Source organism: Oryctolagus cuniculus, chromosome 21, assembly GCF_964237555.1.
Source record: "Oryctolagus cuniculus chromosome 21, mOryCun1.1, whole genome shotgun sequence".
Classification (NCBI taxonomy): Eukaryota; Metazoa; Chordata; class Mammalia; order Lagomorpha; family Leporidae; genus Oryctolagus; species Oryctolagus cuniculus.
Genome location: NC_091452.1, coordinates 12,200,684 through 12,272,179, shown reverse-complemented (window position 1 = coordinate 12,272,179; position 71,496 = coordinate 12,200,684). Strand labels below are relative to the sequence as shown.

Here is a 71,496-nt window from a genome sequence, read left to right as displayed (position 1 = left end):
GGGTGCACGGGCCCAAGGACTTGGGCTATCTTCCACTCTTTCCTGGCAATAGCAGAGAGCCAAATTGGAAGTGGAGCCACTGGGACTCAAACTGGCGCCCTTATAGGATGCCGATGTTGCAGGCCAGGGCTTTAACTCACTGCACCATAACACAGAACCCCCATAATTATTCTTTCTTATCACAAACTGAGTATACTGTCTTGGCCTTTCCAATACTGAGGCAGGGAAATCAAATTAAACACAGCTTGTTCTGAGAGTACTGAAGCAAAGAAAAGTGAAAACAACCCCCCATCAGGTGCATTATCCTCCCAGATGCATTCTCAGATGTAAACTTTCCAATATGACAGATTTGGCACCAGAGAAGTTTCAGACTAGTGTCTTCGTCTCTCTGAGCCTCAGTTTAGTCATTGTTCAGATAACGTTGAACTTCCCAAGTTATTATAAGGATGTAATAACATAATGTCCAGAAGTTGTTCAGCATAGTTCTGGGCATAAAATATGAATTAAGCAGTTGTATTTGATACAAGAAGTATAATTAAATTAATCCTTACAACTCGCCCCACCCCCAATGATCCCATTTGAAAACTGTGCAAACTGCAAACTGAGGCACAAACAAGTAAGTGGCTTTTTTTTTTTTTTTTTGACAGGCAGAGTGGACAGTGAGAGAGAGAGAGACAGAGAGACAGAGCGAAAGGTCTTCCTTTTGCCATTGGTTCACCCTCCAATGGCCGCCATGACCTGTGCGCTGCGGCCGGTGCTTTGCAGCTGGCGCACCGCACTGATCTGATGGCAGGAGCCAGGTACTTATCCTGGTCTCCCATGGGGTGCAGGGCCCAAGCACTTGGGCCATCCTCCACTGTACTCCCTGGCCACAGCAGAGAGCTGGCCTGGAAGAGGGGCAGTCTGGACAGAATCCTGCGCCCCGACCGGGACCAGAACCTGGTGTGCTGGCGCCGCAAAGTGGAGGATTAGCCTAGTGAGCCGCGGCGCCAGCCTGTAAGTGGCTTTTAATGGTATCTAACTGGGGCCAGCACTGTGGCGTAATGGGTAAAGCTGCTGCCTCCAGTGCCGGCATCCCATATGGGTGCTGGTCGAGTCCTGGTTGCTCCACTTCTGATCTAGCTCTCTGCTATGGCCTGGGAAAGCAGTGGAAGATGGCCCAGGTCCTTAGGCCCCTGCACCCACCTGGGAGACCCAGAAGAAGCTCCAGGTTCCTGGCTTTGGATTGGCGCAATTGGCTGTTGCGGCCAATTGGGGAGTAAACCAGTGGATGGAAGACATTCTCTCTCTCTCTCTCTCTCTCTGTATAACTCTGTCAAATAAATAAATAAATCTTTACAGAAAATGGTAGCTAGCATTTATTGGGCATTTACAGCTGCTAAGTAGTAGGCTACATATTACCTTATTTAACCTTAACAACTACACAAAATTGGGCTCTAATTCTCCCCATTGCGCAGATGATAACATTGAGGCTCAAAGAATTTAAATAACTTATCCAAGTGGTGAGAGGAAAATATGGGATTTGCACTTGGTTAGTTGCTCCAGAAGCCCCTGGTGTAGCCAGGACCTAGAGTGGTGGCAAAGCATTGGCTGCGTGGGGCTGGCGCTGGTTGTGGATCTAGCAGAGTCTCCCCAGGATGCGGCCCCCACCTTGGCACCGGGTCCTCCCCTCACCAGGATTTGCAGCGACACATCCCCATTTCCACAGGTTGCCCTTGACCATGTGCCTGTGAAGGGGATCCAGGGCCAAGCCCAGCTGCCTTGCAAGGATGTTTACAGGAGGGACGCCTCCTCCACACCCAGACGGATGTGTGTCCTACACCCTCTGCGCTCCAAGAAACCAACTCCAAATGCATTAGCCATTGAAAAAAGAAAAACAAAAAAAGTTCACACTCACTCTTGTAGGAGAAAAGGAAAAAGCAACAAAAGAGCAACAACAAACCTTTCCCATCCATCTGTGACCACATAGCTTTGTGCTGGGCTTCCTTGGGTGGCCTCCTCTTAACAGCTTCTGATTCATAGAGACAAAAACATAAAACAATTTAAGGCATTGGCACCGTCAGCTCCACAACCCAGTTTCATCCTCGGGGAGTGCGTTTGGCAGGGACTGCTTGAGGTTGGCCTAGCTCGGAGACTGGGGGCTCACGGGATTGGAGAAAGGACGAGGTTTTAGTTTTTATTTTAAATTTTGCTTATGCTGTCCCTGCTTGCTGAGCTGGAGAGGTATTTGAGGGAAGTGGGTTGGCTGGATAATTATCTGGCTGGTAATTAGAGCCAGTTGTGGAGCAATATTGCATCTTGCAAACGGTCACCACGCCAGCTGGGAAGAGCCTTGCCCAGCGATGGATTTATGGCTGGCCGTGCAGAGCGGGATGTATGTTTTGGCTTGTGCATTTGAGAGAGAACAGCCTCTCCCTCTTTCTTTGCCTCACTCTCTCTTTAATCTCAACTTCAGAAGGGAAGGAGTTGGTCGTTAATTCATTTGGATTTTGAATCTGGGCTTTTTCATGTGAGAGAGGCAGGAACTATGAAGGTTTTGTTCACCATTATGTCTCTAGCGTCAAGTATACAGTGTTCAGTTAATATTTACCAAATGAAATAAATGCATTCACAAATGAGCATTAATAGAATATTAACCAATATTGACAGAACGCTTTCGGAATGCCAAAGCCCCATTATAAACAGTTTCCATGTACCGAGCAGTGGGTTCTCGAAAGCCCCGTGTTACAGATAAGGAGACTGAGGCTCAGAGAGATGACCAAGTTTCCTAAGGCCACACAGCCTGAAAGTTGGAGCAGATAGTCACACCTGGGCAGCCAAGTGCAAACCTGTATTACAGATGGAGGAAGCTGGAAGGATCTCAGGTTTAAGGAGATTGCTTATGGAGAAGCCAGGTTTTCTGACACTTTGACCTGAGCTCTTGTCTCTTTCTCTGTTGCTTCATTTTCTCTCTGTCAGGAGTTTCTAAACCCTGTACAGGGCTTAACCACACAAAAAGCCCTAAGCTGCACACACTCTTAAACTCCCTCCGACTAGGACTAGGTTGGGGAACCAGAAGCTAGAAGAACTGTCACCATTCCTGACCCAAAGGAATGTAATCCACTATCCCAGTTTTCTAAGGACTAAAGAATTTCCCAGGATAAGAGCCTTTTAGGACTAAAACTGGGAGAAGCAGGCCACCCTATCCCAAGGAGACTGGGTGAACTCTTCTAGGTAGCTCTTATTTAAGCCTGTGTAACATCAGCCTTTTACGAATGTCATCCAACATTGGGCTGCAGCAGGTGACCTCCCTCTGTCAGCCTCAGTTTCTTCACCTGTCAAATAGGGACGATGCCTCCATGTGTCTCCTGTGGTTGTTGTGAGATACTTAGCACAAGATGTGAAGCCAAGCCCTGTCTAGAGCTCTTGCCACACCAATTATTCTTAGATGTCGACAGCGGAATCTGAAGTCCTCATGCTCATCTGGCTCACTTCTCAAGCAAGGTCACATTTCTCTCATTTTCCAGGGTGGCATGAAGGGCCCAGGGTGGAATTGAAGCTGCCGTGAGCCAGAATCCCTCCTCCTCCAACCCGTATGGGATTTCAAGTTCCCCAGCAAACCTGGGAGGGAGCAGTGACTCTTAGCCATTTTACAGATACGTAAGTCGACATTCAGGAAGGTAGAGGCTTGGCCAAAGTCACTCGTGTCCTAAGTGGTTGAGATGGAAAACAATCCAGGCAGCCATCGCTCAAGGGCCCAGGCTCTCAGCACAAAAATCATCACAACTCATGTCTACATTGAACCCTTTTTATTTGATACAAGTTGTTTAACTCATTCCCTTTTATTTGTATTAAGGTATTTTTCATTTGCTTCAATTTTAAATGTTTTATTCTATTTCTCTAGAAACATGACCAGGGTGAATATCCTTAATGTATTCTAGGATTTCTTAACCTTGGTATCCTTGACCTTTTGGGCTAGATAGCTCTTTGTGATGGGGCCTGTCCTGTGCATTGTGGGGTGCTGGGCAGGGTCCTTGCCCTCTACTTACTGCATACCAGTGGCATCCCCTTTGATGTCTCTAGACATTGCCCAATGTCCCTTAGGGTAGGGGACAAATCACTTCCTGTTGAGAACTGCTGATTTCCACCTTTGTAGTCCAGCCATGTCGTTTCCTGAATCCCATAGTTGGTGCTGTGCTATTTCAAAGGTTCCTGATCCACAGTGCCAAGCTGTCCTCCACCAGAGTGGCAGCAGTTTGTAAAGTCACTGGGATGTACAAACAGTGCCGCTTCCCCACACGCTTGCCACTGATGACCGTGACTCCGTCAATTCTCAGGGAATCCTTCTAGGCAGGGATGTCAGGGAGGCCCTTGCGGATTATCAGACGCATAGGGGGAATGGAGGCTCGAAGGGACAGGGACTTGCCCCAGACCACACGGTAAGTAAAGATAAAGTGAGAGCCACTGAGCATGGGTGAGCAGCCACTTGAGACCACAGTCTGGCATCCCCAGGAAGAGCCTTGATCATCCCCAACGAGATTGATTCATTGAGGCAACTATTAAGTTCAAGCTTTTTCTCCCAGGTGGTGTGGGATTCTATAAAGTTATTTTTACTGTGCTGGCTATGGATAAAGGCAGTACTTTGGTGGCGAGTCAGGAAGTGATGTGTGCTGGGCAGTCGAGAGGCCGGTAAAAGTTTATGGGTTTGCAGCCTGCTATGGACTAGGTTTATTGTCCTTTGTAAATGCTCCATCATTTTTTCCCTTTTGAAGTCAGGAGTGATGGAATCAGTGGCCTAATTGATACAGGATGGGAAGGGGCTGGTGATGCTCACAAGAGAGGACCAGCACACTCCCGCAGCCGTATGTGGTCCATTTCACGAACTTCTCAAAGGCAAATGACTTGCTGACCCAACTCAACTCACGATGACGGGGCCACAGTAGCCTGGCCTGTGTCTTTGACTTCTTCTCCTACCTATTCTCCATGGGCCCACTGAGTTCAGTCATGGTTGCCTTCTTTTTGTTCCTCAAAGAGCGAGGTCTGTTTACAATGCGGGGCCTTTGCACTTGTTCCTTCTGCCTGGGACACGGTTAGACATAAAATGTTCTATGGCAATTCTCTTTGCTTGCTAAAGATCTCCACTCATACGTCCCTGCTTGAGAGAGGCCTCCAAGACACCCCCTATTTGCAGATGTTCTTCGGCCTATTCCCTCTCCATTTATTACATTAACTTTTCAGGAGATGAGATTTTGCCTTTCACTCTGTGAAGCTTTCTGATATGTAGTTCCTGATGTGGTCTCCTGACTGAGGATGGGGCCCTTGCAAATCTTGCCCAGAGGTTTATTTCCAGTGGCTAGAACAATACTGGATATAAAACTACCTTGTTCATGGAATGAGCTAGTTGATGGACTGCTCTATTCAGGATCTTGAGAGCTATACACTTGTCCTTCAGTACACACCACACTTAGGATTGGGTCCAGGACACCCCATGGATGTCCAGACCTGTGCATGCTCAAATTCCTTATAGGAAATGGTAGAGTATGTGTATATGGTCCTCTGCATAGGTATCTCTAGATTATTCATAACAGCTCACACAATGTCAATGTCATAAATCGTTGTTAGACTGCATTGTTTGTGGAATAGTGTGGGGAGCAACTCAGACTAGACTAAGTTACTGGAATTAAGACTTATTCTATGCATCTGCTCTCCCACAATATGGCGCTGGGAGAGGAGTAAAAACAGCTTCTACACAGCTGCCTCCAGTTCAACCAGTAAGCTGCAGGAGCTGCTCCTGATTGGAGGAGAGCAGCATGCTCGGCGTGTGGGTAGCAGAGTTGGAATTGGTGGAAGAGGACTATAAAGGAGGAGAGAGACAACATGCACCAGGAACATCTATCCGAATAACACCTGAGCAGCCCCTGAGAGAGCCGGCCGGCGGTGTGCCGCTCCCCCACGGAAGTGGGGAAAGTGGCAGGGGGGGCCACCCCTCCACGGAGGTGGAAGGGACGGTAGCCAACCCGGGAAGAACCAGCAGCAAACCCGGGAAGGGCCGAGCAGACAAAAGAACAGCGCAGGGTCCTGTGTCGTTCCTCCGCGAAGAGGGGGAGCGACAGAATAGTTATAAGGAAGAAGTCTGTACAAGTGTAGTAGAGACCCATGGAATACATGCATGAGAGTCAAGGTGAAGGTTGCTGAAACAATGAGTGTTGGAAGGAGACTGAGGCACTGTGCAAGGTGGGAGGCTACCGTCGGGTGTGCCTGCTTGTCATTTCATTTGTATGGATTCAGCGTAGTGCTTGGTGTGTGGCAAATTCACGTTCGGCCTTTTGGAACTTTCTGGAATTATTTCCCCCTAAATAGTTTTGGTATGTGTTTAATTGGATCTGTAGATGTAGAATCCATGGATCTGGAGGACCGAGTGCGATCAAAGGAGGCAATAAAGTGTCTGTAACAGTCAGACTAAAGCAGCTATAGGAGGCATTGAATGCTGCAGCCACAGACAGACGCTATAGCTAAAGCAGTTCTGAGGAGGGGGCTGGTGGGCTCTGAGATGTTTTTCTGCAGGAGATAGTTTGAACTGTTCCTTCAAGAATGCAAAGGGTTTGAATGGCTGAGAAGTAGTGGGTAAAGTGTTCCAGGCCAAGGGTCTGATGGGAGCTTGGGAAAGACTGGAGTCTGCTCTGCAGACTGGCCTGTGACTGTTTGATTGAGAAAGCTGATCAGTGAGAAAGCTGACACCACATGGTGCAGCACGTGCTGGGCAAGGCGTTGGGAGCTAAGTCTTACGTGAGGACCTGAAAGGTGAATATTGAAGAGCAAGAGAGCTATGGAGTTGGGTGGAAGTGGATTGTAGGTCCACCGTTGAGTAGCTGTCTGACCATATCAGGTGGCTATTGCGGTACAACAAAACACCTCGGAAGCTCAGTGGTTACAACAGAGCCATTTATTTAGATCACGAGTCTGTGGGTTCACTGGGTGCTCTGTTGGTCTCAGTCAGAACCAACTGGGATCTTTCATGTGTTTGCAGGCAGCTTCTGGCCAGCCGAAGTTCAGCCTTAGAACTAAGCCTGGCGCACAGTCAGCGCTCAGGAATACAAATGCATATTTTACATCACTGCAAATGAGGACGTGGTCGTTACTTTGTGGATGAGAAAACTATTGCCCTGAGAATCTCAGAAGTACAGTGAGCCACAGAAATACCAAAAAAGAAATTGAAATATTCCTAACCAAATATGGGAGGCCAGAGAAACCCCAGAAGGAGGTGGATCCACAAGTACCCTGGCGAGTTACTCTCTTTGTCTGGTTCAGCAGGCACTCTTTGCCTGGTCCCCTAATCTTAAAACCCACATCTGTCAACCATGTGAACTTGGAAGAGGACCTGGAACCTCCAGAATGGAACACAGCCCAGCTGAAAATCTGACTGTAGCCTGGGAGTTTGTGAGCTGAGGACCCAACTAAGCCGTGCCCGACCGACCTGAGAATCTGCGTGATTAGTAATGTGGTTGTTCTAAGCTGCTTGATTTGTAGCAATTCAGATGGCGCTGTGGTCGTCATCTGCTCATTACATGTATCAGTAATTTTTATTCTACTCCTCCAAGTGTTGAGTTCTGCTAATCTTTGATGAGCCATTGCATGTGTCAGCAAGGATTTCCAATTCCTCGATGTGGTCTTATTTCATAGGGACCAAGGATGTGCATCTTGAAGCTGCTCACCAGTTCTGTGTCCTTTGGCAAGCGACTTACCCTCCCTGGGTTTTGCTTTCTCCATCTGCAAAATGGGGCTATGTAGTGGCACCAGTTCTTTGGCGTTGTAGAAGGGGTAAATGAATAATGCATATAAAGAATCAAGAATGGTGCCTGGCTGAGCAGTGTTTCAAAATGCTAGTGATCACAGTGAATAGTGTTGGGTAAACCAAAAGGATGTTGTAACTATTGGTAGTAGGTGGTCAACTTTCCATTTTACAAGTAGAAGATGGAGGGCTCAAGGCAAGGCGTTGCTCAAGGTCCCTGGTTGGTTTTATGTCAGAGAAGGATTCCAACCAGATGTCCCTGCAGGTCCCCATTTGCCTGCCTCCATGCTGGCGTCTTCTGTTCATGACTGCGCATCTTTCCCCTTCATGGAGCTTTGTTGAATCTCATGACTCACCCTCTGGTCAACCTTTGACCACCACCTCTCCATGATGCTCTTGTGTTTGGAAGGTGAACAGTGACTTTGTCATCTCTCGTCCCTACCCTCGTTCCTTTCGGAGAGCTCAGGGTTGGCTTTGGTTCCTTTCTGTGCCATTTCTTGACCCCACACCTGACTGTGTTCCCATTTCCTTTGCAATACAGAAGTTATCCAGGCACTGCCACCTCTTCCCACCACTCCCACCTGGCCTCTGCCCACCTTTCCAGCTCATCTCTTGCCACCCTAACCAGTTCTGTCCATCTCCCTGTACCTTTTCTCTTTGTTACCTGAGGGCTCAGCTGGCTCCTTCCCTCACCTGACCACTTAGGAGACATCCTTTAGGACATAGCCCCAGTCACGGATGCCTCCCACCCTGGGCTTCATTCCTTTCTCTGGAGCTGCTCCAGCATGGAGCTCACCACATGGTGTCTACTGACATCCTGGGCCCTGCGTCTTTCTGTGAGCTGAGGGCAGGGACCAGGCCTGATCTGTTTATTTCTGAATTCTCAGGACTTAGCCTTCTCTCTCTTTCAGAGTAGGAACTCGGCATCTTTATGAATAAGTGAATGAAAGCATGCATGAATAAATTGAAGATAATAATATTTAAGAAGCCACCCAAGGGCTGTGAATTTAGGATAAACCTAGATTGCATCTAGCTTTGAGTTCTCTAGGCTTAGAGAGGTGCCTGGGATGTAGGTGTGGCTACATGAAGGTGCTAATTACAAATAGAGTCCCAAAATAAGAGAGGGAGGAAATGTACAGTTCAGTACATGCTCACTCAGACTTACCCCTAATGGTAAAGCTAGAAACGTGCCATGGGACTCCAAATCCCATTAAGTTGGCAGGTACCAATGCCATCTTACTAGTTTAAGTGATCAGTTTAAGTTCATAATTGATCATAAAGATAGGATTGTCAAAGGGATCACATAAATAAGACCAGTGTCTGCTAATAATTGATAGAATTAAAAAGGAGAGAACAATCCCATATTGGAAGTGGGATACACAGCAGACCCATAGAATGGCAAATGCCCTAAACAGCACCCTGGCCTGAGAATCAGCCCTTAAGGCATTCAGATCTGGCTTAAAAGCCAGAGAGTTTCTCAGGCATGGAAAGCCAAGACACAGTGACAAAAAATGACGTAAATGTAAGATCTCTGTTAGTGCAATCCCAGTGGAAAGAATGGGCCATCAAAGAAGGAGGTACCTTTCTCTGAAGGGAGGAGAGAACTTCCACTTTGATTATGGCCTTGTCTAAATAATGTTGGAGTTTGTGAACTCAAGAGGCTTCCATAGCCTTTGCAGCTCATGACAAGAGCCTCGGGTGATTACTGACATCATAAATAAGAGTGTCAATTGTTAAATCAACAACAGAAGTCACTGTGCACTTACTCCCCATGTAGGAGCTCTGATCTTAATGTGTTGTACTATTCAAATTAACGCTAAAACTAGTCTTCAAACAGTACTTTATACTTGATGAGTCTGTATGGGTACAAACTGTTGAAATCTTTACTTAGTATATACTAAGTTGATCTTCTGTATATAAAGATAATTAAAAATGAATCTTAATGAAGAATGGGATGGGAGAGGGAGTAGGAGATGGGATGGTTTGCTGGTGGGAAGATGGTTATGGGGGGGGAACTGCTATAATCCAAGTTGTACTTTTGAAATTTATATCTATTAAATAAAAGTTGTCTAAATGCATACATATATACATACATATCCATAAAAAAATAGAGTCCCAAAGGAATTTAGAAGTAGGTTTCCTCAATAGGAGACTAGGGTTTTCCTTACTTTGTAATCCTTGTTGAGCACATAGTAGGTCCTCAATGTTTGTTGAATGAATTACTAAGCGTGTGCATGAGTAAAGATAGAAATGTCCCACTGCCACAGTGCGATTGAGAATTGTACACTCTTCAAGTCAAGGGATTGATTTAGGATCCATCCTATGTCCCCAACACCCAAGGCAATGCATGAACATAGTAGGACCTCAGATTCCAGAAAAACTGACCATCTGCCCTTGAGTGGATCAGCCAAACCCACAGCCTGAGCATCAAAGAGACATGACTGCCCTTCTCCCCGCAGGGTCAGATGTGTTCTGCCTTTGCTGAGTTCTTTTCACTTCTGTGGTTGGAAGCCAGTTCCTTCACATTGTGTAAACATGGTTTTGTGTGGTCGAAAATGTATTTTAAAAATGTCACTAATTACCCAATACCCTGTAACCACTCTTTCGGGGACATAATTGTTCTGTCATGTAAATACCTAATTAGGGGCCTTGGAGAAGTGGGGTGGAGAGGAGGCCTGGCATCCTGAGTCCTTCTGGTTACTCCTCTGTGCTGAGGCCCAGTAGAGATGCTGGGGTCGGTGTGGTGGTGGCTGGAGGAGGAGGGGCATTCCCAGGCCTCCAGGATGGGGCTGGGGCCAGCACGCATCCCCATGCAGGGAGTTCTCAGGCTACCAAGCTTAATGGGAACCAACTGCCCAGCCCCTCCTCCCATCCTCTGCCCAGCGGAACGTGCTGATTTCAAACCCAAATGACTCACACATGTGAGTCTCCAGCTCCCCACTCTCCTTTCTCCCCAGATAGCCGGGCTTGCTACAGTCCTGTCCTTGCTGTTAGAACCTCTGTGTTGTGTTACAAGTAGGCAAATCCCAAGTGGGACCCGTGTTAAAGGATCCAGACGGCCGCCCCCCACCCCCAAGTGCTTTTCCTTGTCCAAGCCGTGAGGTGCAGGGATGACATAGTGTTGTTCTGAACAATGACAGAGCCTCATCCCAGACAAGACTGGGGGCCCTGGCTTTTATCTACCTCCCTGGAGATTTCTTTTTATGACCTCCCAGTCTTGTGGGAAGGGCACGAGGGCATCGACCGCATCTGGTGAGACAGTAGCCATGACTGCAGAGTGAGCCACGTCCCTGTCCCTCAAGCTTGTCCTACTTCAAAGCTTTCCTCTGTAACTGGACCCCTGGCTTGGTGGGTGGGTGGGTGGGAGGGTGGGAGAGGGGGATCTCAGGAGCCAGGGTTTCCCGGCCCCTGAGCTGGGTAACATATGCTTTGTCTCCTTTGCCTGGGTGATACCAGTTCTCCAGTGTCCACTGAGTGCTTGTGTAACCTGGAGGTTCTGGGGGAGAGCTGTCCAAATGGGTCCCGCCTTGTCCACCTGAGAGCCAGGAGACCCTTCTCAGACCCTTCATCCTCTTGAACCTCAGTGTTCATGTCTAGAAATGGGCATGCTAAAAGGCCAGGAACCAAGGTGCTGTGAGGACGAAAGCAGACCCCCGGGTCTAAGTACAAGGCAAACAAGCGTCCCCGCAATGGCCGTGATTGCGGGTGAGTTTGTCTTCTCATGGGTGAAGCGGGAGAAAAAGCATTGACCTCACTGGACTGCTGTGAGGTTTAGATGACTTCTGTGGTTCAGTGGGTTAAGCCACCGTCTGCAGAGCTGGCATCACATGTGGGTGCCAGTTTGAGTCCTGGCTGCTCCACTTCTGATCCATCTCCCTGCTAATGTGCTTAAGAAAGCAGCAGGAGATGGCACAAGTCCAGCAGATGGTTTACACTTCCTCCCTCCCTCCCTCCCTGCCTCCCTCCCTCCATCCTTCTCCCTCTCCCTCCTCCCTCCCTCCCTCCCTCCATCCTTCTCCCCCTCCCTACCCCCCTCTCCCTCCCTCCCTCCCTCCCCCCCTCCCTCACTCCCTGCCTCCCTCCCTCCCTCCTTCTCCCTCTCCCTCCCCCCTCCCTCTCCCTCCCTCCCTGCCTCCCTCCCTCCCCCTCTCCCTCACTCCCTGCCTCCCTCCCTCCCTCCCCCCTCTCCCTCACTCCCTCCATCCTTCTCCCTCTCCCTCCCTCCCTCCCTCCCTCCACCCATCCTTCTCCCTCTCCCTCCCCCCTTCCTCTCCCTCCCTACCTCCCTCCTTCCTTCTCCCTCTGCCTCCTCCTCCCTCTCCCTCCCTCCCTCTCCCTCCCTCCCTGCCTCCCTCCCTCCCTCCATCCTTCTCCCTCTCCCTCCCCCCTCCCTCTCCCTCCCTCCCTCCTTCTCCTTCTCCCTACCCTCTCCCTCCCTCCCTCCCTCCCTCTTCCTGTCCCTCCCTCCCTGTTCCTCCCTCCCTCCCTCCTTCCCTCTCTCTCCCTCCCTCCCTCCATCCCTCCCTCTCTCTTTCCAACTCTTTCAAATAAAATAAATAGATCTTTTTTAAAAAAAGAGATGACTTCAGGTGTATAAAGTACTCAAGACAGTGTTTTGTATGCTCTTGAGTGGTCAGGATGTGAGAATCATTACTTCCCCAACCCTTTCTTTGTTGTTACTGTCTTCTCATTTCCATAGTTGGGCCATGATCAGATGTGGGAATTGAGGCGGAGAGGAATTAAGTGACTTGCTCAAGCAGCTGGGAAGTGGCAGAGCTGGGACTTGAACACAGGGCCCCGTGACTATGAGTCTGTGGTCCTCTCTCACTGCCGTCCTTCCTGGGTTCAGACAGGAGGGATCCAGGCTGAGGGCAAGTGATGGCCAGGAAGAGAGGCCATCGGGTCTCAGATACAAGACAAGAAGCAATAGAACAATGGAAGCCTTTGATTCCTGGAAGAAGGGAAATATGGGCGGGCCGGGAGTGGGGCTGTGAGGATTCTGTGTAGCCTGGGAGGGTGAGGAACACAAAGGCCAGGAAAATGGAGACACACACACAAAAGGAGCAAATATTTTCGTTGACAGTGCTAAAAGGATTAAGTGGTGATTCTTATATTTTAATTTTGGCAGACTTTTTTTTTTTTTGCTTCCGTGATTATAAAACAATTATAAATAATGTAGCATGTTAATACTTATAAAATAGTACTATTTTGGGGCCAGCGCTGTGGTGCAGCGGGCTAATGCCCCAGCTTGCAGTGCTGGCATCCCATATGTGCTCCTGTTCAAGTCCTGGCTGCTCCACTTCCGATCCAGCTCTCTGTTATGGCCTGGGAAAGCAGTAGAAAATGGCCCAACTGCTTGGGCCCCTGAACCCACGTAGGAGACCCAGAACAAACTCCTGACTCCTGGCTTCGGATCAGCCCAGCTCCGGCTGTTATGGCCATTTGGGGAGTGAGCCAGTGGATGGAAGATGTCTCTCTCTCCCTGTCTACCTCTCTCTCTCTGAAACTCTGCCCTTCAAATAAATAAATCTTATAAAAATTAGTGAATTATTTCTCTTCAGATGCCTAAAGGAGATTTTTCTTGGGGTGGGAGAATAGTATATATGTAGTAAATGATGAATTGATAGACCATTATTTTTAACTTTCAAACTGATGAATGATTTTAGAGAAAGTTTGGAGATAAAGAAATGTAGAAGAAAAATTTTAAATGACTCAATTTTTCTATTCAAACACACCCACGCCTAACATTTTTGAGTTTTTGCTTCAGTTATCTTAGTTCCAAAACCAGAAAAGGATATAATAAAAAACTATAGATCAATATCCCTGATGACATAGTTGCAGAAATCCTCAACAGAGGCCAGCACCGTGGCTCACTTGGTTAATCCTCCGCCTGCAGTGCTGGCATCCCATATGGGTACTGGGTTCTAGTCCCGGTTGCTCCTCTTCCAGTCCAACTCTCTGCTGTGGCCTGGGAGGGCAGTGGAGGATGGCCCAAGTGCTTGGGCCCCTGCACCCGCATGGGAGACCAGGAAGAAGCACCTGGCTCCTGGCTTCGGATGTGAACCAATGGAGGGAAGACCTTTCTCTCTCTCCCTCTCTCACACTGTCTATAACTCTATCTGTCAAATAAAAAAAAATCCTCAACAAAATACTAGCTAATTGAATCCAACAGCACATCAAAAAGACTGTCTACCCAGACCCAGTGAGATTTATCCCCGGGGATACAGGGATGGTTCAACATACGCAAATCAATACATGTGATACATCTCACTAACAAAATTGAAGAATAAATGCCTTATGATTATCTCAGTAGGTGCAGAGAAAGCATTTGATAAAATGCAACATCCTTTCATGATAAAAAAATCTTAAAGAAATTGGGTATAGAAGGACCATACTTCAACACAATCAGCACAATATATGACAAACCCACAGCCAGCAGCATAGTGAATGGGAAAAGCTGGAAGCATATCCACTAAGATCTGGAACGAGGCAAGGATGCCCACTCTCACCATCACTACTCAGAATAGTTCTGGAAGTTTTAGCCAGAGCTGTTAGGCCAGAAAAAGTAATCAAAGGGATACAAATTGGAAAAGAGAAAGTCAAACTAATCCTGTTTGCAGATGACATTTTATAGTAGTTATTTTAAAAATACACAATTTTAATAGTACTGCAAATGTAATAGTGTATGTATCTTCCAGTAGAATTTTTTTTTATTTGATAGGTAGAGTTACAGACAGAGAGAGAGTAAGAAAGGTCTTCCCTCCGTTGGTTCACTCCCCAAATGGCTGCCACAGCCGGCGCTGTGCCAGTCTGAAGCCAGGAGCCAGGTGCTTCTTCCTGGTCTCCCATGCGGGTGCAGGGCCCAAGCACTTGGGCCATCCTCCACTGCCCTCCCAGGTCAGAGCAGAGAGTTGGACTGGAAGAGGAGCAACCGGGACTAGAATCCAGTGCCCATATGGGATGCTGGCACCACAGGCGGAGGATTAACCAAGTGAGCCACGGCGCTAGCCCCTCATCCAGTAGTATTTTTTTTTTTTTTTTGACAGGCAGAGTGGACAGTGAGAGAGAGAGACAGAGAGAAAGGTCTTCCTTTGCCGTTGGTTCACCCTCCAATGGCTGCCGTGGCCGGCGCACTGCACTGATCCGAAGCCAGGAACCAGGTACTTATCCTGGTCTCCCAGGGGGTGCAGGGCCCAAGTACTTGGGCCATCCTCCACTGCACTCCCTAGCCACAGCAGAGAGCTGGCCTGGAAGAGGGGCAACCGGGGCAGAATCCGGCGCCCCGACCGGGACTAGAACCCAGTGCCAGTAGTATTTTAAAATATTATTGTATGGGGGCCAGTGCTGTGGCTTAGCAGGTAAAGCCACTGCCTGCAGTGCTGGCATCTCTATGGGCTCTTGTTCGAGACCTGGCTGCTCTACTTCCCATCCAGCTCTCTGCTATGGCCTGGGAAAGCAGTAGAAGATTACCCAAGTCCTTGGGCCCCAGTACCTGTGTGGGAGACCTGGAAGAAGCTTCTGGCTCCTGGCTTTGGATCAGCACAGCTCCAGCCATTGCAGCCAATTGGGGAGTGAACCAGCGAAAGGAAGACCTCTTTCTCTCTCTCTGCCTCTCCTCTCTGTGTAACTCTTTCGAATAAATAAATAAATCTTTAAAAATATTGTATAGATTTTATGAACAAATTTTTAATAACTTATCCAACTAGAGATGCACCAAAGTTAACCATCTCTTTAATGCTGATATTCCTTGTGTTTCTAATTCTTCCTTATTACAAAGAATGAGGCAATTCATGTCTGTCTAGAGGCAGAGAGACAGAGTGAGAGTGAGTTTGCATTTCTGGTTCACTCTCAAAATGCTTGCAATGGCAGGGGCTGTACTGGGCCAGAGTCAGGAGCCAGGTCTCTCAGGTGGGTGGCAGGAACCCAATTAACTGCGATAGCACAGCTGCCTCCCAGGGTCTCCATTGACAGGAAGCTGATGTCAGGAGCCAGAACCAAGTATCAAACTCAGGTACTCTGATGTGAGACTTAGCCCAGTGTCTTAACCTCTGGGCTAAGCATCTGCCTTGAACATTTTTTTGCATTTAGCTTTTTTTCTTCTCTTCTCTTCCTCCTCTCCTCTCCTCTCCCTCCTCATACTCTCCTCTTCTTTCCTCTGTGCTTATATTTCTCTCTTGGATGAATTCTTAGAACTGCTGATCCCTTTGGGGTCAGTGCTGTGGTATAGTGGGTAAAGCCACCGCCTTGAGTGCCCATTTGAGTCCCAGCTGTTCTACTTCCAATCCAGCTCTCTGCTATGGCCTGGGAAAGCAGTAGAAGATGGCCCAAATCCTTGGGCCCCTGCACCTGCAGGGGAGACCTGGAAGAAGTTCCTGGCTCCTGGCTTTGGATTGGCGCAGCTCCGGCTGTTGTGGTCAATTGGAGGGTAAACCAGCAGACGGAAGACCTCTCTCTCTCTCTGTAACTCTTTGAAATAAATAAATCTTTAAAAAAAAAAAAAAGAACTGATCCCAAGCTATGGACATTTTTAAGGCCCTAGATAGGAATTGTTAAGTTTATTGTGCCAGGATATTCCACATGGCATCTTGAAGTTTCTCGACTTTCCCAGCGTGCTAACAATGGGATGGCATATAGTCAGTCATTCACTCATTGTTCATGTATTCATTTATTGAACACCTGCTTCATGCCAGGAGCTGCAGGTGTGTTCCTCCAGGTGTGACTGTTGGGCCTTCCCAGCTGTGAGGCAGAACCACAGTGAGTCCCCCAGGTGGTGGTGTCAGATTCTCCCCCTTTCCCTGGAAACTGGCCCTCTGCAGTCTCCGAGGAGCCCTTGGACTCTGGGGTGGGATACCCAGGGGTCCATCTCGGTATCCGCTAGTGCCCAGCTTCCCGGGGACAAAGACAGCGAGTGCCCATTGTTTGAGCTTCTGGGAGCAAACGCTTAAGTGTCCGAGTAAGCACTAAGCACTCTGCCCCCTCCCTACCACTTCTCTCCGACAAAGCTTTTATACGGAGCACGAGCGCCCATAAATAACAGCCCAACCTATAAATAAATACAGCTGGGATCCCACAAAAGCCCTTGACAAATGCTGTTTATTTAATTTCTCAAGTGTGGTCCATTTGGGATCCAATTGGAAAGGCCCACTAAGCTTTTAAAAGGCCAGCTTATGTGCTTAATCTTGATTCCCCTTTTGAGGGGCCATCCTGCCATCTCCCACACACCTGCTTAGTCCAGTGAAGCAGCAACACTGCCTGTGTGGGCAGGGCTTTGGGGCAAAGAAGAGTTTCCTGGGCCCCGCCCAGTGAGGGTCACTCAACTCTGGACAGGTCAAAGTCACATCCTCGTGATTAATGTCACTCCAGTCCGGCCAGGCTGACCTGGTCTTGTTATTCCTTTACGAGGTGGGAAGGTCCCACTTACGGAGCAGTGGAGGAGACAGCAGCGGACCGCGGCGTGGAGCCAGAGTGGGCCTCTTTCTGTAAAGCACCGGCATCATTCATCATTTTGGAGGCAACCAGGGCAGTACCCTGCAGACAGGAGAACGTTGTAACGGACACTCAAGCGGCCATCTTTGCCATCGTCTCGCTGCCCCAGGGCCTTTGTGTATGCCCTTCCTGTGCTCCAGATGCCCTTCTTCTCATCTTCCTGTAACTAAACCCAGCCCATCCGTCACGGGGCAGCAGGTGTGCTGCTCCCAGGAGGGCTTCTCTGCCTATTATAAAAAGGAAATAGACAGCCAGTTTCTTGTCCTACCTTCTGTTAGCATATTGTACCTCTTTTTGTAGTTCCGCTCCCCACTTTAGGTAAACGACTTACCATGAAAATTAAAAAAAAAAGGATTTATTTATTTATTTTGAAAGAGTTACAGAGAGAGAGGAGGAGGAGAGAGATCTTCCATCTGCTGGTTCACTCTCAGATGGCTGCTATGGCCAGCACTGGGCCTGGCCGAAGCCAGGATGCAGGAGCTTCATCTGGGCCTCCCATGTGGGTGGCAGGGGCCCAAACACTTGAGCCATCCTCTGCTGCTTTCTCAGGCTACCTGCAGGTCATTGGATCAGAAGAGGAGCAGCTGGGACTCGAACTAGCACCCGTGTGAGCTGCCAGTTTTCAGGTGGCGGCTTTACCTGCTGTGCCACAACGCTGGCCCCTTACTCTGAAACTATTTAATTTTTTTTTGATTACTTGTCTGGCTCATTTAGGTATCAGCTCTCCCTTGCTCCCCCACCCCCAAGTCTGAGATACTACTGCCTCTTTTCTGAGCCGTTGCAACAGCACTTTGCAGATCTCTGTGCTTCTCCCAGCCTCTGCCCTGTGGTCTGGGCTTGCCACAGCAGCCAGAAGCACACGTGGAGAACTTCAGTCACCTGTCAGGCGCCCTCCCAGCGGCTCTCCCCGGAGCCTTTAGAATGGCTGGCCATGCTCTTCAGCATCCAACCCCACCTTACTTCCTTGCTCTCTGTGTTCACTCTGTTCCAGGTGTCTGGTCTCCCAGAGTTTCAGTAGGGCCCAAGTACACTCTGGCTATTCCCTCCAACATGTGTGGGGCTCACGCCCTCCTTCTCAAGGTCCCCAGAAGCATCTCATCAAAGAGCACCCCCCCCCCCCATCACCTTCTCCTTTCCCAGTAATCCTGTGCCATGGGCCTGGCTTCCTTTTCACCCATTGCATTCACACTGTGCCTTTAATCAGTTCAGCTTTGATCTCCTACAATCACGCAAGTCTACCAGTCAGAGCCTGAAGTTTCTTACCTGTGCTGTCCTCACTGCCTAGCCCAGTCCCTGACGCTAGAAGGTGCCTCATTCCTCATTAAGATTTCTGGTGCACAGGAGTGATTTAACCAGAGCCTTGCTTGGGTTTGACCAGCCAGGAAGACAACTGGCTTCTCGAAGTGGGGCTACTGGATGTGGGTGGGCTTTGTTGGCGGGTATCTGTCAATCTTGTTTTTCTCTTCCAGTCATAAGAACCGTAACCGTAACCCTAACCATAACCCTAACCATAACCCTAACCCTAACCCTAATCCTAATCCTAATCCTAACCCTAACCCTAACCCTAAGCCTAACCCTAACCCTAACCCTAACCTAAGGTCCTGGAGAGTCCTGGACTATAGTTAGGATGCAGGTATTCCCTCCTCAAGAAAGCCCCAAGCTATGGAGAAGAATGGGGCCACCTGGAAACAGGGAGCCGATGGGGAGGACTGAAGTCTGGCCGATGGTTGGGCGTGCTGCCGCAGGCCACCTTGCCAGCCTGAATGTTGGCTCCCAGAAGAGTAAATGGAGTGAAGGCAGCCAAAGGCGTGCTTGGCTTGGACTGAGCTAGCACGTCCAGCTTTGTTTCTCAGGAGGTCCCTTGAGAAACGGGGGCAGTAGACCCTCTGCTGCTTGGGATTCTGTTGGCCGACTTGAAAAAACCCAGCTTGGCATTTAGCCCAGGAGGTGGAATGGGCCGGTGCAGAGTGAGGACATTGAATTCAGATGGGCCCATTTCTGACTCCCAGCTCATGAGCAATGTTCTAACCTCAGGGCGTACTTCATCTCCTGTTTCATTCTCCTTAATAAGGATGCCTCCCCTCCAGGATCTGCTGCTCTCCTAGCCTCCACCTCCCTCTCACCTACTGGGTTCCAGCCATACCGGCCTTTTTTGTATTTCTTTAGGCAGTCCTGCCTCAGGACCTTGGCTCCTGCTCTTCCTTTTGCTATAATATCCTGCTCCTAGTTTTGCACACGCAGGACAAATGTCATCTTCCCCAAGAGGGTCTGCCTGACCACTGCTACAGTGTGAATTTGGTTTGAGTGTCTCCAAAAGGTTCATATGCTGGGAGCTTGGTGCCCAGTGTGGTGGGTCTGGGAGGGGACAAAACTTTTATAGGTAGAGCTTAGGGGAGTGAAACTAGGTCCCGTGTCCCTCACTCTTGGGAGGGATGCACGCTGATCTTACGGGGTAATGAGTTCTACAAGAGCAGGTCGGCACCTCCTGGGCTTGGTCTCCTCTTGGCTGACTTCCTATGCTGTGGTGCTCAGCAGAGGCTGAGCAGACGGAAGCACCCGATCTTGGACTTGCGTCAGCCAAGCTGTGCGCTGATTCAGCCTCTTTTCTCTCTTGAGCACTTGGCCCCTGGTGCTACAGCGGCACGCCGTGGACTAAGCCAAAGGCCCTATCAGAAATTGCCCATTGCCGCCCAGCAGGCAGCACCTCTGTTACATTTTCATTACAACATCCGGTACCATTTAAAAACATCTTATATGTGAGAGTACTTTGTTTATTTGGGAGGGAGGGATACACAGTTTTGAAATCCGTGCATAGTTTTTTCATAATATGAATTTTCCACATTATGAAAAAATGTTTTGCACCAAAATTTTCGTTTACCAAAAAAATTCATACTTTTCTTTTTTGGAAAAAAAAAAGATTTATTTCTTTGAAAGGTAGAGTTACAGAGAGAAAGGGAGAGACAGAGAAAGAAATATTTCCTCCTCTGTTTCACTCCTCAAATGGCCACAATGGCCAGACTGAAGCCAGGAGTCAGAAGCTTCATCTGGGTCTCCCTCATGGATGTGGGGGCCCAAGCATTTGGGCCATTCTCCACTGCTTTCCCAGACACATTAGCAGGGAGCTGGGTTGGAAGCAGAGCAGTGAGGACTCAAAGTGGCGCTCATATGGGACGCCCGCATCGCAGATGGAGGCTTAACCAGCTCTGCCACAATATTCGGCATCCCTTTTCTACAACGTTTTTGAACTACCCATGTCTATATTTATTTACCTGCTTACTACTTGTCTCTTATCTTCCAGTTCAGTGCCATATGAGTAGGGACTGTGTCTTGTTTCCAGTACCTTGAACAGTGCATCATACAGTGTGCATGCTTAGTATTTATTGGAATAATAGATGCAGTTTGGCACATGGCAGTAGCCATCTGACACATGGAACACACACACACACATAGACACACACCTTAGCACATACTAGATGCTGTATAAATGGTAACTATGTGTTTATTGGTGTGGTAGCATGTACTATTTGATGGTTGAAGGGGCCCATTCCATCTGGGGAGTCATAAGTTTAGCTCTGAGACATGTGTCCATATGTTGGCCAGGAGATGTGTCCCCATCAGGCCCTGGACGGTCCGTTTCTGCTAATAGCAAATATCTCTCCAGCTTTGCACTTGGTCCCTTGACCTCAGGGTCAGAAGAGCTTCGAGGAGCCTTCTGCAGACCTGGCTCTTTGTCTGACCTGAATAATACATGCATTTTCCTGTTCCTATGATGTTTTTAGGCCTCTGATTTATGGCAATGAACATGCCCCTCCGTTTGCCCTGGCTCTTGTTAATGACCTATCATGAATTATCCACGAAAGAAATGTTAAATGAGCTAATTAGGCATTAACCTTACATTATAGATCAACCACACGATTGGATCCTTCACAGCTACAAATGTGACAGCATAAAGCATTAAGTATTGATGGTCCCAGGAAGGGCTGAGAGAATGGAGGAAGAGAAGCAAAATGAAGGGGAGTGGTGGTGGTTAGGGGGTAGCAATGAAGATGCTTTCCTTCCTGCTGGTAGGAGGGAAATTAGTGGAATTGAAACTGCTGGGGCTTGACTCCTGGTGTGCCCACTTACTAGCTGTGTGGTCTCATAGCGTAAGAGCTTGCCTTGCAGGCCTTTCAGAAACATTCCTTTTTCTTCCCTATCCTTTAGGAAATACGTCTTCTAGAGGCGAGATTTAAATAATATGTCCATCCCCAGCTCCCTGGGACCCCCTGTAAAGAGAAATAATGCTGAATTTCTGGTAGGAGCAAGTTAGCATCCTTCACATGAAGTGATATGCAAAATACCTAGAACAAACTGGATAGAAGCTTTCTAATAAGTAGCTAGGTGACCTTGGATTATATATATATATATATATATATGCACATATATATATATAGTTTTTTCCAAAATACGCATTTTCATCAAATCTTTAAAGACCTCTAGTATGCATGGATTTCAGTTTCTTTTGCAACCAAAGAAACGTCTTTTGACTCCATTGCCACGTACTTCGTGAAGGAGCCTTGTGTATCCTCCGTCCCATTTTGTTTTGAGTAGCAAGTGGGACCCTGACTCAGTGATATTCAAAGTCCAAACACTGGGCTTTGCATCTGTAGACCTTTTTTTTTTTTAACAGGCAGAGTTAGACAGTGAGAGAGAGACAGAGAGAAAAGTCTTCCTTCCGTTGGTTCACCCTGCAAATGGCTGTTATGGCCAGCACTGCGCCGATCCGAAGCCAGGAGCCAGGTGCTTCTTCCTGGTCTCCCATGCGCTTGCAGGGCCCAAGCACTTGGGCCATCCTCCACTGCACTCCTGGGCCACAGCAGAGAGCTGGACTGGAAGTGGAGCAACTGGGACAGAATCCGGTGCCCATATGGGACGCCGGCGCTGCAGGTGGAGGATTAACCAAGTGAACCATGGCGCCGGCCCGCATCTGTAGACCTTTTATATATGTGGGGGCAAAGGGGACTCATGCTGTTTCACTGCAGGTAAAATTATTGACCTGGTCATCCTCAAAAATCCATTGCTTGGCCATTTGGAGCAGCTGAGAGCAGCCTAAGGCACTCTTCTCAATCTTGATGGAATTAAAAATGAACTCACACTTTTTGATGTCCTCACAGAGGGTGAATTGACTATCAAAAGATAGCCCATGTGCTGACACCATGGTGAATGGTTACCTCTGCAGGTGATGCCCTCCTCACCCACTCAGGTGGACGCCAGGTCAGAAGGAGTCCATTCCACGTGGTCTGAGATGTCCTCGGAAGAGCCTACACAGGACTCTTTCCTGTTACACTGCACTGTGGCAGCGTCACTGCTGCTCGCGAGAGCCCACACAGCCCTGGAATCAGACACCCTCCACAGGCCAGGTGCCAGACAACATCACAAGGAAGCATAGCGCTAAGCTGTAGGAAAATGAGTGAGGTCAGGGGACACGCGGCGGCCCTTGAATCTCTCGTCAGGAAAGGCAGTGTCTTCGCTCCCTACACCTGACAGTGAGGCCAACAGTCAGGATTTCCACTGCAGTCTCTGGAGGGGACCAAAGCCGTTTTGTCCCGAGAGCTGCCACTGTGACACATTGATAATGTGTTCTTGGGTGCCGTGAGCTTCATTCACACTGAATTTCATTTTGCAAACTTTTCCTGTGGGTTTTGTTCTTTTTTAAGGCTATTTTTTGGCGGGGGAAGTGCATTGGAAACCACCAATAACCCCCGCAGTGTTCTCTCCTGAGCCCCACGTTGGGGAAAGCATTGGTCGTGGTGTCGTGGTCACGGGGCTGCTCGCGGATACGTGCGTCGAGGCCAGTCGCTCTCACCTTGGGTGCATGGGAGGTGGGCAGTTATCGCCCACATCCTGCACACTTCCAGAGATGAGTTCGCTCACAGAAATTCGCTGAGATCCGTCTCTCCACGGGAGGAATCGCGGGCTCTGGTGATCAGAGGTCGTCCTGCCCCTCGGTGTTCTCCCTGTGGACCTTCTCTATTCCGAACTCCGTTTCCCAGCTGCTGCCCTTGTCCTTTCTTTCATCTTGATTTACTTCTCTCCCCCTCTTGTTTTGTAGAAATTGTGGTGGCAAACGCCTGACGTACACTGTGCCATTTTGACTGTTTTTAGGCATATGATCCAGTGGTAGTCAGTTGTCGCTCCCCCTCTTCGTGGAGGAACGACACAGGACCCTGCGCTGTTCTTTTGTCTGCTCGGCCCTCCCCGGTTTGCTGCTGGTTCTTCCCAGGTTGGCTACCGACCCTTCCACCTCCGTGGAAGGGCGGTTCCCCCTGCCACATTCCCCACTTCCGCGGGGGAGCGGCACACCGCCGGCCGGCTCTCTCGGGGGCTGCACAGGTGTTCCTTCAGATAGATGTTCCTGGTGCATGTTGTCTCTCTCCTCCTTTATAGTCCTCTTCCGCCAATCCCAACTCGGCTGCCCACACGCCGAGTACGCTGCTCTCCTCCAATCAGGAGCAGGATCAGCTCCTGCAGGTCATCACTCAAGTTGGCGAGAGACAGCTGCGTGGAAGCTGTTTCCTCCTCTCCCAGCGCCATATTGTGGGAGAGCAGATGCATAGAATAAGTCTTAATTCCAGTAACTTAGTCTAGTCCGAGTTGCTCCCCACAGTCAGTATGTTTGCATCATTCACCACTATTCATTTCCAGAAGTTTTTCATCTTTCCAAGCTGAAACTCTTTACCCGTGAAATAGTCTCTCTCTGTTCTCTTCCTTCCCTCCCCCACCCTGGTCCCAAGCTACCGTTCTACTTTCTGCCTCTATGGATCTGACTGCTTTCAAATTCATAGATATGGAGAGACACCCTCAAATTCACAGACACAGAAGCCTCGTACAAATGAAATCATTCAAGGTTAGTCCTTCTTGTGTCTGAATTCTTTCCGTTATTGTGTGTTCACGTTTCATCCATGTGGTCGCAATGTTCAGAATTTCCTTCCTTTTAAGGCTAATAGTCCTTTTATTTTGTTTCCGGCTTCATCAACAGATGGGCCTTGGTGCTGTTTCTATAACTTGGCTATTGTGAGTGGTACCATCATGAACAGGGGTGTACAAGGACTGCTGTTGCTTGCTGGCCTTTGCTGTCTTTTTCAGAGATGTATTTAAGCTCACGCATCAAGTAGAGCTCCTTTCTTTGGGGTTCACTCAGTTTCCTCTGGGCTTTGCTCTTTTAACCAATGAGGTCAAGGTCAGCAGGCCCAGTCACATCAACCAGATAAGAGGAGAAAATAGCTCTGTCTACCAGCTTGGTACCTGGGTCTAGGGTAGGTAAGACAAAGGAGACAGAAGAAGAGAAAGGCATGGTCCCTTTCTCGTAGTTAGGTGACAGTCAGAGGAGGTTCCCAATACAGCATTCAGATTCTGCCTGGCAGGGCAGAATGCTGTAGGAGAAAGGCTTGGTGTTGTGCAACCTGGGGCCGAGTCTAGACTCTGGTACTTAACACACTCAATTGTCTCATCTGGAAAGTGGGTGTGAGGCTTGCTATGTTCCAGGGCCATCTTGACAATGAGATAGAACAACCCGTGCTAAGAGCCGGGCACATAGAGGTGGTGGGCAGTTCTCGGCCCCTTGCCTCGTATAGCCCAGACCTAATGCTGCCCAGGACTGCAGAGGCTGGGAAGGGCAAAGATTCTTCCACTACAGTTTCAGGCAGGAAAGCACTGAGGGTGGACATGGGGTTTGCTTCAGGGAGGGTGCAGGTGCAGTGGCTCCAAGCCTGAAATTCCCTCCTCTAGCAGCAATCCCTTCAGGGCTCCCTGTCCCAAGAGACCTGCTCAGCTTCCAGGAAGCTGCGGCTTGAATCACACCCCTGCTTACATCTCGGCGCACAGATCCCTGGGTCGGTATCTTCGAGTGGGAAAACCACCTGTGAAGCCCACCGAGCAGAGCCGGTCTTTCTCTTGTTTGCATTCGTGTTCATGTTCTTTCTATTTCTCTCCCTGTCCCTCTCCCTGTCCCTCCCCCCTCCCTACCTGTCCCTCCTCCTCCCCCTGTCCCTCCCCCTCCCCTCCCCCTCTCCCTCTCTTTTTCTCTCCTACTTGAGCCGTCACTGTCACTGCTGCTTCTCGGGGTCTGCATTAGCACAAAGTTGGAGTCGGGAGCCAGATCTGGGAATTGAACCCAGGTATCCTGATATGGGGTGTGGGTATCGTATCTTGACTAGCATCTTAATGGCGAAACCAAAATCCTGCCCTCCCTTCCATATTTTAAACCAAAAGGAGGTATGGTCCTATCCCAGTGGTCCGTTTGGCAAACTTTCATGAGTATGTTTACTGTATGCTCCATGTTAGGTGTGTGGATGTAGTTATTTGCCTTCATTGTCCTCAGAGAGTCTTGAAGGAATGAGAGACAGAAGTCAAATGACTATGACTCATTAACTGGATAAATGGTTTAAGTCCCTACAACCAACCCCTTCCTTTAGGGCTTTGCCAGTGTGGTTTTATGGAGCTCATCCAGAGATGGGAGGCACAGAGTACCAGGGGAGCAGAGAAAAGGGGCATGTGATGCAGGGAAGGCTTCCCGGAGGAAGGGATATGACCAGAGAGCAGCCTACAGGCTGCAGATGGAGGTGTGAGGTTAAGTACATGCGAGCCAAGTGAAAGAAGCAGAATGCATGGTGATCCGGATGCGGAAAGGAGAGTGGATCCTGCGGAACTGAAGGCAAGTCAGGATTGCTGGGGAGGGGGCCTTGAGGGACAGGTAGTGGGAGAGACACGGCTCGGAAGGTGAGCAGGACTAGCTTGGGAAGGCTCCGGCAGGTAGGGTTGAGGAGTCTGGGTTTGCTCTGAAGACCCTGGGAGCTGCCCAGGGAACTGTGGCAGGGGAGACAGGCACAGGCAGGCTTGCACTGAGGGGTTCCTGTGAGTCGAGGTGGAGAAGAGCCTGGCGGACAGGAGAAGGGTGGTGAGAACAAGCGAACGAGCCGAAGACAGGACCAGCCTCAGCTTTGGGACGACAGAGCCTGCGCTCCACGAACCCAATTGCCCTAAACCTTTATTAGACACCAACTGTGTACCCTGCCTGGTTCCCAAGCCACACACGGCTGTGACAGGAATCAGCCGAGCTGGCTCATGTGCAATTGTGTGAGTGCCTGTGTGGAGCCAAGATGGCCAAGAAGGAGGGAAAATAGATGGGAAGATGTGGGTGGGGGCAGGGGCAGGAGGAAGGCGGCTGCTGGCCGGGAAGGGAGAGAGAAGCAGAAAGGTCAGCGGGGGCTTGGACTTGGCACAAAGATTTATAACCTCCTGGGCTCTCCCTCTCGCTCGGCCTCCCCCTCCCCTGACCCACCCCTTTCTCTTTCTGGCGGCATGTTCTAGAGACACACATTATCTCTATTAATACCAGCCACAAGGTCATTACTCAGGCACCAACTTTTCCTCCAGCATAAATATTTATACAGGACTGACCTGTGGCTGCTGCGTTTTCCTTTTATTTGATTCCTGCCGCCTTTTGTGTCTTGCTAGTCTGTGGGCTAACGTGTTTAGCTCCTCTGTCTGGAACCTTTGGAGCCAGCCAAGTCTCTGGGAATGGGGAGGGAGGGCAGGCGGGGAGGAAGGAGGAGGAGGAGGAGGAGGAGGAGGAGGCGGCAGGGCGGGTACCACTTGCAGACACTGGGGAAGACCCAAGTGCTGTGATGAAGGGGCTCTGTATGGACTGTGCAGTATCAGCCCTAGGGGAGAGGGCTGGTCCTGGGGGCCCTTTCTCCCTCAACCCTGCAAATCCCCTGCTCCAGCTTCCCCCAAAAACCCAGGTCAGAGGCAGGCTTCCCCGGAAGCAAATGAAACTTCAGCCAAGAACCCTGCCTGTGCAGGAGCCCCTTCTCAGGCCCTGAGTGCAGACCTAGCAAAGTGTTCCATGGTATTTGAGCCATCACCTGCTACCTCCCAGGGTGCATATTAGCAGGGACTCAAACCCAGACTCACTGATATGGAATGCAGGGGTCTCAGCCAGTGTCTTAACGACCACCACAAATGCCCACCCTACAACTCTTACTCTGAGAGTACCTGTTGCAGACTGAGATCTTTTCATTTAATTCTCACAACTATCTGGAGACAGTTATGATCATCCCTCGGGTACAGGTGAGGGTTGCTGGGACTTGGGGAGATGGTTTAGTCTGAAGTCCCAGAGCTGGTAGTGGAGGAACTTGGACATGGGAACCATCAGAAATGCAGAGAGAGCACCTGTTATGGCTAGGAGTTGGACACACATTATACATGTTTGTCCGAACCTTCTATCCAACAGTCCTGCAAGGTAGGAAGAGAGGGTTGGCTGTGTTTCACAAAGGAGAAACCAGAAATGTTGCTGAATCAGTGCAGTGGGCTTGTCACAGAATTGGAGACCTGCTTCCCCAGCGCTGTGAGCTCAGGCTGGCTGCAAACAAAGGTTGGAGGAAATGCCTCAGATGCACAGCTTTGTTGGGCTGGGCAGTTTTTTGCCCTTAACATTTTCTTTTGTTTGGGCAATTTCATTAAGGAAATTTCATGCATTTCCTAAAGGAAAAATGAGGATACCAGAGAACTCGTCTTTCCTTCTGTTTGCAGGTGGACTGGATGTGAGGCCAGGGTGTGGGCTGTCAGCCTTGAGCACAGGGTATCCTGTGTCTGGGGGAGAGCAGACACTGCAAGTGGGACACAGGGCAGCTGATCAAGAATGGAAGACGGGACAGGTGTTGTGGGCACTGGGTTAAGCTGCCACTTGCAAAGCCTGCATCCCAGGAGCCCTGGCTCCTCTTCTTCCCATCCAGCTTCCTGTTCCTGGCTTTGGCCTGGCCCAGCACCAGCTGATAATGGGCACTTGGGAAGTGACCAGTGAAGGAAGGTCCTCTCCCTCTTCCTTCTTCCGTCCTCCCCACCACCCCCCTGCCGGCCCTTTCTCCCTCCCTCTCAGTGGTTTATAGGACTGGGGTAACATAAGGGCCAAACAGCTGTGGTGGTTTTGGTCAAGCCTGGTTTCATTGTTTCTGAATTTGAACTGATTCTCAAGCCTGACTGCTATTTGAAATATGTGAAGATTCAAAGTAACAGTGATGCAGGATGTTGTCCCCAGAGGTTGTGACGTGGGGGATGGTACTCGAACAGCATGGTCATTTATAAGTTCCCCAGGTATGTGTAGCCAAGATTGAGAGCTGGTACTTCAGAGCACTGAGTAAGCCAAATAACACATGCTACCTGCTATGTTCAGCTGAGGAATCACCGATTTGTCATCCTACAAAAAGATGCAATGTTTCTGAGATGATTCAAGACATCCATCCGCTTACTCACCTGCTCTACCTACCCACCTACTTAACCACCCATCAGTCTATCCTCCCATTTATCCATTCACCCGCTCATTTTTCCTTCCTTCCTTCCTTCTCTCCATCCATTCTTCACCCATCCATCCATCCATCCATCTACTCATCCACTCCCCCACCTACCCACCCATCCATCATCCATCAGTCATCTGTCCACCCTTGAAGCCACCCATTCATTCTTCTACCACTCACAACCTACCTGCACATTAGTCCATCCACCTCCCCCTCTTCTGTCCTTTTACCCACCTGCCTATCCTGCCTCCCCCCACCTTCCCTCTTTAATTCCGCCTTCCCCTCCTCCAGCGAACATCTCAGGTTGACTCTCAGTGCAGAACTTCTTGCAATGGCGTAAACTAAGCTTCCCCCGTCTCTTGTTTCAAATGTTCTTTCCCCATGACTAAGGTGCTTGCAAGCCTCTTTGAGGTGCCTGATGGAAGTCAGCCAGGGAAAGGAAAGGAATCTGTTTCTGCTTTTCCTTGCCTGACCTTTCTTTCCCAGGGAAGTCTCTTATAAACACTTCCAGCACTGGAGGATGCCAAGACGTTAGATCGGCTCCTCCAAGTCGAAAGGCAGTCTCGGGTGCATACCTGGTGTGCGGCCATCTGCATCCACGAGGAAGTCCAAGTGGGGCTCTGGCAGTGCAGCCCAGGACGAGCCCCAGGGGCCTTCTTCCCTGGCAGGTGCAGTGGGAATGCACATGCAGGACTACAAAGGCCGTTCCCAGTTTCTGATGTGAGTTTCTGGCTTGAGAGACTTACCCCATCCCAAATTCTAAAGCAGGGCTTCTCATTCTTCATTCCGTGTGTGTGTGTGTGTGTGTTGGGGGTGGGGTATGCCCAGAGCATTGTAGAATGTTGAACATTGTCCCTGATCTGTACTCACTAAGATACCAGTGACCTCATCCTGTGCCAATTTTGGAAACTAAAATACCTCCAGTCATTGCCAGACAGTTCCTCGGAGCAGAATAATGGATTGAGACCTGCTATTCTAAGACAGGTTCATGGTAGTTGGTACAATGTCACCCATTGGAATGTTCTCTCTTGTAAATTTGTTGAGAAAACATACTTTTCATTTGCATTATAGTCAAAAGCTTAATGGCTCTATTAAATGAAGAGCTCTACAAATAAAAGATAAAAAGACTATATTCCAGCAGGAGAATAGGCAAGGGCTGTAAACAATAATCCGATGAAAAAATGTTCAAACTCATATAGAGTGAATTTTAAAATAGTCACAAAATCATTAATATTTTAGTAGTATCAAAGTGTCTGTCATCACAAGAATGAATAAAGAAAAATATACAAAGATAAACACACAATGGAATATTATTCAGTTATAAAAACTTAATAAAATTTTGTCATTTGCCAAAAAATGGTTGGAAACATAGAATATCATGTTGAGTGAAATAAGCCACAGAAAGAAAAATATTGAATATTCTCCCTTATATGTGGGAGCTAAAATTTAAAAACTCAAAAAAAAAAAAGAGAAATGACTATTTGTATTAGTTTTGCTGCAAATACAGTGGTTTGTCAAACTTTGTCTCAACATTTGTCAAAAAATTGATAGGAATGTTCTTTTTAATACTGAAACTTGTTAATTCAAGTCACAGTTACGCAAATCTTCATAATAGGTTCAACATCATGCTCTCCATTTTTGCTAGTAACAGTACTCACGGTGTAACCATAGTAATAATGGTAATCAGCATTGATAATTCCCACCACGTGCTCGGCTTCTCATAGATCAAAGAGCATGGCTCCCAAACAAATGGCTGCATGTCAGAATCACACAGAGATCCGTAAAGTCCACAGCATCTAGGCACAGCCCACGTCCATTACAGCAGCATCTTTGGGTGAGCATCAGCATCAGTATCTTTAGAGGTCCCCGCGGTGAGCTCGATGTGTAGCCAAGAAAGAGAGATGATCTGTATATCCAGGTTTGCCTAAGGTACTCACTCTGTACATTTGTTGTCTCAGAACAATTATAGCAGTGATTCTTCAAACTACAGCAGTTTAAAAAATGCATTATGTGGTTATCCATTGTATATCCTATTCAGTCTTCTTACTAGTTCTTGTACATGGAGCCAGTTCTTATCTACAGATACACCCATAAAACTCTGAGACCCAGAGAAACAAAATCACTGGGTTATAGTTGTAAGTGACAGAGCCAGGATTAGAACCAGGTCCCACCTCATCCTACGGTGCGGTTTCTGATTTCTGCTTTATAGTCTCATCCCAGCCTCTATGGGGAAGTTGCAAAGCATATTAAACACTTGAATCACTATGAATGGTTGGCCTGTGATAAGAGACATTTTTCCTCTATAATAACAACATTCACATTTTTTTGAGACTCTAACATGCCTTTAAGGTCAACGGTTGCACACCTTTTCCTTCGTGGAATGTTCTTTTGGGGTTCATGTAAAAGCAATACTTTTTGTTGTCTTTCTTGAGGTGCACAACTCTGAGAGGCCTTAAGAGCAAACTAAAAGGCCGGCGCCGCAGCTCACTAGGCTAATCCTCCGCCTAGCGGCGCCGGCACACCGGGTTCTAGTCCCGGTCGGGGCGCCGGATTCTGTCCCGGTTGCCCCTCTTCCAGGCCAGCCCTCTGCTGTGGCCAGGGAGTGCAGTGGAGGATGGCCCAGGTGCTTGGGCCCTGCACCCCATGGGAGACCAGGAAAAGCACCTGGCTCCTGGCTCCTGCCATCGGATCAGCGCGGTGCGCCGGCCGCAGCGCGCCGGCCGCGGCGGCCATTGGAGGGTGAACCAACGGCAAAGGAAGACCTTTCTCTCTGTCTCTCTCTCTCTCACTGTCCACTCTGCCTGTCAAAAAAAAAAAAAAAAAAAAAAAAAAAAAAAAAAAAGAGCAAACTAAAAAATAAAAATCTGCTTGTTTCTATGATTTGCTATTTGCCCATCTGGGGTCAGCAAGTAGGGCTCTTCCCGCCACAGTCATTCTGCAGCCCAGGCTGACAGGCTGTGCACATACTCGAACGTAACTGGTCTCACACTGGCATTTATTTTTAAATTAATTATCAAGTAATTTGAAAGGCAGAGCATCAGACAGAGAGAGAAAGAGAGACAGAGAGACAGAGACGGAGAGACAGAGATTTCCCATCTTCTGGTTCCTTCCCCAAATGCCCACAAAAGCTGGTTCGGGGCCAGGCCAAAGTCAGTGTAGATCTCCCACATGAGTGGCATGAGTGGCAGGGACAGAAATGCTTGAGCCATCCCTGCTGCCTCTCAGGGTCTGCATTAGCAGGAAGATAGAATCAGGAGCAGAGATGGGACTTGAACCCAAGTATTCTGATATGGATGTGGGCAGACAAACATTGTCTTAATTGCTGTGCCAAATGCTTTCCACTCATGTTGGCATTTAAATAGCTTGGGGGCTGGTGCTGTGGCACAATGGGTTAAAGACACAGCCTGCAGTGCCAGCATCCATTATGGGTGCTAGTTCAAGTCCCAGCTGCTTCACTTCTGATCCAGCTCCCTGCTAGTGCTCTTGGGAAAGCAGCGGAGGATGGGCCAAGTGCTCGGGCTCCTGAACCCATGTGGCAGACCCAGAGGAAGCTCCTGGCTTTGGCCTGGTGCAGCCCTGGTCATTGTGGCCATTTGGGGAGTGAACCAGCAGATAGAAGACCTCTCTCTCTATGTCTCTACCTCTCTCTGTAACTCTGCCTTTCAAGTAAATAAAATAAACTTTAAAAAAAAAAAACATGTAAGCCGGCGCCGTGGCTCAATAGGCTAATCCTCCACCTTGCAGTGCCGGCACACCGGGTTCTAGTCCCGGTTGGGGCGCCGGATTCTGTCCCGGTTGCCCCTCTTCCAGGCCAGCTCTCTGCTGTGGCCAGGGAGTGCAGTGGAGGATGGCCCAGGTGCTTGGGCCCTGCACCCCATGGGAGACCAGGAAAAGCACCTGGCTCCTGGCTCCTGCCAGGATCAGCACGGTGCGCCGGCTGCAGCGGCGGCCATTGGAGGGTGAACCAACGGCAAAGGAAGACCTTTCTCTCTCTGTCTCTCTCTCTCACTGTCCACTCTGCCTGTCAAAAAAAAAAAAAAAAAAAAAAAAAACAGAACATGTTACAGCTTGGAAGTGGTGTGTGTCACTTATACTCACAACCCATTGGCCAAAACTAATCACATGGCCCCAACTAAATAGAAGTGGGACAGAAAGTAAAATCTTATACCATGCCTAGAACCTGGAGAGCTAGAAACTTGTGGCCCACTGCAGATAGAGCATCAATGAAGAAAACTTGGAAAAATGTAGAAAAATTTACAGGGGACTAAGCATCAGATCTCACCTCCATAGAGATAATTGCTGTGTTCCCTTGATAACCCTTCACTTTCTATCTGTTTAGTTTCTCTTTCTTTGGAAATACACATTCACTCATATGCGAGCACTAACAATTATTGAATTATGGTTGTATTGTACATGCTAATTGGTTGATTTAGCAACATGTGTCCTTCCGGTTTCTCTGCTCTTGAAATATTTTCCAAATACACAATCTTCACAGTTGAAAAATTCTCTGAGATGACACTAAGTTTTATTTAATTGGATCCTTATTGTTGGATATTTAAGTTCTGTCTATTTTACCTATAATTCTGCAATAGTCACCTTAGACATAAATAAATCTTGGTGTGTCTCTGGTTATTCCTTTAGGTTAAAGGTCCTGGGGAGAAATGACAGGATTGCTATAAATATTTTGGATAAATCTGTTAAGTTACCATTGCTATGTTGTAGCAATTCAAACTCTATAATAATTCACATTCCCACTAGTATTATGTGGGAATGCCCTGTACTCTGCCACTCCCCAGTGCCAGCCATTATCATGTTTGCATATGCCTTCCAGTTTTGAGAAGAAAAGAAGTATATTTTCCTTGTGTTTCTTTGCTCACTGTAGAGATTGGATTTTTTTTCATATGCTTTTGGTTTTTATAATTTTGCTCTCAGGAATTGTTATACTTTCTGATATGTATTTTATTTTAAGATTTTTACCATTTTCCTTGTTGCAAAAATTCATTATAATTCATGATAATTATAATGAGTTTCTTATATAATTACATCCATTTATAATTTACACAATTATACATTATATAATTACAATGAGCTCATTATAACAAATCATTATGATATAGATATTTGCTATCAATTATAAGCATAGTCCTTTAATTTTGTAAGTTTCTTTTTCCTCCTTAACTAGTATTTTTGTTGTTTCTATGCTGTGTTTGGTGATGAAGTGGGGTTTGACTTCTTTGTGGAGTCCTGGTCATTAATATTTGGCATTATGGTCCCAGCCACTGACTTTATTCTGGGAAAGACCTTTCCCTTCATAGATCAGAAACATTTTTCATATTTAGGTTACTTACATGAGCTGTTTCATCCATTCTAATTTGGTGGTTCCATCTTGGGGAAATCACGTCACCTCCCTTAGCTTCAGTTTCTGTTTCTCACTTGGGAGTCATAGTAGTCCCACGGCATAGGTCAGGGGGATGATGGAGCACGTTCAGTATACAAAGTTCAGTGCTTGGTACAAAGTAAGTCTACACATCTTGATTTCTTTATTAAGGCTTTTATTAATTTTTTCTGATAATATGATCTAATAGTAATCAAATGTCCTCACAACATTTATTGAACCATCTGGCTTTCTAACTTGTATATTGATTTGTCTATTTTCTTTATATTAGTTCCACAGTTTATATGATAGTGCTTTATAATCCTTTTTAGTATCTGATGGTACAAACCCTCACATAGCCTGCCCTGCCCTGCCCTTCAGATCCTTGGACTGTTTTCATCTTTGTGTTCATGTATCTGTGTATCCTTTAGTCATATCTTTAGAAACATACAATTACATCATCAGAGAAGATGAGAGGAGGTGATGGGTGGTGGCTCCTTGATGGTAGAACTGAAACGTGAAGAACAGAGACAATTTGAGGAAGTCACACAAGGTGGGAATGCTTATAAGTAGCATGAGGATTTCTGGCAGCTTCAGGTCTGGTTCCTGGCATTTTCTTGAGAATGGCCGATGCCAGGGAGGTGAAAAATTCCTTCAGTGTAACCCAGTCCAGATGCTTGAGTGATTTCCTTGCCATTGTTGGGGTCTAACTCGTCCTGTTGGAGTGTCACCCTGTCTCCTGGATGCGTGTTTATTGTCTTGAATTTCTGCAGGTTAGGGACTTGGCAGTGACTCGCTGGATGTTTCTGGTTTAGAGTCTCTGGGCCTTAGTCTCATCTGAAGGCTCGACAGGGGCTGAGATTTCTGCTCCAAGATGGCGCACACACTTGGGGAGAGTTTTGGCTGGAGTCTCTGGTTTCTCTCCATAAGAGCGTTCCATGGGCTGCTTGAGTATCTTTGCCTGCTAAAGAACATTAAGAGCACTCGTGTGACAAAACCTTTCTCTTGGCAGGAACTGCTTTTGAATGAGAGGAAGCTGATAAGGGCAAACTTTTAGGGGTAGTCCAAGACAGTGGGATTCAGTCCGGGCAGGCACCATGAGCACGTCTCTGTGTAGGTCAGATGCTAGTGAAAGCCATCGTTGTGGGATCAGAGAAACCTGGATCATATTCTGGTTCTACCACCTATTTGCTGTGTGATGTCAGTCAAGTGACAACCTCTTCCAGCCTCCACTTTCCCCTGCTGTGTAATAAGTTCGGTGACCTCAATTTTCTCACTATGTTTGTGAGAGGCTTAAATGAGATAATGCCTGTATCTGGGTCTCATTATTGTTGTTATTACCACAATTACTGCTGGCAGTAGAACTGATTGTTGTTAGGACTGTTATCACTGTACTAATGTATCACAGCCCTTTCCTGTGGGAGGCCCTGGGAGGGCCGTGGGGAACCTGCCTTGGTCCTGCAGCCTCCTGTGCAGCCCGCGCTCTGAGTCCGACATGCACGGAATCACGATGGAGGTGGAAGTCTTTTCCCCGAGGCTTAGTGTCTGCACAAAACTCTTGGCTTAGTGGCTGGTGTGGGTTGAGTGGTGGCTTCCGAAGAGCTATGTCTAAGGTCTAATCCCCAAAACCTGGGAATGGCCCCTTGTTTGGGAAAAGGTTCTTTACAGATAGAAAATGATTTGAAGCTGTCCAGGTAAGGGCATGCTGGAGTAGCTGGGAGGTGAGGCAGAGGTTGAGGAGACAGATGGGAGAGAGGACGCCTAGAGCCACGGGGAAGACTGCGTGGAGATGCAGGCAGAGCCTGGAGGGAGGCAGCCACAAGTGCTGGAACTCCAGGAGCCACACAGCGTATGCAAGTAAATGAAGTGAACCTGAGGGGTAACTGCCTAGGGAGAAACGGTGCCTGTGAGAATGGGGGGTCATCACCCCCACAAAGGGTGCAGCCTTCATCACTTCCTGGAAATTGTGTCCCCGTGCTGCCGAATCGTGTTTTCTGAGAGCAGGATTTTATGTAAGATTTGAGTGCTGAATGTCTGCAATGGATTCAGATTTCTTACAAGCATCACATGGGCCAAGTAAAGCAATCTGGCAAGCCAAAGGTAACCTCTTATCTAGTTGATCTTCAAGGTCTCTCTAGAGCCCCCAGTGCTACGATTTTCTGACTTATGGGAATACCAGCAGGTTCCAGAGCCTTGTTCTTGGCAAGCCTGGGATAGTGCCTGGGGAGGAGCAGAGGGACATGGCAGGAGAACTTGCTCACCCCTGGAGCTGGGCAGGATATGTTGACAAAAGAGAACCCACGCGGCCTGGTCTACAAAAGCTGAGTTTGGGTCATTTTTCCTTCCTTGTGAGCTGCAGGGTTTCAGGTAGCAGGCTTGATTTTATGTGCAAAGCTTAAGTCCACTAGTGATCCTGGGCTCCATGGTACCCCATAAATCATAGGCTTTTTTATTATTAATAATAAAATCCAGCTAAAGAATGTGGAATGGGAGAAAGCACAGCTTGAAAGTAGAGGACTTATCTTGCACCCATGAGCAACTGGTTTGAGAATCCAAAATTTTCCACTGTAGTGCAAGTTTATGTTTGTTTTCACACAACCTGTGTTTCAAGAGCGCCTCCCGTGTGCCTGGTTCTACGTGGCTACGGAGGACACCACGATGCACAGACGGATGCCTTCTTGCCGCCATGGAGTTGAGTTCATGGGGAGGAAGGGGACGGGGTATAATTAGGTAAGCAATTCATCAGAGTGTGAAGCAGACGCTAATAGGGCAGAGCTTATAGGAGACTGGGGGAGGAGGTCAAAACATGGCTCCCAGTGGGACTGATACTTAAGCTCTTCAAAGAAGGATATGTAAAAAGCCATTCACACAAGGGCCAAGCAAAGAGCGTGGTGGTGAGGACCATAGCCCAACCAGGGCAGTGATCCTGGCGGGGGCAGGGCGGGGGCTTCTGCAGTTAAGAACCAGTGATGTGATTACCTTCTCTGAGTGTCAGTATTCCTATCTGAAAAACGAGAAGGCTGCACTGGCCAGTCTCTCAGGCCCTTTGAGCTCTGGGAGCTCATGAATCTTGGGTGACAAACTGAAATGGAGATGGATTGGGACATTCCACAGCACCTGTTTGGCCTTTGTCTGTCTGAATAATAATTTAAGCAGTGGCTCTGAAAGCTGTTGAGGGTGGAACAAGACAGCTCCAGCTGCCAGTTTCATCTCCAAGCACGTGAGTGGTACTGACACAGACACCCCTAAAATGTGCCTTGAGATTAGCATCAGGCTGAAAGCCATCCCCCTTCTAATGGAAACTATGATAGGATGGCTGCAGTCCACTGATCATGTGCCGGCCACATGCATCCTTCATCTGTACAACAAATATTCCCTGAGAATTCATGCAGTCCCAAGCATTGCACGAAGTTCTGGGAATACAAAGGTAAGTGAGGTGGGTGGACTGCAGGCCCAGAGCTCAGAGAAGCAGCTAAACGAGCCAGGAGACACTGGCCAGGGAGGAGAGGGTGAAACTAAATAGCCGCATGAGGAAGGTGGGGAATAGAGGGAAAGATGGAAGGGAAGGTAAGGGAGAGGGGAGGAAAAGGTAGAGAAGAGGAGGGAAGAGACGAAGGGAGGGCAGGGAAGAGGAGGGGAGGGGAGGGAAGGGGGGAGAAGGGAGGAGGGGAATAGGAGGGGGAATGGGAGGGGCAGTACTTGATGTACAGCCATGGACGATGTCCTTGAAATGTTGACATCTGGGCAGAGTTCTGAAGTTGCTACGTTGTCAGTCAGGTGAGATCAAGAGAAGAGCATCCCAGGCACAGGAGACAGCAAGTTCAAAGGCTCTGTGATGGCAGCAATGTTGGCATGTTCAAGGACGAAAGGTAGCGGGGTTGAAGCTTAGGGAACAAGGGAGAGAGTTTGTGTAAGAGAAGATGTTGGAGAGGAACTGGGGGCAGAATGTAGAGAGCCTTTTCTTCCCCAGCACAGTGGGAGCCTCCTGAAAGCTGTTAAGTGGGGGGAACCGTGTGATCTAATTCTTGCTTTATAAGGATAACCTTGACTGTGGTAGAGGAGCAGGAGTGAAAGCAGAGGGGCCAGCATTGTGGTGCAATGGATTAGGCCACTGCCTGTGAAGCAAATATCCCATAAGGGCACCAGTTTGAATCCTGGCTGCTCCACTTCTGATCCAGCTCCCTGCAAAATGCACCTTGAGAAAGCAGTGGAAGACAGCTCAAGTGCTTGGGCCCCTGCACCCAAATGGAAGACCTGGATGGAGTTCCTGGCTCCTGGCTTTGGCCTGGCCCAGCCCCAGCTGTTGCCGCCATTTGGGGAGTGAACCAGTAGGTTAAAGATCTCTGTCTCTCTCTCCCTCTGCCTTTTGATTAAATATTAAATTTATTAATAATTTTAATTAAATAATTAAAATATCAGAAAAATAAAAAGAATGAAAGCAGAAGGACCTATGAGAACTGGGGGCCTGTTGAAGTCTTCCAAGCAGGGGACGGTGGTGGGTTGGTAGCAGTGGGGGCGGGTAAGTTGTAATTTTCAGGCTATATTTTGGAGATAGAATTAATATAATGTGTCAATGGATTGGCTGAAGGTAACCAGGGGTGCTGGAAGAGTCAAAAGAGAGAAAACAAACAAACGAAAGTCCTCTGTTTTCAGGAGATTTTCACGTTTCATCTTCAGAAGCACACTTTGGAGTGCCCACATTTTATGGCTGAGGACACAGGCATCTCTCAGGGGCAGAACTGGAGTTCAAGCCCAAGTCCATTTGCCACTGGAAGCCATGTGGTGTCCTCTCTCCATGATCTCCTTTCTCTCCTGGTTTGCGTCTCTCCATTCCTTCCTGAGGGACTGGCTTGCCACCCAGGATCCAGCCCTTTGCCCTTTGCTTTGGGTGAGAGAGTTGGTTGGTGTAGCTCAGTCGGGTAACCCCTGAAATGTCAGATCCCGTCAGCTCTCCTGAGGCGGAGACCAGTGGGGCAGAAAGTGCCTCTGGAACCCGCTCTGGGAGGTGTGTCTCACCAACCCCTTGAATGCTACCCGGGATCTCTGTGCCCCCCTGCTCCTCCGAGGGCTTCCAGCTTTCTCCTTGTGACAGCTTCAGCAATCTCCTGTGACAGGGGGAATATGCAGCCACAGGGATGCAGCTCCGTGCCCGGGAAATGTCACCTCCTATTGATGTCACAGAGGAGAGAGAAGCAATTAAGGCGCCAGTCCCTTCTTGAAGCTCTGGCTCCAGGCAAACTGCGGGGGTTTGAGGGGGAGATGGAAGAAGAAGGAACAAGGAAGGGATAGAAGCAGGAAGGGTGGATAGCCAGGCCAGGTAGGAAAAATGCATGTTTCCCAGCATGGAGGAGGTGTTGAGTAGATGAATGGAGATTGTAGTGGGGCTGTGGTTTGTTACCAACATCTCCCCCTTCCAAACCTCAGGGCTCCAGAGTCCTGTCTGCTCCAGAGAATGTTGATGTTTATAGCTCACAGCTGAGTCTCTCTGGAGGCACTGCCCTGAGCAAAAGGGAGGAGAGCACAGCCAGTGACTAGTTGATTTGGGTGTGCAAGGACCCAAGCCCTTGGCCTTGGCTCCAAGCAGCTCCCATGGGCAATTGCTTGTGAGCTCCCCACAGGGTTGACTTAGAGGGCGGCCCAGGTTCTTCCCCTGCCCAGCGCTGCTTCCCCTGCCCCCTGGCAGGTGTTTCTCCCTTGATCATTCCCAGTGAACCCCGTGCATGTAAATCTCTCCTTCAGGAAACTCAACCAAAGACAAACACCTTACAGGGAATGGCTACTCCTAATGTTCACCTTTCTTTCCTAAATTACAATGGAAATAGTCTTGCTAGATTAAACTCTGGTATCTGCTTTATCGTGAAGAATCTGGGCCACAAGGCTTTAAAAAATGAAATAAAATGATTCCCAGAGCCTGGGTAAGAGGAAGAATGGAAGTCCATGAAGGTGGATTTTCTGGGATTGTTACTTTAAAGGGGTGAGAAAGGATTTTTCCAGAGGTAGCTAATTCTGAATGGAAGGTATTAGGAGAGGCAGAAATAGGGATGAAATTTTAAAGGCATTTATTTGCATTTATAATGCACTGTTCCCTCTTCCCTCGGAATGTGCTTGGGATACTGAGTAGAGATTTGGAATATTTTGCTTTGTTTCTGATTTTAGAGACTGGGGCACATGGGATCATGTGTTTATTTGGATTACAAGACCAAATGGATAATGAGATGACAGTGAAGGAAGAGAGGGTAACCACAAATTAGTAGGTGGGGTTAAAAAGAGAAGAATCCTATCCCTATGCCTTGGAGGAGAATCAGTTAGAAGCAAAGAGAAAGAATGAAAGTGGAGCAAGAAAGACAGTGCTTCTCACAGCGTTGGACATGCCCACCAAATGCCTAACACACCCGGTGTCCTTCTGTAATGAACTGTCCTGTCTGCAGCTCTTGGTATATGAGCAGATATACGCGGGTCTTTGTATAGGGGTAGGCGCTGATTGGTTATGGCAAGGTTTATTAATTAGGATAAGGTCCAGTTACTACAGCAAAGCGCACAATAATCATGACCTACGTGAAGTTGGTTTCTCTTGGTGATAGACCACATATGAGCAGCCTGTTTTCACATGTCTCTCCTACAATGGTAGAGTCCCGGTCACAAAGCCCTTTCTTGATCATTTCTCTGTATTAGCACTTGGTGTTTATCTTGTGATCTTAAATGGCTGCCCTAGTTCCTGCCATCAAGTCTGCGTTGTGTGCGATGGGACGGGAGGAAGGAAACAGAGAAGGTAAGCTCTTCTCTTTAAGGCTGTCACCAATCTATGAGGACTTAATCATATGATTGTGACTTAGATTCAAAGGAAAGTGAAAAAAATTGTAGTTTTAATGAAGGTGGCCATGCACCCAATTCAAACTTACGGGTTCTGTTGAGGGGTGGGTAGCTATTGATTGGTAATTGGCAGCCTCTACTGTGGATGACCACGTGATCAATAGGCAGGTGGGAGACTGATGGAAATGACCTGCAGTGAAAGTGGGCTGTTGCTGCCTACATTTGGATGGAGGCTTAGAAGAGCAGTGGATAATTGGGGAAGAGGAGGATGGAGACGTTAGATTCTTCAGGAAGGAAGGGGCAGTTCTGGAACTGTGAGGTCTCTCTGACCATATGGATTGTTACACATCAGGAGCTTTGGCCTACGAGGAACAGAAAACTGCAATCCAACTTGGGCAGTGATGAACGTTGTGAAGTCGTGTCGTGCAAGTCCAGAGCTGGGGTGGACTCCAGGCATGGTTTGGTGAGCAGCTCAGTGACATGCCCAGCACCTCGGTGACTCAAGGTCGTTCTTCACCCCTTCATCTTCACTCACGGGTTCATCCTCAGGCTTCCTTGGTTGTACCTGGCAGGAGAGATTGAGAAAGAAAGAGATGTTTTGCACTCACATGCTAAAAAAATAATTCTTTCCACCAAATAGTTTGGGCCAGTTTAGATAATGTGCTCCACTGGACTAATAAGAAAATTCTTCTTCACATAAGCTAAGCAGCCTCCACCTCTGGAGTTGGGGTTGGAGTGTCAGGATCTGGTTAAGTTTCTTTGGGGAAATAAGAAGTTTTCTATTCACCTTGCAATAAACTCTGTCTTCCTAAGGGTACTGGAATATGCTTTGTCCTTTGAAACCCAGAGGATACAATTCATGCACCATTGAAAGACTCAAAAGCAAGATACCCCAGAAGTGCTGGAGGGAGAAGAACGAGAAGAACAAGAGGAGATATGTGGCCGTGCATGCCAGTGAGGTCTCGGTATGTTAGGGAACCTATGCCAGTGAGCTCCAAGGTCCTTTGGGATAACTCGTGTGATGGAGAGATGACATGGGGAGCCATTTCAGAGGAATTCAGAGACACCCAGGAAGAGCATAGGTGACTTGCAGGTCAGCCATCACAAGAGAGTAGAAAGCTCTTAGCCTGGCCAGAGGGCCATGACCAACACAACACTTTGCCAAGTTGGAAATGAACACATAGTTGCTGCTTCACGTGATGACTACATCTGGGATTGCAAGTAGGTATCATTCCAAGGGTCATTCTGGTTGACCGTGGCTCATGGAGCACACAGATTGAGAAGGATCCAGAACCTCGACAGTTGACGTCCTTGAACTCCTTACTGTTACTCCAGAGTGTTCTTTCTTAGTTCCACCCTCTTGGAAGAAAAAAATTCCTTAGACGTTTGGCGATCATTCCCCCTTCGTACAAGTCTTTCTGGATATGATCTCTGTGTGTTCCTTCTCCTGTTCCTCCAGGAATCATCATTCCAGAAGGATAGGAACAGTCTCTGGAGTCCGGGAGGACTTGGTTTAAACCCTGGGTTCCTCACTGCCGCTGAGTGGATCCAAGATATGGTTTCCATTCTTTGGTCCTCTGTTTCCCCGTGTGCGAGATGACACAAAGATGTTAGTGTGCACTGAGAGGGATGATTCAAGGATCAGACTTAGCTGACACAACAGATCCAGTGTGGGGCTCACTGTGCATGTTGGGGGGAACCTTGAGCAGTATCCCTGGCTTTGGGTCCTCCAGTACCTAAAATTGCAGACTGCCGCCTTCTTCTTCCCTGTGCCCTTTTACTCGTGCACAACTGTGTGTGCAGCTCTGCAGGAGAACAGCACTTTCGTCCTGTCGATGTTCAGATGCAAGCAGAAGGCTCAGGCACCCTCTCGACATTCCTGCGTTTAAATCTGCTCTTCACTAGAGATTCTTTATCGCCAGGTACTCTGGACTTGTGCAATCTTCTTTATACCGGCGCATGTCTGGATGGAATGAGTGAATTCCTGGCACTTCAAGGGCAGATCCAGGCATTGACATCTATGAATCCTGATTTCTTTTTGATCATGTCAGAGCTGGCAAGGAGTAAAGAAATCGGAGCAAGAAGGTCACTTGAAATTGCCATCCTTTTCAGATTTTATACCCCCATCTGGATTCTCCTGCTGAGCGGCAGACTGGGCACTCTTTCCTGGAAGCCCATGCCAGACAGCTAACTAAGTCCTAGAAGTCAGCTCCTGATGGCAGTTGGCAACCCTAGGCCTCTCTGGGCCAAGGGTTTAATGCCAAGAGTAATTGTGATTTACACCCTGAACCCCTTTGGGTGAAAACTGGCTTTGATTAGATGCATACCATGTTTATTAAGCCTCGCACAGGCAGGCTGGGGGCTTGGCTGTTCTGCCATAAAAGGGAGGGAGATTTACACGGCTCCCTGCAGGATTCATTTAATCTCTTGGGGATTTACTGACCTTCAATTAGAACTGTTAAGTACTGTTTACATGGTCCCTAATTCATACAAGACCAACGTAAGGTTGAATTTTGCTTTCATTAAGGACCTATGAATCAAGAATATAAAAAATAAAACGTGTTTGCCAAGCAAGACGTGATTTGAGTAAAAAAGGAAAAAAGAATATTGAAAACAAAAATCCATTTGGAGTTGAAAGCCTTCCTTTGTCATCATCTGGGAGTGGTCCCATAGTAGAGTGGATACATTTTTACTGTGGGTTTAAGACCAAATAACACCTGATTGGAGATTGTTTAGATGAGGATTAACTTTGCAGTTTTAAAACTCCTTTTTTGACCTGGGGAAAGAGAGTCCCTTGCATTCTTTTATATTGTTGAAAAATAAAAATCCCTTTTGTGAACCAGAAGGGTCGTATGTATCCTTTACTGGGGCCAGTGGTACACAGAGAAAATTGGCTTTTGCTGTACCTTCAGAGAGAGGTATACAGATGCCCAGGGTACATGTCGCATGCAAGGGCTACAGAAAACCACGAAACCTGTCCTGGAGTATTACTCAAGGATTTGGAGGAAAACCTTTTTTTAGAAAGTACTGATAGAAGCACACTATTGGGAAGTCACAGGTTTCAATATTCACAGTGGACAGGGAAGTGTGGCAATGAGTGACCTGGTGTGTGCTGGGGACTGCAGTGGAGGAAGGAACCCACGTTCTAGCTGAACAGGTGCACCCTGCTGAGTGAGAGGCTCCGTAAATCCTGCTGTGTGAGTTGTTAGAATGTCTTCACTTTTACTCTTGGCTTTGGGACTCTTTCTTGAAGGAAGTTCCTATGAGAATTGGTCAGAGCTATAGTCTTATGCAGAGAGGTCATTTAAAAGCCTTTGAGGGGCCGGTGCCCTGGCGCAGTAGGTTGATCTTTCTTCTGCGGCACCGGCATCCCATATGGGCGCCGGTTCTAGTCCTGGCTGCTCCTTTTCCAATCCAGTTCTCTGCTACAGCCTGGGAAAGCAGTAGAAGATGGCCCAAGTTCTTGGGCCCCTGCACCCGTGTGGGAGACCTGGAAGAAGCTCCTGGCTCCTGGCTTTGTATCGGCACAGCTCCAGCCTTTGTGGCCATTTGAGGAGTGACCCAATGGAAGGAGGACCTTTCTCTTTGTCTCTCCCTGTCTGTAACTCTACCTCTCAAATAAACAAATAAAATCTTTAAAATAAAAGCCTTTGACACATTGTGGGCATTGCTTCCAATTTCTGCCTTGGAAATAAAGTACGTAAGTCCAGGGTTATACAAATCAAATTCAGCCACAGGATAGTGTGAAAATGAGAGTCACAGCCAGCAATGATTAGTGTCACCAGATATACTAAGTGCCTTGTTGATATCAGGGCACCGAATGCCCCCAGTTGTCTTATGTAGCCATTATTATTGTCCTTATTAGCAAGAGGAGAAAACAGTCAGCAGGGTGAAGTCACTTGCTCAGATCACAAAGCCAGAAGTGGCTTGGCCATCATGACACATGTGGAGACAGGTGGGATTCTAGTACTTCTAGAATACAAAACTTTTGGCCGGTGCTGCGGCTCACTAGGCTAATCCTCCGCCTGCAGTGCAGGCACACCAGGTTCTAGTCCTGGTTGGGGTGCCTGGTTCTGTCCTGGTTGCCCCTCTTTCAGTCCAGCTCTCTGCTGTGGCCCGGGAGTGCAGTGGAGGATGGCCCAAGTGCTTGGGCCCTGCACCCCATGGGAGACCAGGAGAAGCACCTGGCTCCTGGCTTCGGATCAGCGCACTGCGCCAGCCGCAGTAGCCACTAGAGGGTGAACCAACGGCAAAGGAAGACCTTTCTCTCTGTCTCTCTCTCTCACTGTCCACTCTGCCTGTCAAAAAAAAAAAAAATACAAAACTCTGGGTGGAAGCTCAGATCGCTGGTGTCTCCTGCTGTGACATGGATTATTCAATAAAAGATGAGGAGTCTGGGAACCAGGAATGAACACAGAACTGAGTAATTCACCACAACCTCTATAGCCTGAAGGTCCACTAAGTAGACTGACAAGCATTTGTTTGGACAGAGAGAGAGAGAGAGAGCGAGATGGATAGATGGATAGATGGATAGATATCAAGAGAGCTATCTCCACTGGCTTACTCCTCCAAAAGCCTGCAGTAGCTGAGGGTCAGAGCTGAGAGCTGGATCTTTCGCTTGGGTGGCGAGATCTGAACCACTTGATCCATCATGTGCTGCCTTCCAGAGTTCACATTAGCAGGACGCTGGAGTTCAGACCCAGGGCTTGAACCCAGACACCTGATATGGGATGTGAGCTTTCTAAGAAATGGCTTAACTGCTGTCTTACCCTCCTACTGTGTCTGCTCATGTTAAAATCAAGCTATGAATATATTTTTGCTATTCCTTATATCTTTTGGATATTGACTTTTTACCAGGGATATGACCTGCAGATGTTTCTCCCAATCCATAGGTTGCCTTTTCACTTGGTTGATTGTTCCATTTTCTGTGCAGACGCTCCCATAGTACTAACTATGTTTGGTTTTGTTGCTTGTGCTTTTGATACCATATACAAGAAATCATTATCAATGAGCTTATCTCTTGACCAAATTCCAGAGTATCTGATAGGGAAATTCTCTATCTCCCTGCAGTGGCTTAAGCTTTCTATCCTAGGTTAAATTATTCCAAAAATCATAGGATTTGAGGACAGATGATTTGGGGGATGGGGAGATTCCAGGTAGCCCTGGTAGGGGAGTAGGCAAGTGAAAAGAGTACAGTAAGAAAGTTGCATCTGTGAGAAACTGGGGCTCTATCCCATTGGTAAAGGTAAAATATAAGATACCAAGTTAAATTTGAATTCCAGTAAACACAATATGATTTTTAATGTATTTGTCACATATTGCATGGGTTATTCCTATGCCAAAATGTTATACCTTGTGTATTTGAATTTTAATTGTAACTGGCTTTCTGTATTTTTATTTTCATAATCTAGCAGCTGTATACTAGGGATTTAGAGAAGATGGCATAGAGTATATTTTAGTTCTCTCACTGGAGAGACAAGAAGAGGAAGCATTTTTCTTCCATCTTCCATTCCTTTTCAGTTGAGAGCTACTCCTGACTTCATCAACTTCCTAACATTTCCATTCTGCCCTGTGCAAGGCTGAGCTGACTCCTTGAGCCAGAGAAAGCTCCACATAGGACAACGTAGGTGCTTCTATCCAAGGACTAGAGAGAATTATCCAGGATGCAAAATCGAAGGAGGGATTTGCCATCATGATTGTGCAAGTGGAGGCTCAGTCTCTTCCTCTCACCCTGGTCCTGGCCGTGGACCTGGCTTGCAATAACAGGTCTTTGGCAAGCATGGAAACCTGCGATGGTGAAGCAAATGAATGAGGCACCAATAGCATCCACCATAGTCTTCCATGAGCCTATAGACAAGGATCACAGGACGAAGGATGCCAGGGAGAAATTGTGTTGCCTTCCTAGGGTTCTAAGGATCTTCCTTTGGCTCAGGGTTGCACATTTCATGAAGACCCTTTTATACTTGAAAAAGTGGACACTGGCTCATCACACTGTGTTCCCTTATGTTCCTACTTATTCGTTTTTCCTTCTTGTTAGCATTCTGCGGTTCACTGTTATCTAGCACATCTGATCTCCTCTGTAATAATTATGTCACAATTTCAGTCCAGGAGATATGACTGGTAGCTCTTTGGGAAGTACCCGCTCATCTTGGAAGACATGGGACCAGTGAAATATTCTGAACTGAAGGAGGAAGGCTTCTCTAATCTCAGTGACCAAAGTTCTCTTCTTCTGCCCTTGTTCAATTAAATATGTCATATGGCTAAACAGGTAGCAAGGTTTCTCCCCACCCCTTCTTTACTCCCACCCTGCTGTCTGCATATTAGTGGGTGTTGAATGTCTTACCCGTTCTGTGTGCTGCTTTTGGTCATCATCTATATCAGAGGTATCAGCCTGTTTTAGGCAGCAAAGTGTTTTTAGGCCTCTGTTCAATTCCCAGAAGGTACAGAAGAAGGTATTTTTTTTTTTTTTGACAGGCAGAGTGGACAGTGAGAGAGAGAGAGAGAGAGAGAGAGAGAAAGGTCTTCCTTTGCCGTTGGTTCACCCTCCAATGACTGCTGCGGCCGGCGCACCGCGCTGATCCGAAGGCAGGAGCCAGGTGCTTCTCCTGGTCTCCTATGCGGGTGCAGGGCCCAAGCACTTGGGCCATCCTCCACTGCACTCCCGGGCCACAGCAGAGAGCTGGCCTGGAAGAGGGGCAACCAGGACAGAATCCGGCGCCCTGACCGGGACTGTGCCGGCGCCGCAAGGCAGAGGATTAGCCTATTGAGCCACGGCGCTGGCCAGAGAAGGTATGGTTTTATTTCTATAGGTTTTCTAACAGGATACATTTCTTCCTGTTACTTAAAGTCCTATAGTTTCCATATCTTTACTTATAGACAAATGAATGGTCTTTTATCTGCATGGTATAGGAGTTTTAAGCTTGAAATCTGGACTCAATCAGAAATGAGTGTGGATCCTGCTCGCAACATTTGCTGCGTTTGAGATTTAGAAACTGGTAGTTAAACTGACCTTTTGGGGTACACGTTCAGCGATATGTACTGTGCTGGGTTGCATGAGTCAGAAGAGGATAATGAGCAATTTCTAAATCTCAATGGCTGGCCGGTGCCGCGGCTCACTAGGCTAATCCTCCGCCTGCGGTGCTGGCACACCGGGTTCTAGTCCTGGTCAGGGCGCCGGATTCTGTCCCGGTTGCCCCTCTTCCAGGCCAGCTCTCTGTTGTGGCCTGGGAGTGCAGTGGAGGATGGCTCAAGTGCTTGGGCCCTGCACCCCATGGGAGACCAGGAGAAGCACCTGGCTCCTGGCTTCGGATCAGCGCGATGTGCCGGCTGCGGCGGCCATTGGAGGGTGAACCAACGGCAAAAAGGAAGACCTTTCTCTCTGTCTCTCTCTCACTGTCCACTCTGCCTGTCCAAAAAAAAAAAAAAAAAAAAAAAAAAACCTCAATGGCTGAAAACAAGATGGGGGAGTGGGAGATTAGACTGGCAGTTGCAATGCTCGTATTTCATATCAGAGTACCTGATTCCTCTCACTTCAGCTTCCCCCCAGTGCATATCCTGGGAGGCACCAGGTGATGCCTCAGGTAATAGGCCCCTGACACTCACGTGAGTGACTTGGATTGTGTTCCCAGCTCCTAACCCTGGTTCTAGCCCCGTCCAAGCCATTGTAGGCATCTGAGGAGTGAACCAGTAGATCAGAGAGCTCTCTCTGTCTCTCTCTCTCCCCGCCCCCTCCTTCTCCTTCCCTCTCCCCTTCATTCTTGTTTTCTGTCTTGCTGCCTCTAAACTGAATAAATAAAATTTTAAAAACAGCATAGGGTTACTTTTTACTGATACTGCTTGCTTCTTGTACGCCATTGGGGAATTGTCTCTGTCATTTTCACTCCGAGCAACATTCGTTAAAACAGAAGACAATTCAGATAAGCCAGGTACATGAGGTGAGTCAGCATCCACTCTGTTGACCTGGTAATGAACTTATCTCATCCCTAGATGAATCCAAATGGGATACACACAGTCTGTCTTCAGTGGATTAAGATCGTTACTTTAGATCTGGTAACCTCCAAGGCAACTGGAGTTTGAGTGCAAGAAATTTTGGGGAGAAGTAATTCTTGGAAGCACTGGTAGGGAAGTGAGAAAATCAGAAAGGAAGGGAAAGGAAGCCAGTCCAAGATGTGTCAGTGAGCAAGCTTGATTCTCTGGGCAACTGAGGTTCATTGGTGACCAAGGCCCCACCAGCCCGAATGGCGTTTGTCACAGTGGCAAAGGGAAGGTCATATGCATCAGGGTCTCACGCTGGCAATACATGCTCCAGCTAGGAGGGACAGGCATACTTTTCTCCTGGTGGCCAGAACTATTTATAATGCCTTTGTCTAAAGGCAAGGACATGAGGTCTTACAATTGCCTTCAGAAGGAAAAGCAGACACTTAGATTTATCATACATTGTGGTAGGGGGTCAATGAGATAATGTTTGTAAAGCATGCACCACAAAACCTGGCACATAGAGAATGCAACATAAACATTAGTCACTTAATTATAATGCTGGATGCCCCACTAGATCATGAGCAGTAAGGACAAGGGGAGAGACCTTGTTTCACTTCTGCTACTGAATGCTTACCATGCTCCCGGGCACTTTGCCATACAGCATCCTCACAGCATCCCCATGAGGTGGGTAACTACCATTTTCAGTCCTATTTAACCACTGGGGAAGCCAAGTCTTAGGGAGGTTGGGTATACTGCTGAGGTCCACAGAGCAAGTTTGCGACAGTGTGAGGATTTGGCTCCACAGTCTAATGGCTCCTATTTCTGTACTGCCAGCATCTAGCAGCAACCGTTAAGCAGAGTAAGGACTGGAGTGACTTTTCCTATCCTTGCAGATGCTTCAAACATCTTCCAGATATTCCTTCCTTTAGTGAGAACTGCCCTTAAAGATGGCAGTGCACCCGATTTCTCTACACTGTTGATCAAATCAACCTTCCTCATGCCATTTAATTACAGTATGTAACTCCAATATTTGGCATTATTCATCATCCAATTCCTTTTTTAAAAGATTTATTTTATTTATTTGAAAGAGTTACAGAGAGAGGTAGAGACAGAGAGGTCTTCCATCTGCTGGTTCACTCCCCAGATGGCTGCAATGGCTGGAGCTGCGCCAATCTGAAACCAGGAGCCAGGAGCATATTCCGGGTCTCCCACGTGGGTGCAGGGGTCCAAGGACTTGGACCATCTTCTACCGCGATCCCAGGCCATAGCCATAGCAGAGAGCTGGATCAGAAGAGGAGCAGCCAGGACTAGAACTGGCGCTCATGTGGGATGCCGGTGGTTCAGGCCAGGGTGTTAAGTGGTGAGCCACCACACCAGCCCCCATCATCCAGCTCCTTTTATCCTCTTCTTTTCTTGGTCAAATCCAGAGATCTTTTCTGATGTCCTGGTTATAATGGTCAGACACATTTTACAGGGATACCATCCAGTGACTTGTCTTCATGTCAAAGGTGGGCAGTAAGTTCTGGAAATGCCCTACCCCCCCTTAAAGTTTTAAGTGCTTACCATCACTGAAAATTATTCCCTTGGGATTTTCATCTCTTTCCTATCCTAGTCATCTTTTAAAAATAGTTGGAATTTCACTTCCAGTGCTCTCTGGGAATTTGACAACCTCTCCTTCCTTTTATTCAGTTGAAGGCTGAAAATATCAGCTGGCTCTTATCTGACTCCTTGTCTATTAACATTATGTTCTGAGGAAAGCCCCCTCCCACTCTGCATTTCTTTCCTTTTTTTTTTTTTTAACTTTTTTGGGGGTGGTGGTCATGGTAGACAAATAAAAATAATTCTGAGGTTATCTGAGAGCTGACATTCCATACAATAGCAATAAGAATGTTTTCCAAATTTAAAACTCTGATGGAGGAAGTGGGTTACAATAGGAGCAACCTTTGACCCTGACCAGTCATAATGGTTTCCTGGATTCAGGGATATTATGGGCTGGAGCCAAGGGTTGCAGCAGAGAGAGCACAAGATGTGTTAAACTTAGAACACAATGTGCAAGTTCCGGGTGGGGCTGTTGGAGGGGCATCTTTCTTTCTTTCCGGCGAAAATGATTCCTTTCCAAACAAGGAAGTGGCTCTTCCTCGCTGCCCAGCTAGTGCCCTTGTATTTGTTCAGCTGCTGACTTGAAGAGGACGTCTGCATTCCTGGAGATGTCAGTGAATCTGAAAGTCTTCACCCTAGGGACCATTGGTAGGGGTTATTCAATAATTTATTCCCAAACTATTTATTGGGTGACTACTGTGTGTTAGGTCCTGTTTTGATGCTGGGATGCAACAGTCAATCAAAAAAATCAGCTGAAAAACTTCATCCTTTGAAGCTATTAGTGGTAGCACAGTTCTTCAACCTTCACTTTGCTGACATGTTGGGCTGCTGTGGACAGCTGTCCTGTGCATTGCAGGGTTTAGCAGCATTGTTGATCTTCACCCAGTAGATGACCTTCCCAGTTGTGACCACCAATAATATCTTCGGATGATGCTAAATGTCTAGGGCAGGATGAAGGGGTTACAGAACTCATGTGTTTAGCCATGTCTGGTGGTGCTGTTCCATAGGCAGGGAGAACAACTACGTCTCTAAGGAGAATAGTTCCATACTATGAAGTCACACAACTGTAAATAGGTTTCATTGGACATTCTGTTGGAGAGAAATAATGGTGGGGGGGGGGGAGGAGATTGTTGTAATTTAAATGATGTGACTGGGTGAGTCCCTACTGAGAAAGTGACATTTGACAAAGACCTGAAGCATGCATGTGGGTCCTGTGGTCGTGGAGGAAGAAATTTCCAGAAGGAGATGACAGCCAGTGTGCGGAGGCCTTGGGCATGCGCACATGGTCTCAGAACCACCAAGGGAATCAGCCTGATGGAGTGGAGGGCGCTAGAGGACACGCTCAGCGAGGAGGCAGGAGGTAGAGGGAGGGTGTGCAGACTCTGCTGCTGTTGGGTCTTCATTACCATGGCCAAGGCTTCGCTTTTCCCTGAAAAGAAAGGAAATCATGGTCTCATTTTGAACACAGGCATGATATGAGCTGCCTCATGTTTTCACAAGATTACTCCTGGCTGTCAAGCCCTTGAGAAAACTTTAGTGGAAACAAGGACTAAAACAGGCATAGCAAGTCAAATTTTGACTTAAGGCAGCCAGAGGGCCTGGCCAGATATCTGTAGACTTCTACAGACATCATCCTTGCCTTCCATACTTACACACACACACACACACACACACACACCCCAGTCAGCTTGTAGTTGTCCCAGCATGGTGGGGAAATTTAGTTTGAATTTGCTTTATTTTCCCTATTACCTTTTATTGTTAAGTTCTGTCCCAGAAAATGTTCTGATTTTCATTTTGGAAACAAGCTGTTTGTCACCAGGAGACCAGAGGCCCTTGTAATTCTACTAATTAATAATGCATAATATAATGCGCTGAGGCCAGGGCTGTGGCATATCAGATAAAGCCACCGCCTGCAATGCCAGCATCCCATATGGGTGCCAGTTCAAGTCCCAGCTGCTCCACTTCCAGTCCAGCTCTCTGCTGTGGCCTGGAAAAGCAGTAGAAGATGGCCCAAGCCCTTGAGCCCCTACACCCGTGTGGGAGACCCAGAAGAAGCTCCCGGCTTCTGGCTTTGGATTGGCCCAGCTCCAGCTGTGGCAGCCATTTGGGGAGTGAATCAGTGGATTGAAGACCTCTCTCTCGCTCGCTCGCTCGCTCTCGCTCTCACTCTCTCTGCCTCTCTGTAACTCTACCTTTCAAATAAATAAATAAGTAAATAAATAAATAAAACAGTGGACCAGGACTGTGATAAGCGGGTTAAGTACCAGGGAGTCAGTCCTCCTGGGAGCAACCTCAACCAGTTGGGAATAAGATGCGATGGCTTTATATCCCTTATTTATGTCCCCGTGTCCTTCGCGGTCCCCAGCTTACCCACTGCAGTAGCTGCTCATGATACACTCCTTATTTGTGCTTTCCTCCCTCTCACTGCCTCCCCAGGCTACCTGGGATCACATCCCAGATAAACTACTGACACCTGAGTCTTCATCGCAGGCTCTGTTAGGCCAAGGCACGTGGAAACCAGCTCCTTAAAATTGTGACGGTCATGACGACGGGAATGTAGGACACTCAGCGTTTTGTCACATAGAGAGTAGGTGCTGGGAAAGATGGCAGCGATGATGGTGGTGGTGGTGGCGGTGGTGGCAGTGGTGGGAAGAAGAAGAGGAAGAGGAGAGACAAAGTGTATGACATGGAGGAAGAGGAGGAGGAGGTGGGGGAGAAAGGGGAAGGAGAAGGGGAAGGGATGAAGACTGGAAAAAGGAGGCAGGGATGAGGAAGAGGATGGTGAGGATGACCATGACAAAGCAAAGGCCCAGGTGGGCAGGTCAGTGGCAAATTGTGAGGGGGCAATAGGCATGGAACTGCTAGGACAGCTGCTGCCTGGATTCCTGCTGGAACCATCTTTCCTCCCCACTGCTGCTGCCTGAGCTCCTGGTGCTTCCTCTCCATGGTGGGTGTTCTTGAGAGTACAGCCTGGTGCCGCCTCTGCTCTCCTACTCCTCCTGAGCAGCTGGCGGTCAGCGAGTGAGCTTACAAAGCACCGATGCAGTTCAGGACTTGGTGGAGGGACCAGGACTCATAAAATTCATTCCTCACCTAACTAAGCTGTTCTTCCTTCATGTAGAAGGCCAAATCTTCCATCCACAAAGCTTCTTCTTGCAATTTTCCCCTTGGACTTCACCTTGGGTCCTGCCACTGGACCAATGGATGCAGAGTCTTGGGACAAGTCTGACTGTGCTGTTCTGAGACCGTTATTCAACTTCCTATGAGGGATGGCTTATTTCCTGTCTTGCTCATTCACTCCAGAACGTTCTGTTCTCAGGTCAAAAGCCCTGGAAGTGTCCAAGTCAACAAATGCCGTGATGAGTTTCAACTGTAGGGAACTTCCTGAATTCAGCTCTGGCCACTGGCGAAGGCCTTGAAGTTAACTCTTCGGAAGGCTGAGCTGAGAAGTGTTAACATTTGCTTCAGGAACTCTAGCAGGCCATGTCTTCCAAACCCCTCTCATCTACAGGTGAGCAAACAAGTCCCTGTGGAGTTACTTGGCTAGTAGATGCTCACAGTGACCTAACTCAGAATAAAACTCACTTCTGAGGACTCCCTTTGGCTTTTCTTTCTGTACCACTACCATCTCTTGTCCATCACGTCGTCAGAGATGCACCAGGGACATCTTTTGGTCAAGGACAAATCTTTTTGTGAACACTTGCTTCCTCATTTAGCTCTTTCACAAGTCTTATTTTTCATTTGTCAGATTAAAAAAAAATCAGAACAGCTCAATGCTTTAAAATAATGAAGCCACAAAGAAGTTCTATTTAACCTCAATGCCATGAAAGCATGAAAAACTACATGTTGACATTAATGGTAGATTTTCACTCTAAGGAAAAATGTAGTTCCTCTAATTGACTCGATGGAATCTATGCATTCTGATTTTTTTTTTTTAGTAAAATGGCCAATCTGGTGAGGAAGGAATGTTAGAGTGAAAAGAGAAGCTACAGAAAAAAGAGAGGGAAAAAAAATCAGAGCATAAATATATCAAAACTCTCCTCACTAAGACACTAGAAAGAGCTCACAGAGAATTCAAGAAAATTATATTTTTGGCACCCATCTGAACCTCAAAACTATTTATTTGTATTTGTTTATTTAAATGAGGGCTCTTCAAAAAGCTTGTGGAAAGTGTGTATTATGAAAAGACTGAGCATGGATGCCAAGATTATTTTTGCACCAAGATCAACCAATCTTTTAATCCCATTTTCCTCGCATACTTTTTGAGTCACCTCGTGTTTCCTGTTACTTCCCCTGAGAGGAGTTGAAGGAACAATGCCCTTCAGATAAGATTATACATACACAGTATTTATTGATCCTTTATCATTAGGCAATAATTACATCCACATTAACCCATTGAACTTGTTTATCAAAATATCTATAGGAGACAATGATTCTTCCTCCATTTATAATTGGTCAAATGACACCCACTTTCCTAAGATATGTCCACCTGGAACCTAAAATTGTAAGCTCACTTGGAAAAAGTCTTTGCACATGCAATTAAGACAGGGTCTTGAGATCATCCTGGATTATCTGGGTGGGCTTCAAGGCCAACGGGAAGGGTCCTCACAGGAAGAGAAGTCTCAGAGGTGAAGATCAGGGGACAACAGAGGCAGAGATGGGAGTGCTGCATCTAGAAGCCAAGGAGTGCCAAGGATCGTCCGTGGCCCCGGAGGCCAGGAGAGAGGCGCTGCCCACCCCCAGCCGGAGTGCCACGGATTGCCTGAGGCACTGCCCACCCCCAGAGCCTCCAGAAGGAGCCCCCGTGCACACCTTGGTTTAGTGCTCACCCCCGGACCTGAGAGAGAATAGACTCCTGCTGTTTTAAGCCCCCAGTTTGTGGCAGTTTTTGAGAGCAGTCCTAGGAAATGCACACGTTATCTGATAAATTTAGTCATCGCCATCCAGAAAGCATAAGTAACTCAGCTAAGTCATACAAACCAAAGTGCCAGAGCTGAGATTAAAATCCACAGATTAGCTGATCCTAACACCAGATGAAGATTTTTTTAAAAAGCATAGAATGCATGAAGAATTGCATGAGAAGCCCTTCCACAAAAGCTAATAGTAGCTCACAGGATGCAGGGGCTTGGGGTGACGTTCTTCTTTTACAATATTCTTGAAACTGCCCACATTTTAGAAAATGGTCCATATTGGCTACCTACTTCGCAGAAGAATTGGGCAATTTTGTTGAGGGACAGTGCATCCTAACAGAGTGTTAACTGAAACAGGCAGCCCGGCTCCGCCATTGTGGGCATCTGGGGAGCGAACTAGCGGATGGGAGCTCCCTCGCACTCTCTGACTCTCACGTAAATAAATATTTAAAGATACATGCAAGTTCAAAGATTCATCTTTGACTTCTACATCCACATCTCTCAGGGGAGCCTCGCTCATTAATTACGTCATTAACTCAACAAGTGTTTACTGACTTTGCCAGCTCTGCCGCTGCTGAAGATGGAAGGGCGATCCGTCGCATTCCCATCAGGAAACAGGACAAACTTGAGTTTTTCAGAGAGTTTGGGCAGCATTTAGGCGGAGCAGAAAGGGGAGTGCAGCTCCAGGAGCCGGCAACCTGGGGGCTTTTCCCACCTCTAGGCCAGAGGGAGAGGAGCAGAGAGCACTGTAGAGAGGCCTCCTTCCAAGAGCTGTGAGCTGCGTGGAGGACGTGCGGGGCTGGGTGGGGCTGTCCTGAGCCTTTGCAGGCGGTTTGGAAGCAGCCCTGGCTGGTAGCCCCACCACCTCCCAATGTGACAGCTGGTCACCGTGGCTTCAGACATGGACCAGTGTCCCCTAGGGGACGTAGAGCCTACATTGTATTAGAGGCCACGAGTAATGTAGAGTTGATGCCTATGAGATGACGTATATGTTTATACAAATGATGACGTCATTTCCTGTAGCTGTGCCCCCAGTGGAGTACCACCGGCCTGGAGGTGAAGCCGCAGTGTAGGGACTCCCCAAGGAGGTGGAATCCTAGTCCTCTACTTGTTTTCCCAAGAGGCAGGTGGTGCACTTGATGTTCTGAGCCAAGGGCACAGTGGTGGGTGGGGGTGGGGTGGGGAGGTGCAGCCGCTGCACACAGAGTGAACTTGGCCTGCAGGACCCCTGTCCTCGGGAGCTCACGTCCAGTAGTGACGGGCAGATGCAGAGGCAGGGAGCAGACAGTGCATATACAAGGCAACTGCTGAGTGTGATGAGGGGCATGAAAACAAGCAGCCGTCAGAATGGTGCGGCAGTGAATGGCCGAGCTCTCTGAGACAAAGGCTAAGCCAAGATGGGAATGACAGGATACCAGAGGTGTAGGGTGGGGAGGAGGGGGGTGTCAGGATGTTCCAAGCCAAGGCCACAGAGTGTGCAAAGGCCCTAACCTTCTGCATGTGTGTGCATGTTTTTGCTGTACTACTGGAGGTGATTGATATGGACTGTCAGCCCTCCATAGCGACCATGGGTTCCACATAACATAGATTCCAACCACAGGTAAAAAAAAATACTCAAAGAACTGCATCTGCACTACTCACGTGCAGACTATTTTCTTGTCATTATCCCCTGAACAGCATAGTAGGTGACAGCTGTGTACACAGCATTTACATTGTGCCATGTGTTGTAGTTAATGTGGAGTTGCTTTAAGGCAGGCGCTGTGTGCTGGCTTCAGCAAGTGCTACGCCATTTTACATACAGGACTCAAGCATCCAGACTGTGGTGTCTGCAGGGAGTCCTGGACTCAACCCCGCGTGGATGCTGAGGAATGACTGTATAGTAAGATACACAGATAGGAAGTGCGCAGGTTGATGAATTTTTGTAAGTAAACTCACTTCGTGAAGACTCAGGTATCAAGCATTTCCCTCTCCCCCGAAAGGTCCGTGATGCCCCAAAGCCTGCCCCGTCCTCTACTGTTTTCACTTTTATTGTCTGTCTCTGAACTTCATTTAAGTGGAATTATGCAGGATGTAGTCTCCTGTGCCTGCTGTCTTTCATTCAGCATGAGGTTGTGTGATTCCTCCATGTAGTGGGCTACATCCACACTTGCATGGGTATTAATCTGTAAGTTACTATAACTGGATACCTGAGACAGGCTAACCTGATGAAGAAAAGTTCATTTAGCTCGTAGTTTTGGAGTCCAAACAGTGTGGTCCAGGCGTTGGCAAAGGCACCCATGGGTGGAGTCACCTCACAACAAATGGCTATGATGGGAGTGAGTGACCACCCTCCCAGACAGGAAGCCAGGGAGAGCCTGGTCACCACAAGTCTTCCAAGGACACACCCCCAACTGACCTATGGTCTTCCCACTAAGCTCCAACCTCTTTAGGTTCCCACCACATCATCACTGCCACATGGAGGCCCAAACTCCCAACGCGTGTACCCCAGTTGACAAGCCAAAGCAAGACTTCATTGCTTGATAAGGCTGAAGGGTGCTCTGCTGTACGGGTGTGCCACTGAGTGTTTACCCATTCTCCTGTTGATGGCTGGCTGGGTCATTTGCAAGCTTTTTGTTTTGTTTTGTTTTTAAAGATTTATTTATTTATTTGAAAGAGTTACAGAGAAGCAGAAGCAGATTGAGAGGGAGGGGGAGAGATGTCTTCCATCTGCTGATTCACTCCCCAAATGGCTGCTATGGCCAGAGCTGGGCTGATCCAAACCCAGGAGCCAGGAGCTTTTTCCAGGTCTCCCACGTGGGTGCAGGGGCCCAAGGACTTGGGCCTTCTTCTACTGCTTTCAGGCCAGAGCAGAGAGCTGGATGGGAAGTGGAGCAGCTGGGACATGAACCAGTGCCCCTATGGGATGCTGGCACTGGCTTTACACGCTATGCCATAGTGCCGGCCCCTCGTCTGCAGTTTAAGCCTCTTTCAAATACAGTTGCTGAGGATGTTTGTATGCAGGTCTGTGTGTGGACACAGGCATCCATTTCTCTTGGGTGCCATTTTGGGGTTATCGAGTAGCTGTATCTTTAACTATTCAAATGTATGAACAGTTTCCCATTAGATTTTGGTGTGAAGCCGGACTGGGGAGCTACAAGATGAGAGGGTTTCCAGTGGAACCCTTCTGCCTTGGCAATTATGTTCCGTAGCCGTCTCCCTCCTTCACTCCTAACCCTTCTAAACACACTGAAGCGTTCCTTAATTTGCCATGGAGTTATCCTTCTCCCTCTGGTACCCTGTGCCCCGGGACCATTGTGCTCAGGGATTGGACACGTCTACTGGGTACCTGCACAACCTTGGCTAGCCCAGCCCCGCCTCCCACCGCCTCCTCTTCCTCCGGGGCTGTGTGTATTAAATCGCAGTGCAGGGACTAATTCTTTGCAGCTTGCAGGTGGCTGCCTCCATCTGAGCAGACAGGAGGGCGCCCTGACACACAGTTAAAGATCACAAGCTTTGATAACCTGCCTTTCTGATTTATGATCGGCCATGTCTCCACGTTCACCTAATGAGGGGAACGCGGAGTGTCAACCTGTTTATTAAATGCGCAGAACCATGTGTGAGCCGGACCGAGGCACGAAGTCAATCCTATTTTCATTTATTCTATGTGTCCCCCTCCTCTGTTCGCTCTGGCCCCTCTCCCCGAGACTGTCAGTCTGCCAAGCTCTTTCTTTTCATCTGCAAAGGAGAGGATTTGAGGACAGACCGTTTGTGGAGACGGTCGGTCGGGGGCCACGATGTTTGCACTTTCCTACTGATTTCATAGGTGTTTGGAAGTTAATGATGGTCGGCACCTCATGATTCTTTCCTGTATGTCAAACAAAGACATGAAAGGGAAAGTGGGCAGTGCGGAGAGGCAAGGGGTGCCGGCTGGAGGACAGACCCGCCCAGGGCTTCCTCTCCATCACTCTGGCCACGGAAACATTGCTGAGTCCTGATGCAGATGGAAGGCGGATTAATATTCCCGAAGTTGTCAGCGTCTAATGAAGTCTTAATTCATCTCCTTTAATTCCCTTTGAAATGAAGAAAGCGCACAAATCAAAATAACGGATGGCCCGGCTGCTTTAATCTCTCCTCTTTTCTCACCCCCTCTCCCTTGCAACTTGGTCACTGTCATTTTCTTAATCTCCGGAGATTCGCCCCGATCCCTTTCAAGTGGCATCAGCCCTGCCTCTCCGGTTTGGTCTTCTGGACGTGGCATAAATATTTCTGCCTGTTTGAGGCCCCCGGCTGCATGCTGACCTTGGACATGGCTGGGGGAGGGTTCGGAGCTGGCCACTCTTGAAGCTCACTTGGCAAGAAGAGCTCTTGTGGGCTCTGCCTTGGGAACCCCACAGAGCTCTTAAAACTCGTGTATGGCGGGCCAGGGTGGCGGCGGGGCAGGGAGGGGGGTTGCCTCAAGCACCCTTTACCAGAGCTGCTGTCCGTGCTGTTCTGCCTGCACTCTCTTGTGATGTACGGCCACACTCGCTGCACGATACCCCTCATTTCCTTAAAAATAAATACCCCCGGGAGCAGGTTTGCCAGTAGTTTGATTTTTTTCTTTCCATTCTTATTCAGTCCCTGTGTCTTGCCCAGTGCACAGCTTAGAGTGGATGCTGTTTAAATATCTGTGGAACGAATGAATGACAGCAGGGCCAAGGCCACACAATAAACCAGTTATTGTGAATTGTATAATCTGTAACTTAAACTTGGTCTTGATTTGTTTTTGTATTACCTGGTAATGTACACTAGTGGGACACCTATGGCGGGGACTGGCATCCATGGTGCTATGCCCATTCTCTCTTTCTTAGCTGGGCACTAGTCTCCTGGCCTTCTTTTCAGCAAAATGTGGTCAAGTAGGTTCTGGCCACTGAAAAGTAACTGGTAGTATTGTGTGGTTAATGTTCTTGAAAGACAACGAAACGAGCTCTTTGCCTTTTCTCTTTCTCCTTTCCTGTGGCTGGAATGTAGACCTGAGGGATGGAGCTCAAGCAGCCATAGTGGATTATGGGGCTAGCAGTAAAACCATTAGGGCTTCTTGTACAACAAGAAGGGATTTGGCTGCAATGCAGAAGCCTATAGAGGGAGGCAAAGAGGATGTCAGGTTTAGTTGTGGGTGTACAATTGACAGGACCCTGAAGGTTGCTCCAGTGGGGGTAGGAGAGACTGGGACATGACCAGGAGAGGAAGGGCCAGGGTGACAGGTAGGCAGATGTTGCATGGGTCTCGGGGGACGAGGACGCTGGGTGGGGCCTGGGTGGTGGAAGTGTGAAGGTGAAAGAGACCTGGAAGGGAGAGATAGAGTGGCAGAACCCACAGAGCCGGCGATTGTTTGCTGGTTGTATTGGAAAGTGAGAGAGGAAAACATGGAGAGCTACCAGGCTGCCAGCTTGAGCCAGGTGGGGGCGCTGTTCCCTGTGACAGGTGGGAAGATGGCACGTGCCCGACCCTTGAGTCTGATTGCCCATGGGGCATGCACCATGCAGGAGAAGGGTAGAGGAGAGCCTGGTAGTGTAGACAGGTAGACAGGCCTGGGCCCGGCTTCTCAATGACACCAGAAAGAGAAACTGACATAACCCGTGCAGAGGAGGCATGCACCCCGTCTTAACATGCATGTCCCCCAAATCTGCCATCTGCCATGTGTTCTTCAGAATGGTCCATGATGCAAAACCAGATTGCCTGTGGCTCTGAGGGCCTTTCAAGGGAGAACGTGGTACTCCAAGGCAACGTCAGCTACTCCCCGGGTAGAAAGGCTAAAAAGGTGTTCACATGTACCCAGGAGGACAATGCACACTTGTTACATTCTGGCCATGCTTTTGGCACTGCCTGCATGCTGGTGATTTGACCACAGACACAGGGGAAAGCTAATCCCTGCTTTCCTGGAGGTCACGGTCTCCTGGACGCTCCTGAGCCCCTCTGTCCTCGATGGATCTGAGTCACCCTTCAAGAGCTTCCAAAGGCACGTGAGGGTGGCTTCTTCAGATTGGGAAGATTTGCAACCTCAGAGAGAGCTTTATTAATGCAATAAATATTATACATCTCTCCTATGGTTCAGGCACCGTGGTGGACCAAGAGTGGGCTTAGGGAGAAAATATTCGAGCTTCTGTATCTATCAATCTCTCTGTGCAGGCCCCAGGCCCAGTGGGAAAAGGGGTTCGGGTCTTAAGCAAGCCCAGGAGCACTGCATGAGAACTGCATTTGCATCTCCAGACAGAGTCCCGGGCCGTGATGAGAAAAGTAGGAAGGCTGGGTTTCCGCTGGGGCTGCTCGCTCCCCACCCCCGTGGACACCCTCAGGCAGGAGGCAGCTGACTGCCGCACAGAAGGGCTGTCAGTTTGTGATGGATCCAGGCAGCCGGGGGACAGTGGCTGCCTGGTCTCTGGGGCTGAGCTCCTCTGCGATTCCTCACCAGAGGCCCCTCGTCTGGGGTAGGTCATGTCCTGTAGCCCCCAGGCCTCCCTCTATTTTAAGAAGGGAATGAGCCCTACCCTTGGATCACTAGCCCTCTGCAGCCGGTAGGCAGCAGGAACGGCTCATCCATCCTTCTCCCCTTTCCTTAGCTGGTTTTCTGCCCTAGCCCTTTAGTACAGTCAAGATTTTACCCAGAAATGTAAGGGCTGAGTCTCCCTTCTGTTCTCAGTTCTTTGTTCTACCACATGGAAGAAGAAAAATTGATGACTTGGAGTCCTGCGCGTAGCCTTCCTCCTCCATCAGCCAGGAAGCCTGTAGGTCTCTCTGATAACCACAGCGCCTTGTGCATGTGGAGAGAGGTCAATAGCACATTTCCTGCCAATCCACTTCCTGTGCATCCCTGGCTGGGCTGTGCTGCTATGTGTCCCGGAGAGGACTGGCCAAGGGAAGAAACACTGTAGATGGAAGGGAAGGAGACGGGGAGAGGCGGGGGTGCATCTACTCTTCTCTGTTTCCGGGGGCCTCTTCTGTTGCCTCTTCTCCCCATCTCCATCTCCCTTCAGATGGCTCCTCCCTCCATGTCTGCATCCCTGCCAGGATGGTGGCACTTGCTGAAGCCCTGGCTCCTGGCTCTGGTGAAAGCTCTCTCTCTTGCCCCACCAGTCCAGGGGGAGTCGCAGCTCCTGGCTCTTGCTGGTGTCTGGGCTGCTTCCTCCTTTCCTGTTGTCTTCTCAGCCCTCCCATCATCTGGGTTGTCCATTCCCTGCAAGTACTTCTTAGCACCCTGATACGTAGTGCAAGTTCAACAAAGGTTACGCTTACAGTAGAAGCTCTCTCTACCATCCGAGATAGGGCACGTTTTTCTACCAAGCACCATTTGATATTTATAACATCATTCGTAGGCCATGTGAAATTGTCATCAAAAACTAGCCTGCTACAGAGTTATTGAATTTTGAGTCCTACCTGCTGTCGCCTTGGCAGGGCCAGGCCTTGTGTGGTCCCTGGGCTGGACATTCCTCACCCCTGGATGGACTTCAAGTGAGAGCTGAACGTCTTCATTCCCTCTGCGGTCCAGGGTTAGCGAAGCTCTTGTGGGCACCACATCCCTGCTCCTGTCGTTCAAGCCGCACGTTCCCCAGCATCAGTCGTGCAGGCTGCTGGACCTGTTTGAGTCACTCATGCTCATCCTCAGAAGACGCTGAAGACTTGAAAGTCCAGCGTCTCCTCTGCACAGACCCAGGCCCACGTCCAGGAGGACTCCCCAGCAGTGTGCTCTCCAGGGCATGACGGCTGAAGACGTCTTTGATTGATGACTTTTTACAGCAGGTTTAGTTTCTCAGTAAGATTGGGAGCAAGGTGCAAAGGTAGCTCCTCTGTTCTATGGCTCTAGGTGGGCTCAGCCTCCTCAACTTGAATTCATGCAGTCTGTAGCCTTCGCAGATGGCTGCTTTTACTCAGTAGCAGGCATCTGTGTTTCCTCCGTGGCTTGGTAGCTCACTTCTTGTTAGTGTTGAATAATCCTCCATTGTCAGAACATCACACGTTTTGTTTATCTCCTTAGGGGCATCTTGGTTGCTTCCAAGTTTTGGGAGTTATGATTACACTTGCCATAAAGATGTGTTTTATGCAGAAATAACTTACAATTCATTGAGGGTGAATATCAAGGAGCATGATTGCTTCCTGAAAGAAACTGCCGAACTGTCTTCCAAGAAGCTGCACGGTTTGCAGTATGAGTATCTGTGGGTGTGGGACATCGCCAGCCACAGTAGGAACAAGAGCGAGTTTATTTATAGGTAATGTTGCATATTTTATTAATTTCAGATATGAAAAATTGTCAACCATGCTGAATAAAGTATTATTACCATTCCAGTCCTTGTATAGAAAACATTACTATACATTATGGTCCCATTAAGAAGTGTAAAGAGTTTGTCAGAAGTAGTTAGAGAGGATAGCATGATCTCTTTGGATTTTGTATTTGTAGTATCTTTGCCTTTTAATTTTTTAATTTTTATTTTTTTGACAAGCAGAGTGGATAGTGAGAGAGAGAGACAGAGAGAAAGGTCTTCCTTTTCTGTTGGTTCACCCCACAATGGCTGCTGCAGCCGGCACACCGCGCTGATCCGATGGCAGGAGCCAGGTGCTTCTCCTGGTATTCCATGCGGGTGCAGGGCCCAAGCACTTGGGCCATCCTCCATTGCACTCCCTGGCCACAGCAGAGAGCTGGCCTGGAAGAAGGGCAACCGGGACAGAATCAGGAGCCCCGACCGGTGCCGCAGGCGGAGGATTAGCCTAGTGAGCCGCGGCGCCAGCCAGTATCTTAGCCTTTTTAAAAAGCAGAAACCTGTGATTCCTGTTTTCATTCTAAGTATCATTTTTGTGTCTTATTTTTTGTGTTTGTAACTTTGCTTTCTTTTCCTTTGGAAGAGCCCCCAGACTGTGCTAAGTATCCGATCCCAGGACACCTAGACCTACTCTTCTTGTTATTGAGATCATGCAAGTTTAAAAAATGCCCTACAAGCCGATGAAAAATGAGTGTGTAAAGAAAGAACCGTAGGGTAGGTGTAGCAGTTAAAGTGCCACCAGGAAAGCCCACTTTCCATATCGAGTGCTTGCCTTTGAGCCCCTACTCTGCTTCTGACTCCAGCTTCCTGCCAGTGTGCAGTAGGGTGATGGCTTGAGGCCTTGAGTCCCTTCCGGGCCCATGGGAAACCCAGATTGAATTCCCGGCTCTTGACTTCAGCGTGATCCGTTTCTCGCTGTTGGGCAAGTTTGGGTGTGAGCTAGGAGATGGGAGATCTGTATTTCCCTCTGTTTCTTTCTCTCCCTTTGTCTCTGCCTTTTGAAGAAGTAAAAACTTTTAAACAGAAAGAGTCACATCCATAAAAATGAAATTATGTGCTTTGGAAACACCCAATTGGATGTGAGTTGCTAAATTGCAGTTGAAATAGGCATGGGTGGGAAAATCCATGCAATTCAGAGAAAAACCCTGATAAACTCCCAGGATTCCTTCCTGGGACTGCTGTGCAGAGACGTCCATTTCGCACTCTCCCCAAAGAAGCCAGCCTGGACTCCCTGGGCCCCAGGTTGCAGAGGGTCTGATAAAAGACACAGTAGCAGAGCGCTCAGTGCCGGGCTCGGAGGGCGTTTGCTCATTCACTTCTCAATGGAACACTTCAGCCAGTCACTGTCCATCGCCTACACATGGGCAAGCTGAGAAGAAGCCTACTTGCCCTCTTTTTGATGGTCCACCTATTCCACTTGACAGATGGGCATCTGAGGCCCAGAGAAGCAAAGTGCATATCCTAGGGTTACATAGCCATAGCATGGCAGAGCCAGGGCCCCAAAGCTCCAGTCTGTGGTCCTTCCATCTCTCTCCCTGGGCCAATGCATGCAGCGGGAGGAGGTGGTTGGGGGAAGGAGGAGAGGAAGGTGGGAATTTGATTCGGGAATAGCTTAATGTAAGACATTTACAGTGTCATGGGGGAGGGAGCTTGGAAACCCCCAAAGAGCCTCCATGAGTTATTCCCCTGTCCTTTCTCAGAGACTGTGGTCTCAGCCGGAGATAAGAGTCCAGGCTCAGGATGGTGACCCTGAGATGGCTCCCTCTACCAGTCCCACCCCTTCCCCAAGTATACCCACAATCTCTTGGATATAGTACATGGTACACACACACACACACACGTGTGTGCATGTGTGCACCCACGCACATGGCCAGAGTCTGGGCTCCTAGAACCACCAGCCAGGGGAGAATCGGGAGGATTCAGAGACCGAGGTCACTTGCTGTGTGGCCCCTTGGTCAGGAGGAGAGGATGGCCAGGCAGTGGGAATTGGGGCTGAGTCCGGTGTCCCTGTGGAGGGCACAGGGTCCCTGGGCTTCACTGCTTTCCTCTCTGCTCCCTTGGGAAGCTGAGCAGCCCAAATTCGAAGATCAGAGAGCAACTGCGTGGTAGCCTCCTCCCTCCCTGCCAGGGCCCTGGGCCTCAGAGGAGGCTGAGCAGCGGGTCTGCCTGGGAAGTGACTGTTTGATTTCTGGAAGCTCTGGCTGTGGCTACCTGGGGGGACTGGCACTGCAGCTGTCTTGCATCAGACTTCCAGCTCTTAAAACCCCCAGCAAAAGCCTCAGCCCCATAAAAGTTGCCAGGCTGGGTTTGGGATATGGCTTCCTTATCTCCCGCATGGGTGAGGGGATGCTGTAAAAGGCCCAGCCAGGAGGCAGTGTCCCTGGGCTGTGGCCCCTCCTTGAACCCCCTGCTCTAACTAAGCACACATGAAGGTGGGGTGTACATTAGCTGCGACCCAGAACATCTGAAAGGCAGAATCAAGGAGCCACATCAAACAGCTGAAGGGGTCCCAGAGAGGAAGCAGACAGGGGTCTTTAACGGTCCATGCACAAGAGAGGAAATTTCTGAGTCTTAGGAACTTGGATGTAGCCTGGAGAAGCCACAGTTTAAAAGGTTTTAGGACCAAAGATGATAAAGTTAAAGGACGAGAAGTGACTGCTTTCTGGCAGCTTCCCCAAACTGTACGGCAATTAGACACAATTCCCTGCACGTCGTGGGCGCTCTCACAATGTCTGAGAACTGAGTGGATGAAGGAGATGTGGTGGTGGATGAATGCAGTTCTACAAGAGATGGGCTGATTTCTCGTGCCCTGCTGTGGACTGGGCGGACAGGCTCCACTGTGGGAAGGACTCAGGGCTGCCAAGGGCTGCCCTTTGTCTGTGCCCAAACTCCTAACCTTGCAGAAATGCCTGAGAGCAGAGCGTACAGACCCCAGACCCTCAGGGACACATGAATAAGGTGGGTGGGGGTGGGGTGGAGGAGACTGCTGTTTGCAGAGCCTGTGTCCCCTCCAAAGAAGACAGCCACTGCTCAGCTCCAGCCAACTGTTGCCATGCAAGGTTTTAGGTCCAATGGCCAGGACTTCTGAATCTCCGATAGCTGCCCCAAGGTGTTTTTTTTTTTTTTTTGAAAGGCAGAGTTACACAGTGAGAGAGAGAGACAGAGAGAAAGGTCTTCCTTCCATTGGTTCACCCCCCAAATGGCTGCTAAGGCCAGTGCTGCACCAATCTGAAGCCAGGAGCCAGGTGCTTCCCCCGGTCTCCCATGGGGTGCAGGGCCCAAGCACTTGGGCCACCCTGCACTGCCCTCCTGGGCCACAGCAGAGAGCTGGACTGGAAGAGGAGCAACCAGGACAGAATCTGGCGCCCCAACTGGGACTAGAACCCAGTGTGCCAGTGCTGCAGGTGGAGGATTAGCCTAGTGAGCCATGGCGCCGGCCTAGCTCCAAGTTTTTAAAGGTGAAGTCCCTTTTAAGTTATGGGCTACTTTATTCAAATGATGAAAAACACCACGCGGCCAAGTGAAACCTGCTCTGAGGTCCACATCTGGATCAGAGGATGGCATTAGCGAACCTGGATTTAACATTGTGCTTCCTCTGTTCATCAGCTGGCGGGGTGGGGGGCTGCTCAGCCTTGGTCACAAATAGTGGGAGGGGCTTGGCCAAGTGGGCAAGGACAGGACAAGTCGGGCATTCCAGGCAGGGGCCACAGCACTTCAAAGGCATGGGATGGGTGAGGGGCGGAGAAGCAGGACGGAGGGGTGGGTCTTGGGTTGGGCACAGGTGGGTGACCTAACATGAGCTGTTGCCAGTCTGGTGGCACTGTGGAGGGTGTCCCTGTTTGCTAAGGAGCCATTTTACCTTCCATTTCTGACTGGGTTAGGAGCAGGTTGATTGGATTGACGACCTCAAATTTGTAGCCTATCCTGCAGCTTGGTGCTGTGCAGGGCTTCCTTAGGATCCACTTGTGCAGCCAGATGCGCCAGGTTCCAGTCCTGACTGCCCCCTCTCTGTGCCTCAGCTCCCTTGTCTGCAAACCGGGGACGATCACTGCAGGTTGCATTTGGGGGCTGGGAGAGCCGATGTGTGTAACGGCCGTGGGAAGAGGCTTAGTGCATGGTGAGCAGGCGACAAACGCTCGCTCTGTCTGTTGTGATCTCGTTCTGTTTCCAGCTACATTCGTGATGTCTGGCCTGGCCCTGGAGAAACACAGTCTGTGTTAAAAGCTCTTTTTTGGTTCTGACTTCTTGGCTATACAGAGAGGAAATAAAAACGCTGTTCTTCTAAATGGACTGGGAGGGGCATGAAATTACAGCTAAGTCGGTTTGGAGCTTTTGTGTGGGGCTTTCGCAGAGAGACCAACCATTAATCATGCACAATTACCCTGACCTTGAGTGAACTGCAGTCTCTTGAACACAGAAGATTCTTCTCCCGAGGGTTCCACGACGCACAACGTCTGCTCACCATTAGGACACGGAAAACGGGGGCCTGAAAGGCCTCTGGTTTGGCCCTAAGGGGGCTCCCCTCTTGCCAGGGTCTACTTGCAGACCAGATGCCCTTGTAGAGGGGAGGGTGTGGGAGGTAAAGGTAAAGGTTTTGGAGAAGAGGCTCTGGTCTGCCTCTGCTGTTTGCCAGGTGTGTGCCTTTGCACAGGCGGGCTCTCCTCTCCTTGCCTCAGTGTTGTCGTCTGCACATTGGGGCCAGTGCTGCTTATCTCGTCCGTTCACTGTGTGGATTCAGAGACGGGAATAGTGGTGCTGATGTGAACGGCCCACTGGGCAGCAGAGCCCAAAGGCTCGGAGAGCTGAAGGCACTCGCACCCAGTGAGGCATCAGGTTGCTGGGGCTGGGGTCTGACACACACGGTGTTCAAGAGATGAGTGCCATGGGCTCAGCCCAGGAACTGGTGTCTGTGGTAGCTCACCCACCCCGCCCAGGACAGAGCCTGGTACGACAGAGGCTGCATTCGATGCCTAGTTTTCCTTCTTCCCCTCTTCTTCCTTTCTTCCCCTCTGCCTCCTTCCTCCATTTGCCGTCTCTCCCTCCCTCTCTTCCTTCTTCCACTTTTTCTTCCTTCTGCCCTCCCCCAGCCCTCTCCGTGTCTTCTTTCCATTCTCAGTCTCCCAGTGCACAGCGGGTAGGGGCCAGGCGCTGTGCCTCAGCACGGGGCCACAGAAGACCGTGTCTGCCTCCATGTCACACTGCAACATGGCATCTGGAAGGTGTGTGATAGGCTGCGTGTCCTTGCTGCTGTGAGACGGATCAACCAAACTGGAGGGCACAGGGGAGCAGCCAGGAGATGACGTGAGAGACTATGGGGCAAGCCAGGTGAGAGAGGACAGTCACAAAATTCTTAGTGTGACTCTCAGCTGTTTTTAACTGAAGTCCCAGTGTTCTGTCACATGACTGTGCCGTAATCGACTTAGGCATTTCCCTAGAGTTGGACATTCAGATTCTTGTCCCAGTGTTACTTAAGAACTTACGTGAGGGGCTGACACCATGGTGCAGTAGGTTAATCCTCCGCCTGCAGTGCTGGCATCCCATATGGGTGCTGGTTCTAGTCCCGGCTGTTCCTCTTCTGGTCCAGCTCTCTGCTATGGCCTGGGAAAGCAGTATAAGTCCCAAATCCTTGGGCCCCTGCACCCACTTGGGAGACCGGAAGAAGCTCCTGGCTCCTGGCTTCGGATCGGCGCAGTTTCGGCTGTTGCAGCCATTTGGGGAGTGGACCAGCAGAGGGAAGACCTTTCTCTCTGTCTCTCTCTCTCTCTCATTGTCTGTAACTCTACCTTTCAAATAAATAAAATCTTTCAAAAAAAAAAAAAAAAAGAACTTACATGCATCTTCTTCTTTCTTTTCATTCCCAACCTAAATTTCACCTTCTCTCTGACCCTGTCAGGAAGGACAGTGAACTGCGTGAATGGATAGTGTTGGGGCACAGGGCAGAGGCCTTGCTGTCTGGTGGTGTTGACAGAATCCCCCCAGAGAGCCGGCTGTCTCTTCCGGGATAGCCTTTAGCCGGTGACTGGCCTGTGCTGAGGTACAGGAGCCCAGCCTCCTTGTCCCAAGGTGGACAGCTGACACTGCAGAGCTCCCCGTGGTCTCAGGACGAGACAGCTGGCCTATGCTTGGAGCCATGTCGTTGCCTGGCTTCCTCCGCTTCGCTGTCCCACTTCACCCCACCCACGTAGGTTCTCTTAAGAATGCTCTCCCTAAATCACTAGCACCAGAACTCCTGTCTCAGGCTGTGTTTCTGGGGCGCCTGACTTGACCTAAATCGGAGCAGTCTTGTCGTAAGTGCCCTCAGCCAGCGTGGATGGAGACTCGCTTCCTGTTTGTTTCTGTGTTCTATTGACTTGCCTTGATGCCAGCATGTTCTGACTTAGGCTGCTGATGGCACCCAGAAATTGTCTTCATCTTCATCTTCAACGAAGGAAGAGCATTCCAGCACCAGAAAATGTGGCTTTCGAGTCCTGACTCCCCTTTATTGTAACCACGTGTCCTGGGCAGTTCCTCTTTCAGCCTCGGTTTTCCCAGCTGTGAAATAGAGGCAATAATAATATGCCTCTCTTGGTCTCTGTGAGAGAGACCCCAGTGGGAAGAAGTGGCCATCAAAGAAGGATGTACTTTTCTCTGAAGGGAGGAGAGAACTTCCACTTTGCTTATGGCCCTAAATACTGACGGAGACTGTGGATTCAAAAGGCTTCCATAGCCTCGAGTGATCACTGATGTCATACAAAAGGGTGTTAATTTTTAAATTAACAACAGGAGTCACTGTGCACTTACTTCCCATGCAGGACCTCTCTCCTCAATGAGTTGTATTATGAGAATTAACTGTAAAACTTGTTCTCAAACTTTGTGTGTGCATGTCTGTGCAAATTCTTGAAATCCTTACTTAGTATAGAATTGGTCTTCTGTGTATAAAGTTAATTGAAAATGAATCTTAGTGGCGAATGGGACTATAAATAGGAGAGGGAGGAGGAGGTGGGGTGGGAGGGCAGGTATGGTGGGAAGAATCACTATATTCCTAACGTTGTACTTATGAAATTTATACTCATTAAATAAAAGGCTTCTTTGGGGGAAAAATAATATGCCTCCCAAGTCAGCCATGTAGAAAGCACTTTCCAATGGCATGAATACAGCAGGAAGACATAGTAATTGCAGAATATGGACCTGAATTCTTATTATCCTGAGATAGGCTCTCATGTCAGCTCTTGCCCCCACTTTTTAAAAAAGATGTATTTATCTGAAATCAGAGTTAGAGAGAGAGAGATATCTTCTATCCACTTGTTCACTCCCCAGATGGTTACAATGGCCAGTGCTGGACCAGGTCAAAGCCAGGAGCCAGAAGCTTCATCTGGGTGTCTCCCATGTGGGTGTCAAGGGTCCAAACACTTGGGCCGTCTTGCACTGTTTTCCCCAGGCCATTAGTAGGGAGCTGGATCAGAAGTGGAGCAGCTGAGACACAAAACCATTGCATATGTGGGAAGCCGGCATCACAGGGGGCAGCTTTACCCTCTATACCACAACACTAGCCTCCTTTAGGGCCCTTTTAGCTTTGTTCACAAAGAATCTCTTCCCCATTCAATAAAGGGGGCTTGAGGCCCCCTTTATTCAATAGCTTCAGTTACAGCGTTACCATACGGAACAGTTTGGCTGAATGTTCCAAGCAAGGGGATTTGTACCTCATGTTTCGAAGTTCCTACCAAGGTTTTTGCAATATATCCCTTTACATAGACTCTTACTCTCTGTAAAAATACAGTAAAGTCATGTGGGGTTCGTCAGTGAAGATTGCCATGATACTTCTCAAGATATTTTTAAATGCATATGCAGAGTGACTTGGAAAAATCATTCGAACAATGACATCTAGATTCTTTTTCAGCAGAATGAATAAACATCTCTAGCAGGTGATCAACTGAAATGGAAAGATGGGGGAGGGGGCAGTTTCCCTGGATGGAGGAAGGTTCAGCATAGG

The 71,496-nt window shown here is 48.5% G+C and overlaps 1 long non-coding RNA gene across 1 annotated transcript; it reads left to right on the top strand.

Moving 5' to 3' along the window:
* Positions 1–50,746: 50,746 nt before the first annotated feature.
* Positions 50,747–56,398, top strand: LOC103351749 (uncharacterized). Its single transcript, XR_519469.4, has 3 exons — positions 50,747–50,995; positions 52,784–52,934; positions 53,667–56,398. It is a non-coding gene; the product is annotated as an uncharacterized lncRNA (long non-coding RNA).
* The last annotated feature ends 15,098 nt before the right edge of the window (positions 56,399–71,496 follow it).